This window comes from Capsicum annuum, chromosome 2 (genome assembly GCF_002878395.1).
Source record: "Capsicum annuum cultivar UCD-10X-F1 chromosome 2, UCD10Xv1.1, whole genome shotgun sequence".
Lineage (NCBI taxonomy): Eukaryota > Viridiplantae > Streptophyta > Magnoliopsida > Solanales > Solanaceae > Capsicum > Capsicum annuum.
Window position 1 is genome coordinate 104,146,572 of NC_061112.1, and position 72,089 is coordinate 104,218,660.

Sequence of the window (72,089 nt, forward strand, 5' to 3'; positions counted from 1 at the left end):
GACGAGGAAACGGAGTCCCTTGATGAAAAAATTTAGTTCTTATTGAACTAATTGGGGGGTTCCCGCCCTACATATCAAAGTTAAGGTGGGAATCAAGGTTGGAAGGAAAGAGATCATGATATAGATTGGCGTGATAGAGATTTTGATAGAGATCAAGATTAGAGAGATAAAGAGAGAGATTATGATCGGTATGTACCTCCACATGATCGGGCAAAGGGTAAAGAGTCAAGTTCCATTAACCCAGATAAGCTAAAAAATAAAGATGTCCTTGTTCGAATTTTAATGGGTGTTGCGGGGACCGACAAGATAGTAAGAGAAATGAAAGGCGACTTCTCACAACTAAATCAAATGGTGACATCTCACTTGGCCTTTATCAAGCAACTTGAAACTCAATTGGGCCAAATCTTGACACAACTTAATGCAAGACCAAAAGGTGGAATACCTAGTGACACGGTTGTTAATCCTAAAAATGATGCTCACATCATGGCTATTTTCACTCGGAATGGTTGGACTCTTGGTAAAGATGTTGTTGATCTTGGTGAAGACCCCAATAACAAGACAAATGAAGAACAAACTAATGCAAAGAGAAAATAACTAGAAAAGCCAAATAATAATGATTCGAAGCCTAATGAGACAAGTATTGAATGGTCCAATGTAGTTGAGAAAAATATTGGAAGTGAGAAAGCTCCTAAGATGGTTGATTATGATACTTCAATAGTGGATGAAACTCCAATTATTCCATTGCCAAAAATCAAAATTACTCCCCCATTCCGAAAAAGGCTCAAGAAGAAGGATGATGTTACTAAGTTCAAGAAATTTCTTTCGAAGTTTAGCAATTTATCGGTGAATATTCCTTTGTTAGAAGCCTTACAAGAAATGCCTGGGTATGCTAAATTTATTAAGGACTTGGTTACAAAGAAATGAGTCATGGATTTTGAAATAGTTGAGGTAGCCCGCAATTATAGTTCTATAATGTCTAGCATGATGGTGGTGAAGAAAGAAAACCTGGGTGCATTTACTATTCCTTGTACTATCGAGGTCGACAAATTTGAAAAAAATGTTGTTCGATCTTGGGGTAAGTATTAATTTGATGCCATTTGTCGTGTTTTAAAAGTTAGGCTTGGGTGCTCCTAAGCCTACCACTATGAGGCTTATAATGGCCGATCGTTCAATCAAAAAGCTTGTGGATATGTTGTATGATGTATTGGTGAAAGTTGATCGATTTATCTTTTCGGTCGACTTCATTATTCTTGATTGTGAGATTGATCATGAAGTATCAATCATTCTTGGTAGACCATTCTTAGCTACTAGAAGGGCCTTAGTGGATTTGGAATATGGGGAGATAAAATTTTGGATGAACAATGAATAAGTATCCTTCAATATATGTAAGTCCATGAAGCAACCTATAGACTTGCAAGTTATTTTGGTGATTGATGTAGTTGATGATGAGGTAGCTAACACCGTTGAAATGGATCTTTTAAATGACCCCTTGGTGAGTGTATTGTTGAACTTTGGAAGTCAAGTAATTAAAGAGTATGCTGAATTGGTTGCTTCATTGATGGGTCTTGGATTTTATACCAATAATCCAGAAAAATTAGATCTTGATTTGAAAAATTATGAGAGTCCACCTGCCAAGCCATCCATTATTGAACCGCCATAACTCAAACTTAAGTCGTTACTATCCCACCTCTAATATGTCTTCTTGGGTGAGGATAATACATTGCCAATCATTGTTGTGGGTGATCTTAAGCCTTGCCAAGTGGATACCTTGAAATCAATTGTGAAAAAGTTCATTCGTGCTATTGGGTGGACTATTGCTAGGCATTGATCCCAGAATTTTCTCTCATAAAATCAAGCTAAGTGTTGATCATTCTCCTAGTGTGGAACACCAAAAAAGACTAAATCAACCGATACAAGAGGTAGTCAAGAAGGAAATTATCAAGTGGCTTGATGTAGGAATTGTCTACCCAATTTCTAATAGCACATGGGTGAGTCCGGTCCAATGTGTTTCCATGAAGGGTGGCATGGCGGTGGTCCCAAATGAGAATAATGATCTTGTACCTATGCATCCGGTCACGGGTTGGAGAGTGTATATGTATTATCATAAATTGAACTCGTGGACCGAGAAATACCACTTTCCCATGCCCTTTATGGATCATATGTTGGATAGACTAGCCGGTCGATGTTGGTATTGCTTCCTTGATGGTTAATCGGGGTACAATTAAAGATGAACTTCACTTGTTCCTATGGCACATTTGCTTTCAAAGGCATGCCCTTTGGGTTATGCAATGCACCGGCCACGTTTCAATGATGTATGTTGTCCATTATTGTGAATATGGTAGAGGATACAATGGAGGTTTTCATGGATGACTTCTCTGTGGTTAGGGATTCATTTGATTCTTGCCTTGCTCACTTAAGTAAAGTCCTTGAACGATGTGTGGAAACTAATCAAGTTTTGAATTGGGAAAAATGTCACTTCATGGTCAAGGAAGGCATTGTTCTAGGCCACAAATTTTGGGAAAGGACATCTAAGTGGATCAAAAAAAAGTTGAGGTAATTTCTAAGTTACCCCCACTGATCTTCGTGAAGGGCATTAGAAGTTTTCTTGGTCATGCCGGGTTCTATCGGCGTTTCATTAAGGATTTATCAAAGATCGCTCATACTTTGTGCAAGCTTCTTGAAAAGAAGGTAAAATTCAAATTTGATGATGATTGTGTAAAGGCTTTTAATTATCTCAAGGAACTCCTTGTGTCAGCTCCTATCATAGTAGCCCCGAATTGGTCATCGCCCTTTGTATTAATATGTGATGCAAGTGGTATTGCTCTAGGTATAGTATTGGGCCAAACAAAGAGAAGTTGTTCCACCTAATTTACTATGCAAGCAAAACATTGAATGATGCTCAACGTAATTATACTATTATGGAACAAGAATTGTTAGTGGTGGTGTATGTTTTTGAAAAATTTGAGCCTATTTGTTAGTCACGAAAGTGGTTGTGCACATGGATCACGTTGCTCTTAGATATCTCATGGTAAAGAAAGAGTCAAAACTTCGATTGATTAGGTGGATATTGCTCTTGCAAGAGTTTAATTTAGAAGTGAAAGATCAAAAGGGGTGTGAAAATCAAGTAGGTAACCAACTTTCCCGCCTCGAATCCAATAATGAAAAGTTGGGTGAGATTGATATTGATGATTTTTTCCCTGATGATCTAGTAATGTCACTTTCGAGAAACATTACACCTTGGTATGCAAATTATTCTAACTATATCATGAGCGGTGTGCTTCCCAATGAGCACAATCATTATAAAAAGAAATGGTTCCTATTTGATGTAAAAAAGTATTTTTGGAATGAACGATTCTTGTTTAGGGTGTGTGCAGATGGTGTGATCCATCGGTGTGTCACGGAGGTAGAAATAAGAGATATTCTTGAGGCTTGTCACGCCTCTCCATTCGGTGGTCATCATGGAGGGATTCGAATGGCTACTAAGATTCTTCAAAGTGGATACTATTGGCCTACCCTTCATAGAGATACTTATGAGTTGGTCAAAACATTCCCTCAATGCCAAATGCAAGGTGGTGTTTCAAGGAGGCATGAGATGTCTCTTAAGCCCAATCTCGAGGTTGAACTATTCGATGTGGGGGGGTTTCGACTTCATGGGTTTCTTTGTGCTCATATGGCAATAATTATATCTTGGTAGCCATCGATTATGTCTCAAAGTAGGTGGAGGCTATTGCTTTACCGAACAACAAAGGTAAGAGTGTCACTTTTTTCTTAAAGAAATGCATCTTTTTGGACTCTAAGGGCAGTTATTAGTGATGGCGGCTCTTATTTTTGTAATCGGATCCTCGGCGCTTTACTTGATAAGTATGAGGTGAAGCATACAGTTGCTACTCCTTACCATCCCTAAACTAGTGGCTAAGTAGAAGTTTTGAATCATGAAATCAAGTCCATCCTTGAGAAAATCATGAAATTTGGTCATACGAATTGGGTGAGACAACTCGATGATGCTCTTTGGGCATATAGAACGGCCTATAAAACTCCTATCGGTATTTCCCCTTATCAATTAGTGTTTGGGAGGGCTTTTCACTTACCCGTTGAGTTGGAGCATAAGGATTTATGGGTTTTGAGTAAGTTGAATATGGATTGGGAGGACGCTTCAAAATCATGGGTGAATCAACTTCATGAGTTGGAAGAGTTTTGGCTCAAGGCATATGAAATCTTCGTGTTGTGCAAAAAGAAGATGAAGAGGTGGCATGATGCCAAAATCTTAAAGCGAGAGTTTCATGTGGGTGATGATATCCTCCTCTTCAATTTAATATTGAAACTCTTTGAAGGGAAGCTTAGATCAAAGTGGTCACGTTCGTGATCTCAAATGTCTATCCTAGTGGAGCTATTGAGTTGGAAGATCACGAGAAGAAGAAATTTATGGTGAATAGGTAACGATTGAAGCACTATCATATGGGTGGACTCGGAGCGACTAAGGTTAAGTCATTTCATTTCAAAAATCCAAAATAATGAGTAAATGATGTCGTGCCGCGACTTTAACTAAGGCATTTCTTGGGAGGCAACCAAGGAATTTTTTTTAAAAATATTTTGTAACATTTTTTATTCACATTTTAGTTTAGTTTTGATTATTACGGGTAATATCATAAACTTTGGGTGCAAGAAGGTTGGCTCGGAGGCTCAAAACTAAGCTCCAAACCAATAATTTTGGGCCAAAAATTTGTGTACCAGGCTGTTGGCAACTTGCTCTGGACCTGCTTGAGCAAGCCAGCCGCAAATGCTTAGTACTTGGAATGCAGGAGGCTTGCATTTGGAACAAAATCATAGCAGTTATACTGCCTTGACCTTGACCTGCACTGGACATGCTGCAGCAGTCCAGACACAGGACAGGCATATCTGGAATACATGAAGCTCGATCCTAGGCAACAAAAATGCAGGTAAACTACTTGGACCTGCGCTGGACATGCTACAGCAGTCCAGACGCAGGTCAGTTGCATGAGGGATGCAGATGGCATTAAAATTGAATCTAAGAAGCTGAAGGTACTGTCCAGACCTGTACTGGAATTGCTTAAGCATTCCAGATGCAGGTCAGTCGTATGTTGGACGTAGGTAAGCCCGTGTAAAGCACTTGGAGCGTAGGTTGAATTAAAACAACAACGAGACTTCAAATGTGTCGGATTTTACGGGGCTGACCCGACCCGGTCAGCCCAAAATCTCTTAAATCTTTTTAAAAGGTATAAAAAGGCACCCAAAGCAGTCCACACATCAACTTTTTTTCATTACAACTCCCTTACACAACTCTTTTCTCTCACACTAAATTTTTTCTCTTTCTTTACCAACAATTGAGCTAACAAAAAGTGAAATAATTCTTTTGGACTTGTTCTTTAATTTTGCCTTCTCTTACATCAAGAAAGGTATGCTCTTTTATGATTTCACTTTTAAGTTCTCTTGAAAATGGAAATTGTGTTTCATACCTCATTATGATTGATTTATTAAATTTGATTTTTGTGAGCTTATTAGGATTATTAATATTTGTTGGAATAATTATGTTTTCATTGGTGCCTTGTTCCTCTAGTTTGATTCATGATACCCTCTTAAACGAAGCTGGTTCACCATATGTTTGATAAATGTCTATTAAAACCTTTCTTGCTTATTTTGTGTGGTAGGTAGCTCAAGTATGATAATATGAGTATCTTGAATATGTTTGGAGATGATTTGGTGAGATGATGTTGTTTTCTTGTGCTTTTATTCTCTTTTCTCCAAGTTCTTAGTTAGCATGGCCACTATGTGTTTGTTGAAATATCAATAAGAGAGGAGTGTCTTGTATGCTTGTAATGGCCAATGTGACTTTCCTTTGGTCATAGTGTGGTCATTTTTTATGCATCATTTTGAGTCCAATTGAGCCTAATAATGAAATAGTTGGTAGTCATTGGTTGAGGGAGTTTGTTGAGAAATATGGCATCCATGGTTTTTGTTGATCACTATGCCTAACCGGGAGATATGGATGCTTGCCTTGCCCAATGATAGATTGGATGACATCATTCTTAAGGGTATTGGTCATTCTTGTTTCTATCGGAGGTTTTGGATGTCCTATGAACTAGTTTTGTGAAATATGAAGAACATATAAAATTCCAAAAACATATTTTACTTGTTCTTTTTTGTTTTGGTTTTGTTTTATTTCTTTCTCATAGGTATGTCTCCATGGAAGAACTTACCACGAGAAGCTAGAAAGGGTAATGCCCTGGATAAAGGCAAAGCAAAATCTACTTCCGCAAAGGGAAAATAATCGGTCTCTAAGGATAGTCCAAAAGTCCCATATGTCCAAGCTACCATTGATTGTACACGGGACGTTGAAAAGAAAGTGGATTAAATTCGATTTAGTGTGAATTGTGTGAAGAAGTTTTACGATGATTGGGTAACTACTCGGGGCTTCAATCCCGAGAAGATCTTTAGCATAAAGAGAGTTGACATCTATTTCTCCGAAATCATTGCCGAGGTTAAAGAACGGGTATGGGAACCCTTCACGAATATGACGCCTTCCACTCACCCACTAAGATACTTCCTAAAAATTATGCAGGAATTCTATGCTTCCTACGTTGTTCGGTACAATAAACAAATATATAAAATGCCAATTGCCGAACAACCTTGTCTCGAGAGTGTGTTAGTTCGAGGAGCAGAAGTCCCTTGCATGACCTCAGAGATCAATGTGCTCAAATTTGCCTGTGACTTGGATTCTGCGGTGAAGTGCTAGAAGCTAATATTTGGCAAAAGTCAAAGTTTTCCGTTGCTTGGTATAGTAATTGCTAAGGGCCTTCCTCCATGGGCTAATGGTAAAGGTCAAATCAAGAGGAGAGATCATTTGGTTCAGGCCAAACATTGGCTTGGATTTGTGGGTAATCATCTACTCCACTTAAGAAATGACCAAGATATCGTGATTAATAGGGCTATCATTATCGGATGCACATGGATAAAATTATGATCAATCTAGGAGAGTTGATAGCGGAGACGATAAAGTTTAGGTTAAAGCAACCGGGCACTTTGATGCCTTTTCTAGCACTCATATCTATGCTTAGCCTTAAGTTCAATGTCCCACTACTTTCTAAGATTGATAGATGAATTATCTAAACCAGATTCATTGACATCACATATTGCAAGGATAAGGATAACCCTACGGGCATAAAGAGTAAAACTTTGGTTTTGGTAGACTCGGGTGCAGAAAGGTTGTCGAGTTTAGAGGGAATGAAGATCTCTCCAGATTCTATATTTGATGTTGAGACTCTTCATAATTCCATCGATACTCCTCCATCATCAAGCACCACACCACCACCTCGGCCCATACAATTGGCATAGTTTTCTATGTTGATGTTTGCCAAGGTTGCTTCCATGACTTTGGCAAATAATGTTACTCTTACCCAATCGGTGGCAAATATTCCCCAGTTTATTCAGGCTACTATAGCAGCTCTTCGTTCCCGTATAATAAAGTTAGAGCAGAGAGTAGCCACACTTGAGGCGAGGGGAGATTGCGAGAGGGTGGCATCTGTGAGGACAGACCTTGATAGTTTAAGGGCGGAGTTTCACTTCGGACAGTCCTTCTTCGGTATTGATGAGGCAGAGATTGCTTTTTTGCCAAAGACTTCTGGCCCAGTGCTTTCATTTGATTATTTGTTCGGAGAGGGTCATGAGGACGTTGATGATGAGACCGAGGTTGATCTTATAGAAGGGCTACCTGAGGCCCGACATGTTGAGCTCGCCTTACAATTATCTAAGGATAAGAAGCATGCACCGATGGTTGGGCCCTTCATAGCATACTCGATGAGAGGATCCCAGTATGACGAGGTTTCTATTGAGACAATTCTATCATTCACCAACATAGCTTTGAGCACCTAGTACGCCACAGGGAATCTCTACCCTTGTCTACTCGCTTTTACTTTCGCATTGGGGACAATGCAATATCTTTAGTGGAGGGTGGGGCATTTTTATGATTCGTTTGATAGTAGGTACCTACTGTTTCACTTTATGGAATTTGGTTGGAAAGATTGTATGGACATACTCTATGTTATTACTTTGATGTTTGTGTGTACACGCTACATTTTGTCATGTTTATTTACTTTAGCCCTTGTAGGGCTTTTTTTTTTTTTTTATTGTTATTATTGACATTGCTTTGGATAAGCCCTTGTCGGACATTTTGATAATGATGTCAAATATTTTCATTTTGTTGTTGAACTTGTGTCATGCACTTAATTTAAAATTGGTATTCGATTGTGCGCATTTCTAGTTTCACCTTTTGTATATACGTGTCTAATTAACTCCAAGGGTTTTCTTCAAAACTCGGTTCTTTCCTAAGGAGTAAATTTTCATTTTCTTTTTCTTTTGATCTTGTATTTTTATTTTTATTTTATTTTAGTTTCTTTGTCGAACCGAGTGATAATTCATCTATGAGGGATGGCGAGGCGACATCCTTAGGTGAAGTATCTAGTCATTTTGATTAACTAGGAAGAAGCAAAAGTTTGAAAATACTTTTAAAATGTCATTGGCAAGAAATGGAATGATTTTGAGAAAAAAAACCAAAAATATAGTTTTATTTTTGAAAAAAGATCAAGGATGTTTTTGGAGCTTTCTTTTAAATGAGACCATTGAATTCAATTTTTGGCTTTCTCTTTACAAGGATGAGTCTTTGACTCGGAGTAACTTATGAAGCTCAAATTATTCAAATTGGTTGGGAGACTAACTTTTTGCCCTATGAGTATGATGCCATGTGTAGGGAAATTTTTGAATAATTCTTGTACATATGTGCAGTCTAGAACTTGCCCTGAGTGTATTTAAAGAAAAATTCTAGGCAAGCTTGGTTTGGAGGATGACCCGAGGCCCTTTTTAACCCGTTACATAGCCAAATTTCCATCTTAACATTGTTCCCTAGTTAACCCATTTGAGACTTTTTGTCCTTCTTTCTTTCTTATGGTAATGATAAACATGATAAAACACCTAAACCCTTTTGAAAATATCTCTTTTGGCACGTAACCTCATTTGATGTGTTGCATAATTCTAAATAATAGATTATAGGAAAAAGCGTAAGTTTGGGGGGGATTTATTTGAGAGAAGATGATCAAAGTAAAGATAAGAAAGGTGTATGTAAAGTTGTCAATGCATGCGCTTACAAGACAAGAGATGTCCTTGATGATAAAGTTGAGTAGCCTAGCCCATAGAACTTGAAAAAAAAAATTGGATGAGTGAGGGGATAAGAAGGGTTTATAGGTAGAAAATTTCTTGAAAAAGTCAAAGAAGTGAAGAAAGAAAATGGTGGCTTTGAATTGTTTGGTAAATGTTAAACAAAAAGTTAGAAAAATATGGGAAATGATTTGAAGAAGAATAAGATGGGTAGTTTGAAAATTTTGGGGGTAGAAAGGATTGAGTGATTGCATCAAAAGAGGTCTTTTAGTCACTTGATCCATAGTTATTTCTTCTCACACCTTAGACCACCATCTTGACCCACAAGACCTTTATGATTCCAAACTAAGTACGTCTACATTAGTGCGAAAAACACAAAGAGTAAGCCTATGGTTCTGTTCGATGTACTTGAATTTCTTTATGAGAGTGAGTGTGAATTGTTTCTCTATTTGAGCTCCTTTAAGAATTGAAATTCCTTTTATGTATGGAGCAACTCTTGTATGTGAGCGGCATCAGTACTTTTGGATAGAGGATAAATTTTTACTATCGATTTGGGTAAATGAGTGAAGTAAGTTGCATTGTGAGGATTGAGACAATCTTTGATGATTTTGTGTCTTATCTTAAGATGCTTTGTGATTTGTAAAGCTCATTTGATACGAACTTGCATCCTTACTTCATAAATATGTGCTTATTGAAAAGTTTGGGTTTACTTGTTTCCATGACATGTTTGGAAAGTGTTTGTAGATCTTTGTTAGCTTATTCCTTTAGTATAGCTTTCTTTTAGGTGGATTTGAGTTAAATACCCTATCTCATTGAATTATTCTTGGTTGCTTGAGGACAAGCAATAGTTTAAGTTTAGGGGATTGATAAGTTGTCAATTTGACGACTTGTTAGCACTTTTTAAGCCTAAATTATCATGCTTTTCCATTGAGTTGATGGGAATATCTTACTAATACTCATTTATGTAGGTAAGGGTAAAAAAGGAAGATGGGCAAGTCATTCAAGTCAACAAGAAGCCAAATGTGAAGAAAAAGAGTCATTCGCTTCGCATCCGCCTTGCACCTACTTTGTATCTGCTTTGAAGCTGCTATCCATCTGCTCTCCATCTTCTTGAGATCCGCTCAAGCAGATCAAGAGCAAGATGGAAATTTTGTAATTTTGTCCAATGTGGAAGTGGAGTCTAAATAAGGATTCCTAGCTCATTTTTCAAGAGCTAACCTTTATCTTTTCAACTTAGCATCTTAGCTTCTCTTTTTTTTATCTTATCACATATCTTTTCATCTTAGAATAATTTTGTACTAAGCTTGCATGAAAAATATATGTAGTGATTTTTCATTGAAGATTTATTGAAATTCCAAGTTTGGAGCTACATTCTCTCTACTTCTCATGGATGGAGTCAATGATAATTTTTGTATATTTTTACACTTTTTATCTATGAGTAGCTAATTTTAAATCTTGGGGTTATGCTTGATTAGGTTGTGGTAGTGTATGGATGTTAGCTAAGTATCCTTCTAAATAGTTATTTGTAATGGGTGTTGCATTTATTCCATGATTTAACTAAGAGTTGGGGGTTGCAAACCCCAACCACCCTTGAACCCATGTCATTCTTGAAAGAGGGGACATGGGTGAGGAATAAATGCAACCAATAATATGATTCATTTCATTTAATGACATATCTTAGACATAAGGATGTCAATTGAGGCAATAGATGTGAAAAATTGTCACATTTGTGAGGTGCTCAAAAGAAGCTATTTGTAAAATTTGGTGTTGTAATTGAAAGATTGACACTAATACATTGACATCTAGCCTACCCATGACTTTTAGCTAAAAGTTGGATAAATTGTCAAGTACCCATGCATGAACCCACTCCTAGAATTGCATAACCCCAACACCTATTCTCTATTGAAGTCACTCTTAGCATTTTTCAATGTCAAGATAGTGCTCTAAAATTGAAGTAATTATCAATACAAACAAATTCAAACTAATTCTCCCATTTTGTATTTATGTTTGTTTTATTCACATTACGGGTCACCTTTTAGTAGACTATCAATACTCTTGAGTTTTGAATTCCATGCTTTCACTCCTTGTGGATTCGACCCCAATCTAAGTTGGGTTATTGTATTGACAACGATCGATTAGACCTATTCAAGAGTGTAATTTAAGCGTTATCAATAGGCTATGAACTTACCCTTCTGCATTAAAACACAGCCCAAGCCATCTCTAGAAGCATCACATTATACAACAAATCAGTCGAACCGTCGGGCAAAGTCAAAATTGGGATTGTAGTGAGTTGAGTCTTCAATTCCTAAAAACTCTTCTCATAAGAATCTGACCACTGAAACTTGACTTTCTTCTGAGTCAATCTGGACATAGGGGATGCAATAGGCGAAAATCCTTCCACAGACCGTCGGTAATAGCCAGCCAAACCTAAGAAACTCCTAATATCTGATGGAGAGATGGGTCTGGGCCTATTTCTTAATACTTTGGTCTTTTGAGGATCAACTCTAATGCCATCACCGAAAACTATGTGACCAAGGAAAGTTACTGACCTTAGCCAAAATTCACATTTACTGAATTTGGTGAACAACTGATGGGCTCTGGGAGTCTGTAATACTATTCTGAGATGGTCTGTGTGATCATTTTCATTGTGGGAGTAAACAAGAATGTCATCGATGAAGACTATAACGAACATGTACAAGTACTACTTGAACACGTGATTCATCATGTCCATGAAAGATGCTGGGGTATTGGTATGACCAAATGACATGACTAGAAATTCGAAGTGACCATACCAGTTCTGAAAGCTGTTTTTGAAATGTCACATTCTCTAACTCTCAGCTGATGATAGCCAACTCTGAGGTCTATCTTAGAAAATTAACTGGCACCCTGAAGTTGGTCAAACAAGTCATCGATTCTAGGAAGTTGATATTTATTCATGATGGTGACTTTGTTCAATTGATGGTAGTCTATACACTTTCTAAGAGAACCATCTTTCTTTTGCACGAATAGAACTGGGGTGCCCCATAGGGAAACATTGGAACTGATGAATCCCTTATCTAGGAGATCTTTCAACTGTTCTTTTAGTTCTTTGAGTTCAGCTGAAGCCATTCTGTATGGTGGAAAAAAGATGGGCTGGGTATCTGGGAGAAGGTCTATCCCAAAGTCGATTCCCTTTTGGGAGGAACTCCAAAAAGGTATTCAGGGAACATATCTGGAAATTCCCTCACTACTGAAACTGAATCAAGATTAGGATTCTCAGAATTAGAATCTTTAACTCAAATAAGATGGTAGACACACCCCTTGGATATCATTTTGCTCACTCTAAGGTATGAAACAAGTTGACCCCTAAGTGCTAAAGTACTACCCCTCCATTCTAGGACTGGTTCATTCGGAAACTGAAAATGAACAACTCTGTTTCTACAATTAACTGAAGTATAGCATGAGAGGAGCCAATTGATGCCGAGAATGACGTTAGAATCTGTCATCTCTAGCTTCACAAGATCAAATAAAGGGACTTTTTGGGATATTGTGACTGGACAGTTCCTGTATACCTACCTGGTTATAATAAAGACACCTACTGGGGTAGACACTGAAAAAGGTTCTACTAAAATCTCAGGACTGACATCGAAATCGACAGCTATGTAAGAGGTCATAAAAGAAATAGAAGCTCCAGGATCTAACAAAGCATAAACATGTAAATAAAAGACCTACAAAGTACCAGTAACCACATCAGGAGAATTTTTCTGATCCTATTGGGACTGAAGTGCATACAATCTATTTGGGCGCTGACCACTGGTGGCACTAGAAGTGGCACCCTACTAAGCCGGGTGACCGGATGGAACTGGGAGACGATTGGACTGACCCTGTTGATCACTCTTTAGACAATCCATGACTCGGTGTCCTAGCTTGACACATCCAAAACATGCATCACTGCTGGCTCTACAAACAACCTGATGGTTTCTCCTATATTTCTGGCAAAGAGGATTTGTCTGGGCACTGTTCACACTACCTTGAGACTTAGAGCCCGGCGCCCTATCCCTATTATCATTTCTGAATTTGGGCACAGGTACACTAGCCAAAGATGGAGCCGGGACTAAAGATTTTAGGCAGAATAGAGGATGGTTACCACCTTCTGACTTCAGCTGAGCAAAACTTAAGCTACCTATTCTAGCCCTTTTTTTCTCTTTCTCTTTCTCCTTAGTCTCCATTCCTCAATCTGTTGAGCATGGACCATCAACCTAGACAAATCCATCTCTTTAATCAGTATTCTAATCCTACACTCGTTGACCACACTGTCAGATACACCAGACACGAACTTGCTAATCTTAGACCTGCTATCAGCTACCACATGAGGAGCATACCTGGCCAACTGAGTAAACTTAAGGGAATACTCTTTTACACTTATGTTGCCCTGCTTTAGATTGATGAACTCTAACACCTTAACTTTCCTTAATTCCAATGGAAAGAACCTATCTAAGAAGGCAGTAGCAAACTCTTCCCATTCTATAGGCCCTACATCTGCGCCTCTTTCTACTTTTCGCTACTTAAACCACATATGAGCTACATCTTGCAGCCTATAGGAAGCTAATTCAGCACTCTCACTAGTAGTTACGCCCATAATATCTGTTACTTTCTGCACCATGTCAAGGAATTCCTGTAAATCCTCTTCAGATTTAGACCCTAAAAATAACAGAGGGTTTATTCGGGTGAAGTTCTAAATTCTAGCTGCAGCAGTATTGGCCACTGGGTTGGCCTAAATAGTAGCTGGCCAAACATTCTGAGCTTCCACCGAATAGGCTAGAGTGGTGAATGCTTTTCTGAATTCTGCGTGAGAAATGTGCTCATTCAGAGGATCTTCCTGAATGGGCGGAGGTGCTAGTTGGTTCCCAATTCTTCTTTTGTTAGTTTTTATGGGAGGCATATTTTGTAAATGGAAGGAAAATTTAGATTAGACAGAGAGTTTAACTTGATCTCATGCTCACTCACACGACATAAATCACTTAAAGAAGGGAACTTTTCCTAAAAATGCCTCGTAGCCTCTTGTCCATAAGTGTGGCGCGCTACAAACCCATGCACAAGACTCTACTTGGCGTGGCTTTCAGACTTCCTAGGACACTTTAGAACCTTAGGCTCTAATACCTAGTTTGTAACGCTATGGGAGTACACCTTGAGCGCCACACGGTGCTTACGGTCACAAGTGACCACAAGCTAACCCATGAGATGGTACCTGCTGTGAGCACTGAATAATAACAAAATAACATGTCCGGAATATCTGAATACGCCATAAGGTTTTAAGTTCTAAAACATTTTTAAATCATAAATCTGGAAATAACTACCAAAAAATAACTATCTGGAACTGATAAAAATAATGACAAACTGAATGACTATCTGAAGGATCTGAAAGCCTCTAAAACCGACTGAATAAAAGTTGATGGGATAGGCCCTAACTAACTCTAACTAACTACTGAACTGAAATTATGAAAATAAATATAGTCGATCCTCAAAATATGAGGACTCACCATGACTGTTGCTGCTAATGTACTGGGATGTCTAAGTACAGTCAGGAATCTGAGCGTTTGAACCTATGATATGAGACATCATAGTGTAAGAAATGAGTATACGGTCAGTACTTTGAATGTACTGGTATGCTAAATGGGGTTAGGCTGATATGCATGGACTCATGTACATGAATAATAATTGACTGAATAGCATGAGATAACTAAATAACTAATATGAATACGCGAATCCTGTAAAATCTAAGAATGCAAGACCAAGCATATAACATAATTCTAAAAATAGTTTGTAGAATGAAATACTAATATCTAATGACTGATAACTGTATGCTACGATCAATGCAAGCCTAAACTGAAGTATACTGAATACTGATCTGAGACTGTGGGAGCTATTATCTAACCGACATGCCCGAAGGAGCTAATTGGGGTTCAACTTGTGACCCCATTTGGAAGGGTGTTAGTACGGTACCACGGGTACTAACACGTGACTGCGTGGATCTACTAAAGTGTTGTCCGGAAGGACTAAGAGTTACCCTCAACTGGCAAGTACCCTTATGAGATCAATCCTCAACTGGCAGGTTAACATCTCAACCTATGCTAGCCACATAGTTATGGAACGCAGGGACTGCTACTAAAGTTCACACCCTCAACTGGTAGGTGAGCCCCCATCCCTGGGTTCGCTCGGTGCTAAATCTTACTCCTAATTAAACTGACTCTAATCACTGGACTGAACTAAGCTTACTAACATGATGCACTAACTAAACTGATAATACTCTAATAGATTTGAAACTCTTCTAAAAGTACTTAAGCTAAGTAAACATCTAAGTTTTTGGGTATTCGTAACCCCTAGGACTTGATATCAATGATGGAAAAATCATACTAACACTTAAAGGATATGATATGTAAGCATTTATTCAAAACTCATTCTTTGAGGCATTTCATCAAACACTTGCAATGCATGGCTTGAACATGGAAATAGTTTTATTTTAAAGCAACTAGTAGTAGCATTATTTTGATACTAAATCCCCAAAATAAGGCTTTAATCAGCGAACAACACCATTCACAACATGTTGGGTTTAATAACAACAACAATTTCATGAAAACATGATATAAAATCAAAATTCATGGTGATTCATAGTTAAAGTCGCAATAACTTGTATAGTCCATAACTTTGAAATTGAAAGTAGGTTCTTGAACTCCATGGGTGAAAAGGGACCATGGATGAACATTTAACATACCTTGGTTTCTAAATTTTTGAGAATTGTTGGTGAATTCTTGAGACTTGAACTTGAACTTTGATGAACTTAGGGCTTGCTCTTGAGAGAATTTTATGAAATAATGAGTGAATTTGCCTTTTGGGAGGCTTAATTTTGTGTTTTGGCTGAATAATGTAAGGGAAAAATGACTCAAATGCCCCTACAAACCCATAATTTAATAACCAAAAATGTGCCCAATGACACAATAGGCGTTGTGCCGCGTCGATTAACCCAACGCGATGACTGACGCACCTCATCGATGGTGATGATGAGATAGCCAATGCGATGCGTACTGATCACGTTGGCTCACTGTTTTGGTCATCCAAACATGTCTCAAACGAGGTCCAAAATTTCAAAACTCACCCGTGATGACCTATAAATAACCTTGATCATGAATCAATTTAAAAATCGACAATCTAAGGCCGAAAAAATAAAAAATAAGACCTTTGCTAGATTTTTTTAGTTTGGGACCTCTTTTGGCATGCTATATAAGATTGAAGTGGACTAGGACTTTACGGGGTCTTACAACTGTAGAACTTGAAATATACAAGGGTCAATACACAAAGGTACTGGTACATAGAATAATCCAAAAATAAAATATATTTTTATACAACATAAGAGAGAGCATTTCATAAAAATATGTCACATAAAATATTTGAAAATACATGGGCATAATTACATGAGCTTCAAAATATTTTCTTGAAATTATGACTCAACTCTTCATTTCTCTGTTGAGCTAGATGGTACACCATATAATTTGTAATTCCATGGGCTATATGAAATTCGCCCTTGACTCGGTGGCCAAGCCCTCAATCCAAGTTTGCCGCAAGGATTGGAGTGTCAGTAAGGGGGACACGTAAGATCACAAAGTAGGGTGCCAAAATCCCCAATTAAATCAACATGTCATGGTAGTTCATGAGATCACAAAATATGTCTCCTTACCATAGTCCCAAATTGGGACAACATAAATCAAGGTACACAAGATCACAAAGTAGGGTACCTAAGTCCCATGTCGGCAAATCATAATTTTCACATAGAGTCTTTCAACTCGTGCTTCTTCGGGTAACCATCTAACTCTCTTTAAGCCCAGTTTTAGCCTCTTATAAGAAAACATGCATCATGCTTACATACAATTCCTTTCTTATTCTGTTAAGGGCACTTCACAATAGGGTATCGTCATACCCAGACTTGCAAGCTATTCATAACATATCTTTCCATAACCCTTCTCATTCAGAACATTTAAATGACCACCAAAAGAGTTTATCAAGTCACACATAAGTTTTTATTATCAAAATCACATGAAACTCATTCAAACACACTCCCTTTACAAATCTTAAAATAATATAGTGGTCATTCCTTTACAACTCCAGAGTTTATTATCATTCATAAAACCAGCCCCTGACATTAACGATACCTAAATCTCATGATCAAAAAGAGGTTTCTTAATTCAAGCACTCAAAAATAATTCACAATTTATATCATGCAAAGTACGTAATTTCATCATGGGGAGTGAAATCTCACAAGTTACATTCCTAAGTCATCTTTTGAATTCAAATCACATGAGCACAAGATTTATAAATTAAACTTATAGAAAACCCCATAACAATTTCATAACTCCATCGAATTGATTTTACAATGCATGCTCTTAAAATAATTTACCAAAATTGATAGCATACACGCGCATATATATATCTTTAAGGCTTATATAAATCGTAAAACCTATGCCCATGTAGGTTAGGATAGCCCCACGTACCTTAACAATTAAGAAATCATGAAAAAATTGTCTCTTGAAGCATACAAGTTCAAACCCTAGGTTGTTTTCTCTTCTTGTACTTAAGGAAGATGAAATAGGGATTTTACGAATGATATAACCTGAATAATGACCCTAATTTTGTATATAGATGCTTAGGGATGGTTATGGAATGTGAAAGGACTCTATTGTCCTTAAAATAATACAAAAACGGAGCACTTTTGGCATGTGCAATGACCCAGGCGACGCCCAGTAGATCGCCCAAGCCAAGATAGGTGTTGCATGTCCAATCGCCCAGCTCTTAAGTGGGAGTTGCATGGACAATCACACAGCCTTTTCAGTGTCCCTCTACGATTTGTCAGGCGACGCACAACCCTTTGCATGGCCATAAATTTTCGCTTGCATATTGGATTAAGGCGAAATTATTTTTGTTGGAAATCTAATTCAAATGTCTACAATTTGGTGGGTCTTAAGCTGTAATATTTCACATATGTAAAAAGTTATACATGTCAAAGTTGACTCACGTAAAATCATCAACTAAAAATCAATCGATAGGAAAGTGCTCAACTCAACTTTTGAGCTAGGAGATTTTTATGATGTATATTCATCCCCAAGTATTTTCCCACACTAAAAAAATGTTAATCACATTTATTTATAACTAGAAACCATAGGATTCAGGCCTACATATATCGAAAAGATGGTTCAACTTTCGCCCAAAAGTGCAAGGTGTTACACAAACATATGTATTTACATACTAAGGGAGAAAATACAAGATCTTAATAACTACTTACATGACTTAGGATGAATAAAGGTTTCCCTTTTGAGATTCCCTTCAAAACTGATAGCTACTGGTAGAAAAACTTAAAAACTACTCACACTCACACACTTTTTTTTAAACTGAAACTTAAGAACAAATTGATAAAATAAGAACACTTCTCTCACTATATGATTTCCTGTCTTCACTCTATCTTCGTAAGTCTTACGAGTTAGGTATTTATAGATATTCCATGGACTTTAAAATCAGATTTCAAATATTTTTAAAAATCTTTTAGCCTATCGAGTACACTTGTGGGCCCCTCATCACATTTCTAAAGTTTCTTATTTATCCATCATCCACTTGTCGTCCACTTTATATCAAATATTCACCTTATTATGTCATTACTTATGTTGATTGTCTTGTCTCTTTATTGTATGTCATCATTGTCTAAATTGTGTAATGCTTCTACATCAAAATTCATTCCTGAGTCGTCATCTTCGTTTGGATCTTGATCAAATTGATCAATTGTTGGTTGTCTGAGTCGTTTGTTGGTTCTGGTTCCAAATTTTCTTTGATTACTTTTTTGGTTTTTCCATCTAAAAATTTCTTCACCGTTTCTGTTATCATTTATTGTATTTTTTTATCACCTTTTTTTTTCTTTAAATAAAATCCTTTCTTTATTTTTTCTGTATTGAAAGTCCCTTCTTCATGTGTCTGAAAACTGGCTGAAAGAATTCGTCTTACACTTTTTGGTAAAGTGTCAACCATCAACAAATTCGATGTGTCTTTACTAGTCACCATTTGAACTAGACTAGTTGTATCCCTATCCAATACAATGGATCTTTCTGCATTTATTGGGGAATGTACACCCTTCTTATTTATTTTTGAGTGAGATAGAGAAATCTTTGGAGCCATATGTTGGGTTCCATGTGTCTGTTGGGATAACTAAAAATCAAGGATTTTGATTCTGTCTTGCAAAATTCCTATATGTTCTGTCATTTTTTCTTTTCCATGTATAAGACTCTAGTTTTCTTGTCTAAGGCTCTCATTCGGTTGGTTGAGTCTTTTGAAAGCTTCTGTCATAGTTGAATAATGATCGCAAAGAATGATTTTTTTGTGTCTTTCTTTATATTATATTGCGAAATTTCTCTTATATTTGGTCTGAGTGCTGGAGTAATATAATAATTGAGTCCCAGATTCCCTCAAGCATAGTCTAATGCTTTAGTAAGATCATTAAAGCCTTTGAAGAGAGGTGCTGCATGATTTTATTGAATCTACCACCTCTATCCATGTTTGGAACACTCCTTTCACCTGTCCTTTTATAACAACATAAAACTTAATTTTTTCGTCTTGAACTTTATCTGTGAAATAGTAACTTAAGGCATTTAATAGTGAAATAAAATAACTGTTATCTTATGATATCTTATTATAGGATATCCACAAGTTGTTTATCAGACATGTCTATTACTTGTCTATTCTTGTATCATCTTTTAGTCTGAAAGTCATATTTGATGGTGGATAGCATATTAAATTTTGAGTACCAAAAAGCATCCTTTCTATTCTATGATGATCGAACATTGTCTGAGGTCTGAAATGTGTATTACTTAATAAAGTTTGTAGATAACTGTCTTGGGAAGACGAGGCTTCAGCCTTGCCTTTTCCTTTTCGTCCATGCATACTGAAATAATAAATGTTAATTTTTTTGTATAATAAATCTACTAGGTTGATCTACCAGATTATTATCTTTCCCTTTTATATGTTCTAATACGATGTTATAAATTGAGGTTTCATCTATAAAATTTAGCCATCTTCTTTTACTACAATTCTTTTCATTTATTTTTTGATAAAATTTTACTATAGCTTCACAATCTATTCTTACTAATATTTCTGGTTTACTCAGTATATAGACTTCGAAACTATTTAGCCCATAGATTACCGCTAGTATTTTTGTATCTATACTACTCATATTAACTTTCTCCTTATGCTTACCACTTTGATAAGCACAAATTCTTTCATCTTTTTTATCACTATATTTTTTGGGTTTTGATTTTAACACTACTCTCCATCCTTCGAGGCTTTCATCCATCTCAACTATTAGGTAGTCAGTTTTTAATGGCATAGCCAAGTATGGAATTTGTTGTATCATGATTTTAAGTTTTTGAACTAATTTTATGTTTTCTGTATTAAAATTCTTCTGCCCTGTAGATCCGGTTTTTGAATATAACGGACCGACTATTTTTGATAAATCCTTAACAAAGTTTCGGGCATAATTCAATAATCATAAAAGTCTTTATAAGTCTTTTATTTTATCTAGATTGTCTGACATTTTTAAAATCTTTTTTGCTATATACGATTGTAGTTTTATTCTTCCGTCCCCAATAACTATTCCTAGAAAATTAATGTTACTTTTGCATAATTTCATTTTCTTTTTACTAATTATAATTTCATTTTCTACAAATAACTTAAAAACATTTTGTAAATGCCCTAAATGATCTCTCATACTATTACTAAAAACTAGACTATCATCTACATAAACTAATATAAAATTCTTATAATTCTCATAAATATGATGCATTTTTCTTTGAAAAATTAGGGGTGCTGTCTTTAGTCCAAATGACATGACTAACCATTCAAAATGTCCTCCAGAACATGTAAAGGCTGTCCATTCTATGTTGTTTTCATGCTTCTTAATTTGGCAATACCCATATTTACAGTCGAATTTACTGAATACCTTTCTTCCCTGAATTCTATTTATTAGTTTTGTTTTATATGGTATCTTATATCCATCCATAATTGTATTATCATTAAGTCTTTTGTAATTTATTACCATTCTTGCTTTTTGTCTTATTACTTCACTATGTTTTCTTACCATGAAAGCCGCTGACCTATGCTTTGACCTTAATCTTATAGTTATTCGTAAATCTAATAGTTTTTTGATTTGTTCTTCAAAGTCTTTTAGATCTTGATTAGTTGATTCTATTGATGTTGTTTTTATTGTATACTCTAGATTAATTATTTCTTATTTACAGGTTATTTGGTTGGAGTCCCAATGCTTCAATGATTTTTCTCTAATTATTTCTAATTCATCTAGAACTTGTATTACTTTTTCTAGATCTTTTTAATCTTTTATTACTCCTATCTGTTGTATTCCTTTCTTAAAGTTATATAATTCTGTATTTATTTCAATTAGTATGTAGTCTTTTTCTGATTTATCTACATCTAACAATTCTTGTAATTCCTTATGTACTGATAGTTTTTCACTATCTTTGCACTTGCAATTTTCTTCTTTATCACACATTAATGAATTGTTAGGTTTTATGTCATTTGAGTCTTCATCTGATTCACTTGATTTTTCTTTAAGATATCGGTATTTAGTTAGGGTAGGTATTATTGTTACCGTGGTTTGAGTAATATTTTTAGAGAATATTGTCCAATCTCTAGCATGGAAACATCCTCCGTTATTTTTTAGTAAAAAGTCTAGTCCTAATACAAAATGTTCTTTAATATTTAAGTCTCTGAACTAATATTTCATCTAGCTTATATGATGGTTTGTAGAAGCTACTACAAGTATTAACAAAAATTATTCGTGTTCTAGGCACATACAGTCAATAAGTATTAAAAGTTTCATTCATTTGCATGAATTCTTGTGGTTTAGGTAGTTCTTTAATTACATGTTGTGGTAAAATTTCAATATTTAATATACTCTTTGTATATCCCGAGTCTACTATTCCGGAAACAGCCTTTCTACTTCATCAGAGGTAGAGGTATGGACTGCGTACATCTTACCCCCCCCCCCCCAGACCCCACTAAGTGGGAATACACTGGGTTTGTTGTTGTTCTTCTTCAGAATCTGAGGAGTTTTTTCATATTCTTCAGATGTATCTACACTTATTATGGAATATATGCTTTCGTTATCATACATGTATTCATCTACATTTATCAAAGTCTCATTAAAATCTTCTATTAGTTGTGCGTTCCTCATACTACTATTATTTCTTTTTGGGCATATATCCGCTAGATGATCTATACTTCCACAAGAAAAACATTCTAGCTTGTTTTTAAGGTTGTATTATTATTATTATTATTTTTTTTTTTTACATGTTTCTACTTATTTAGATATGGCTTTCTTGCTAAAGAATCCTCAAGTGGTATGATTTCTTTCTAGGATGATAATCCCTTTTAGATGGTTTCTTATACTTTTTGTTTTTGTAATCTTGATCATAATTTTGTGTAGTATATATACTTTTACAAAAGTTTGTCTCACTTTGTTTTAACTGCTTTTGTATTTGTATATTTGTACATTTCTCTTGTAGCATCTTCATTATATGTTGTATTCTTTGTCCTATTGACCACTTTACATCCAGGTTTTGTAGTACTCCTTCCTGTTTACTCCATCTCTCCTCTATTTCTCTACCTAAGGCTCCTGATAGTTTATTAAAAAGTTTCTTTCCTAAATTCTGATCAAAACCATTTTCACTAATAGTACAATAGTAGAAATAATCGTTTAAAATTTCTTTAATCTTAAATCAACTATTTATACTTAATTGTTCTAATTTTATCAGAGCATTTTTCTATAGGATTACTATAACACTATTTGGGTCTTCTCCTGTTAATAAACTATGCACCTTATTTGTAAAATTATATGGGTTAGCTCTCATATTTATTTTACCTTGAAAGTCTTTGGGAAATTCTAACTTATATGCTTTCCATAATCCATTGGTAGATTCTCCTAAAAATGTCTCCAGGTACCTATACATAGTTTCTATGTCTAGTTCTTGATTAGATTGTATATAGTTTGCCACAACTATACCTTTTCATAAATCTATTACCGAGTTCTATAATTGGGGGGTCATGAGCTGCTATATTTATAATTTTTTCTTTATTTCCACTTTCTTGTAATTTAACAGGTTCTGTTGACTTTCTTCTTCCTCTAGGTTTTATATTCTCCATTTTTTCATCAAGATTTATCTTATATACTCTATGTCTTGGTAATTACCCGTACTTACCTGTACTCTCTCAATTGAAGTTGTTCTTTGGAAAGGGCTTGAACTAGTTGATGCACTTCCCATTAGTTCTTTTATACTCTCTATTTTGTCTATATGATAAGTTGTTTCTAAATCATTTTTTTCTGTATTTCATCAGTTGTTTCCTTAGCATTTCTGTATCCATAATTATCTGTTCTTAATTCACATTTTATAAAATGTTCTTTCATTTTCATCAGATCTAGATTTCCTATTTTACAGCCTTTGCATTTAAACTTTTGATTGTTATTTGTCTCATACATAACTTCTTCTTTTATTATAACATTTTTTACCTCCAAACCATATTCTTCTAATACTTCTATATTCATGTATTCGGTGTTTTCACTTTCTTCAATTTCTTCATCAATTTCTTTCTCATTTGTATATTTATAGTCTGTAAATCTAACGGAAGTTTGCCCTTTATTATTTATGTACATTAAATGATCATTAGGCTTGAGCACCTCCCTTTACCTAAATTTCTCTAAGTTTCATTCTAGTCCTGCATATTCTTCTAAATTTATTTTTAGTGGTTTCATTAGTCTTATACCCTTATTCCCCATTAAGCTTACTACATCAAGTTTTCCTAAAAAGCCTATACATATTAATAAATTATTTCCGTTATTCATTTCTTTATAACCTTTAATATGAATACCTATTTTAATGTACTTTTCGAATTCTAAAGAATTTATCATTTAGTCTGGACTACAATAAAAAAGTCCTCCATTAGTTGACATGTCTACTTCTGTTATTCCTATTATGGATTTTTTCTAGTCTGATCATCTATTATCATATAATGTAACAAGTATTTTAGTTCCTAAATTCTTTCTAGTTAATCCTTTTACACCTATTATAATTAATCCCATATGCACGAGGCTCATGTTTAATTTTTTAATTTCTCTCAAAGAGTATGGATTTATTAGATTTATACTGGTGCTACTTTCTCCAATAACACACATGTGTTCTTCTTTATAATATCTATATAATTATGCCTGTGAGGAAGAAACTTCTGCATTATATAGTATCTTAGGGATTAATAATTTTAATTTATTTTGTTGAAAAATTTGTATATCTTTATCTATATTTATCACTTCTTCCAACTGTTGTTTTGAAGTCATTTTGATGTATTTATCTTGTCTATCTTGGGTAAAGCTTGCCCTTGGCTTGTCTGTGAATGTTGGAAAAAGATCCATGGTTGTTTTTACTAGTTTTTCTTTTTCTTTTTGAGGGGTTAATTCTATTTGTTTTAATTGCTCAATTAATTCGTCTATATTTTTGTCTTGACTAATTTGCTTTTCCAACTAGTCTTTTCTTTTAATTATTTTTTTAAAATTTTTATTAATTTCTAAGAATAAGAATACTACGGTGTTATTTTATTTTATTACTATTGCGTCTGTTCTTCCTAGGGGTTGGTAATCCGATAGTCCTTCTGGGTTTTCGTTCTGTCTTCTTTAAAATAGTTTGATAAAATAAATCATTCATGAGAGAGCTATTCTTTTTATCTGTTCTATATCTTTTCTTAACTCTTGTACTTCTTTTTCAAGGTTATTTATCTTAGGATATTCTATAATACTTTTTTCTTTACTATTTAGGGTTTTTATTTTTCTATCTATTTGTAACGACCCGGGACTATCCTTAGTCATCACACGATGCTTACGACCCCGAATGACCATAAGTTAACCCATGAATGATATCTGCTGTGAGTATTGAATAATAGTACTGTAATTAATGCAAAAAATAGGCTGAAATACCATAAGGTTCAAAACATCTAAAATACTAATAAAATATAACATCTGTTCAACTGAATACTGCCTGAAAAGCCTCTAACTGGATCTATTTGAAAGTGGAGTTGATGGGACAATCTCCCAACTAACTCCATCTACTAAACTACTACATCTACTGAAAATATGAAATAATAGAATATCCTCGAATGATGAGGACTCGCTGCTAAAGCTACTACTGCTGGCTGAATCTGAATCTACTATGCGTGGTCGGGAACCTGAGCATCCGAACTATGATATAAAATATCATAGTGCAGGAAAGTATGTGTTAATACGTGGGAATATACTGGTATGCTAGATGAGGTAATGCTGAATGCAAGGGTTCATATGCATGAACAATAACTAACTAAATGATATAGAATAATTGAACATGAGAGTACATGGATAATCTGAACTACGACAAATACTGAGTATGCAATACTGTGCGTTTATATACATGCTGCAACTGAGATTTTCTGAGGCTAAGTACTAAATTCTAATAACGAAGTAACTGATATCTGAGTTACTGATAACTGAATTACTGGTTCTGAATTGATTGTGTCTGACAGTCCTAATTCTATAGAATTGAACTGAGTTCCCTACTGAAGACCGAAACTGAAACTGAAACTGTGGGAGGTATCATCTAGCTGACATGCTCCTCTCTAAACTAATTGGGGTCCAACCTGTAACTCCAGCTGGAAGGATGCTAATACCGTTCCACGGGTACTAACACTAAAAAATCCAGATGCCAAGCTTAACTGATGGGTGACACCTGGGCGGAGCCAAGCCTAATATGACGGGTGATCCCTGGGAGTTAGTCAAGCCTAATTTGGTGGGTGAATCCTCATCCTGTGCTGGCTACGCAGTTCTGGAGTACAAGGACTGCTGCTAACGACCCTGCCTATCTGACGGGGAAGTCGTCATCCCTGCACTCGCTTTGTGCTAAATCCTACTCCCAACTGAATAGACACTGAACTGTTATATGGACTAAACTGGACTAAATTCACTAAGTTTCCGGAGTGCTATAACTGATTGAGTTCTACTGAGTTCTGTATCTAACTAAGAGTACTATTGATCATGACATGACTGACACTATTCTGTAACTGACATTGGCTCTAAATAAACAGCTAAATTATCGGATATTAAATACCCCCAGGACTAGATAGCATGAAAAATAAAGCAAAGCATAATCTTGAATAACATAACAATATTTACTTGGTCATAATTCATTCATAAAGATATTTCATTAAACACTTGTAACGCATTAACTTATACATGAATGGGATCACATAATAACATGTCATGCCTTCACTAGTCAATTCACATAAGCATTTTATCAAACACTTGTAGGGCATAAGCTTGTACATGATTAAGATCTCATAATAACATCTCATGATTCTTCTATCTACTTCACATAGACATTTTAGCAAATACTTGGGGAGCATGAGTATTTCACATGATAATGGTCATCACATAAACATCATGAATACAATACTTAATTGCAAATTCAAGGGTTTATAATGTAATTCAGATAATTCCCCCTAAATACTATTCTATTTTTCATGAATATTATCATAATCATGGATTGCAAACCAAATTAACATCATAGATGCATTAATCACTTTGTACGTTCAAGGGTTTATCAAGATAATCACATATTCATCAGACATGTTATTTAATTTCATGAAACTTGCATTTAAATCATGGATTGGAACCCAACTAATATCATGCACATAAATTCAATTGAAATCAAACATGTAAATCATAAATCTGAGATCTTATAGGTTTAAAAGAGGATTCTTGGACTCTATGGGTGAAAGAAACCCATAGATGAACATCTAACATACCTGGGATAGTGAATTTCTTGAAGTTCTAGGTGAGTTCTTATGGATTGGCCTTGAATTTGAGAGCTAGGGTTCTTGTTCTTGAAAAGGGGATCTTTGATTGTGAGAGGAATTGAAATAATAATGACTACTTAGGGTGATTAGGGGTTGAATTTTGTGTTTTAGGTTAATTAGGGTCATGAAAAAAGAATCAAATACCCTTGAACGACTTTAAAAACGGAAGCCGAAAACTAACCATCCCGAATTTTGGCTGCACTATCGTACCAAGCCACTAGAAAAGAGACAATTGGGACCTGGATAAACACCGCGATGCGGGGCTATTGCGGCAATCCTTTGAAATACCAATTTAACCATCTCCGCGATGCGCCAACATTGTGAAGGCCCACTGGAAATTACCAAATGGGAAATTGGCCTGTTTCGCGATGAGCCATGATCGTGGAGTTTCATTAAAAACTGATAATTACTATTTACACTGGCTCCATGATGTGCTGATGACTAAAATGATGGGGTTTAAAATCGCCATAACTTCTTACTCGATTATCGAATTTTGACAAATTTTATATCATTGAAAAGCTAATTGAATTTCCTATGCAATGAAAAGTCAAAATCTTGAAAATTACATATGTATAAAAGTGTATTCATCTTTAAATCAAGTCTTTGATATTTTGGGATGAATTTAAGCTAGGTAAAAGTGCGGAGTGTTACACTATTTCTAATTGTTGGACTTTTATGAAATCAAAGTTTTGTTTCAATCTGTCTAAAAGTTTCTTTTGTTTACTTTGCAGGTCCTCAAGGGCTTCTATAGTTTTTAATATTCTCGTATTACCTTTTTGACTGACTTCTCCCAAGTTTATTAGAAGATCTATAATTATATTTAACTATTGATCACTCTCCATGTAACACATGTTCTCCATTATCAAAATTATACCTAATAATTGAATTATCCTTCAACCGTCTATATTTTTTTTCTGTTTGTATTTTTAAGTCTAAATAATCTAGTTTCTTTAAGGTATCTATTGTAATTGGTTTTGTCCTAGCTGAATAGTTACCTTACACAGCTCTCTATAAAATTTTATTCGTCTATTATAATATTCTATATCGCTTCTTATACCATGTAATTTCCACTTTAAGGCATTTATATAGTCTAGATTAATAGATTCTCTAAATGTTAGTCTTAGGTTTTGTAATCTTTCGAATAATTCTGTTTTTTCTAGTATTTTCAAATAATTACTCAAAGTTTTTTCTAGTTTTAACAATTCTCCTTTTTGTTTTATTTCTCTAAATAAGTACCAACAATTTATTTGTATGCTTCTAGAAAAAGAATGTATTCTCATTAAGTCTTCGTAGTTTGTTTCTGGATTTAAGATGTTCTACTAATTTATATTTCAATCTAGATATTATGGTGATTAGATGATCTAGTCGTTGAGGGTCTTCTTTCGAGTTATTTAGTCTCTTATATTCTAAGTACAAACTATTTAGTTCTTGTTTAATTGTTTTATAAGTCTTTATATTCTTTAAAGGTCTTCTCATTTAATATAAGTGCCCGAAAATCTTCAAGCTCTAATACCAATAATAGGCAGAGATAAAATAATAAGCAGAGATATAATAAATAAAAAAATTAGTAGAGATAATAATAAGCAAGTAGGTAATAAATAGATAATACTATAAGAAGTAAACAAGTTGGAATGTCGTTTATTTCAAATATGATGTAATATCCTACTCAGTACTCCCTCCTTCAAAATCTTCAGTCATGTGTAGTAGTGATTTTATCAAGATCAAAATAATTGTTCTCCCAAATAAATACTTTTTTTGAATTTATTACCCCGTTCATTTCTTTCTCTTCAGTTTTTGTATTTAATAATTTCTTCTTTAATCATACCCCGGAACACCACAACAGTCCTTTCTAATCTCGTAGGACATTTGTAAATCCCTATGAATTTATAGATTAATCCATCGTCATTGCTAAACACTGAGAGACTAACCATATACTAGGGGTAAAGTCATACAGTATTATAACATAATCATATCTGAAATATATATATCACAAACATATGTATTTACATACTAAGGGAGAAAATACAAGATCTTAATAACTACTTACATGACTTAGGATGAAGAGAGGTTTCCCTTTTGGGAGTTCCCTGGAAACTAGCAACTACTGTAGAAAAACTTAAAAACTACTCACACTCACACACTCTTTTTTTTGGGTACTATCAAATTAAGATGCATGAAGACAACATCGAATGGGCAACCTTTACATGTCCTGAAGTGTTGGAAAAGGCAAGGACACTATCAAAATGCCCGACAGGGTAGCAGCGGAAGAACACCCAAGTCTAAACTTTCTCTTTCAATTTGAACCAAGAGGAGACAAGTAAACCCAAATAAAATAAAGATAATATGCATCAAATATATCAACCATATAAAAAAACCTAAGACAAGAATAAAACAAATCAAGCCAAAACACCAAATTTACATGGAAAATCCTTCGGTGTGAAGAGTGAAAAACCACGGGACCAAACTTTCACTATAATCACTAAGAGTTATAATATTGTTTTTCAAAATTAACCACAAAACAAGTGCCAAACAACGAGCAACAACACAACAAGATGGCACCAAAACTAGATAATAAAAAAAGCACAAACACCAAAAATAAAGCTGCTGTTTGGAAATGAAAAATAGGAGCTATAGGCTACCAAATACAACTCCATTAGTTTCTAATCAAAGATTGAGATGAGAGGAACAAAATTTCCAAAAATCAGCTCAATCGGATAAGAAATGAAGCGAAAATCACAATTTGAAGTTGACAGCTGTGGTTGAAAATTTTAAGCAAAAATCTTCTTTGTTTTTCTCTTTTTGGCTGCTAAAAACTCTCGTGTGATGGTGAAATAAGACCTAAAAGATCTATATATATTCCCTATAGTATTGGGCCTATGGGCAAAAGTGGATTGGTCTAAATTGGGCTTTATTTATCCACATAGGAAGGAAAAAAGATCCAATAACCCAATAATTCTCCCCCTCCTGACTATGTGGAGGAGATCGCCATTCCGGCAATCATGCAACAATCTTCAATCTTTCCTCTTGGCAAAGCTTTAGTCATCATGTCAGAACCATTATCATCCGTATGAATCTTCTCAAGTTCAAGCAACTTAGAATCCAACACATCCTAAATCCAATGGTATCTCACATCAATGTGTTTAGACCGACCATGAAATGTAGAATTCTTTCTAAGATGTATGGCACTTTGACTGTCGCAAAAAGCACATACCTCTCTTGAGCATAACCAAGTTTCCTCAAGAATCTCTTCATCCAAAACAATTCTTTACAAGATTCTACGGCAACAATAAGCTCAGCTTCTATAGTAGGTAGAGAAATACATTTTTGCAACCTAGATTGCCAAGACACAACTCCCACTGCAAAAGTAACCAACTACCCTTACATAGACTTGCGAGTATCAACATCACCATCTATGTCTGAATCAGTATAACCACATAGAATAGGCTTTCCTATATCAAAACACAGACTCAGACTAGAAGTGCCACAAAAATATCTCATAATCCACTTAACAATATTTCAATGTTCTCTTCTCGGATTAGAAAGAAAACGGCTAACAATACCAATAGCATGAACAATATCAGGTCTTGTGCAAACCAATGCATATATCAAACTACCAACGGCTGAAGCATAAGGAACTTTCTTTATATCTTCCTTCTCATCATCATTGGAAGGACACTGCTTCGTGCTCAATTTGAAGTGTATAGCCAAATGTGTACCGACAACCTTAGCCTTATCCATTTTGAACCTTCGAAGTACTTTCTGAATGTACTTCTCTTGTGATAACCACAACTTCTTGGCCTTTTGTCACGGACAATCTGTATGCCAAGAATGTGTCTTGCTGGTCCTAAGTTTTTCATAGAAAAAGACTAACTCAATTCTTGCTTCAACTTTTGAACCCTACAAGCACTATGACCAACAATAAGCATGTCATCAACATAAAGCAACACAATAATAAAGTTACCGTTAGAGAAATTTTGCATAAAAACATAATGGTCTGAAGTAGTCTTCTGGAAGCCCTGCTGACTCATAAAGAAACCAAACTTCCTGTACCACTACCTGGGATCTTGTTTCAAACCATACAAGCTCTTCTTCAATTTGCAAACATAATTCTCTTTTCCATTGACTTCAAAACATTTGGGCTGCTCTATATAAATTTCTTCATCTATGTCACCATGGAGAAAGCAACTTTAACATCCATTTGCTCAAACTCTAAATCTAGACTTACAGCTAAACCTAGAACCACACGAATGGATGACATCTTCACAACTGGAGAGAATATCTCATCAAAATCAACTCCCTTTTTCTAGTTAAATCCCTTCACAACCAATCTAGCCTTGCACCATGGAACTGGGTTACCATCTTCATGTTTCATCTAAAAAACCCACCTGTTTTTCAAAGCTTTTCTATCTTTAGGCAGCTTAACCAAATCAAAGGTATGATTATCATCCAAAGATTTAGTATCATTTTCCATATCATCAAACCACTTTTTTTTCTTTACTTTCCATGGCTTCATCAAGACTCTCAGGTTCTCCCCCATCAGTCAAGAGTACATACTTATTGGAAGAATAATGAGATGAAGGTATTCTTTCTCTAGTATATCCTCTGAGAGAACTCTCTGGAGCATCAACAACTAGTTATTAATCAATCATATCAACTTGTTCTAGAGCATCAACAACATCATGCTGGTCAATCTGAATATGATCATCATCTTTATTATCAACTTGATTTTCATCATCATAAAGATTTTTTTCAAGAGTAATAGTCAAAGGAACTGGATTAACATCAACTAGGCTCTCACTACTTTGTCAAAATCTTCAATTGTTTGGTCTTCAAAGAACACAACATCACGACTTCTAATAAGTTTCTTCTCAACTGGATCATAGAAATGATAGCTAAATTCATCTTGACCATAACCAATGAAGATATACTGCCTAGTTTTAACATCCAACTTTAACCTCTCATCTTTAGGAACATGTACAAAAACTTTACACCCAAAGACTCTAAGATGATCATAAGAAACATTCTTACTAGACCAAACTCTGTCAGAGACATCACCATCCAAAGCAATGGTAGGAGATAAATTAATAACATAAGCAGTCATATTAAGTTCTTCTGCCCAAAAGGAATTTGTTAGCTTAGCATCTAAAAGCATATATCTAACCCTCTCAACTAGAGTTCTATTCATCCTCTCTGCTAAACCATTGAACTGAGGAGTCTTTGGAGGAGTTTTCTGATGCCGAATACCCTGATCTCTGCAATATCTATCAAAAGGACCAATATACTCACCACCATTATCTGAATGGATGCATTTCAATTTCTTCCTTATCTGTCTCTCAACCAAGGCCTGAAAACCCTTGAACATATCAAGTACTTGATCTTTGGACTTCAAAGGAAATACCTAGAGTTTACGAGAATGATCATCAATAAAAGTCACAAAGTAAAGTGCACCACCATGAGAACTTACTTTAAAAGTACCACACAAATCAGAATGTACCAACTCCAGCAAATCAAGCTTTCTTGAAGGCGGATGAATCTGAAAAGAAACTCTTTTTTGTTTACCAGCTAACCAATGAATACACTTTTTCAACTTTGCTTGTTTCACTCCAGAAAGTAAATTTTTCTTAGCCAAAATATCAATCCCCTTCTCACTCATATGACTCAATCTTCTATGTCATAACTCTAATGAAATATCTTCTTCACCAAGTTTACTGAGCCTCTAGAAGTGGAGCCCTGATATACATACAAGTTACACAACTTGTCACCTCGAGCCAAATCATTGAACCTCTAGTAAGCTTCCACTGGCTAGCACCAAGGGTGTTAACATAACCCTCATCGTCAAGGTTCCCTGTAGAAATTAAATTCAAACGAACATCTGGAGCATGCTTGACATTGTTGAGAACTATTTTGGAACCATTATTACTTTCCAAACAAACAGTGCTAATGCCAAGTAATTTAAGTTCATCATTATTGCCCATTTTTAACATCCCAAAATTATCTGGAGTATAAGAAAAAAATAATTCCTTTTTTGATGTAACATGAGAAGTAGCACCATAATCTACATCTAGACTCGTCATGAACAAGATTAATGACATTCTCACCACAAGCAACAAGAAGATCATCATTAGCAACAACTGCAACACGATTTTCATTATTGCCTTCATTCTTTTTCCATCTCATATCTCTCTTATGCTTGTAATAATATTTCATGATATGCCTCTTTCTGTTGTAATAGTCACATGTAACATTCTTGAATTTGGACCTCGACTTGCTTTTACTTTTATCTCTACCATTCAAACCTCTGGACTTGTTTTTTCCCTTTTCTTCAGTAATCAAAAAAATCAGAGTGTGAAGATGAAGAAGATGAGGCCTGAGATCTTCTTCTCATCTCTTCATTTAAGACACCACTCTTAACATGTTCCATAGTTACAATACCACCGGGAGCAGAATTAGTCAAAGAAATCCGAAGAGTTTCCCAAGAGTCTGGCAGAGTAATAAGAAGCCAAAGTCCCTAAATTTATTCATCAAATTTTACACCCATTTCGGACAGCTGGTTAAGGACACCCTGAAATTATTTATATGATCAGAAATAGGACTAAACTCTTTATACCTAATATTCATCAATTGCTTAAGCAGGAACAACTTGTTATTGTCAATCTTCAAAGCATAAAGTGTCTCGAGCTTGTCCCTCAAACTTCTTGCATATGTCTCATTCACAATATGGTTTCTAACATTATATTCAACCCATTGTATAATTATCCACAAACCTATAAGTGCTCAAATTCTCAATCCTCGTCTGTTATAGATAGATTTTTAGTAGACACAAACACAGATATATGCATTTTCTTGACAAATAGAAGGTCTTTCATCTTGCCTTTTCAAGTATGATAATTACTACCATTCAAACACAGCATCGTGCTCATATTTATCTCCATCATTCAAATCAAAAATCAACGCTCTGATACCACTTTGTTGGAAAAGGCAAGGGCACTATCAAAATGCCCAACAGGGTAGCAGCGGAAGAAAATCCAAGTCTAAAATTTCCTTTTCAATTTGAACCAAGAGCAGACAAGAAAACCCAAGAAAAATAACGATAATAGGCAGAAAATATATCAACCACTAAAAAAAAAAAAGCTAAGACAAGAATAAAATGAATCAAGCCAAAATACCAAATTTACGAGCAAAATTCTTCGGTGTGAAGAGTAAAAAAAACACAGGATCAAACTTCCACTGTAATCACCAAGAGTTATAATATTTTTCTTCAAAATTGGACACAAAACAAGTGCCAAATAATGAGCAACAACACAATAAGATAGCACAAAAACTAGAGAATTAAAAGGAGCACAAACACCAAAAACTTAGTTACTGTTCGAGAATGAAAAACAGAAGCTACAGGCCATCAAATCCAACTCCGTCAATTTCTAATCAAATATTGAGATAAGAGGAACAAGTTATCCAAAAATCAGCTCAATCGAACAAGAAACGAAGCAGGAATTGCAATTTGAAGTTGACAGTTGTGGCTGAAAAATTTGAGCAAAAATCTGCTTTATTTTTCTCTCTTTGGCTGGTGAAAACTCTCTTGTGTGATGGTGAAATAAAATCTAAAAAGATCTATATATATGCCCCATAGTATTGGGCCTATGAAAAAAATGAGTTGGTCCTAATTTGACTTTATTTATCCACATAGCAAGGAAAAAAAGACCCAATAACCCAACATGAAGGACATTTCGAATGGCTAGTTCAAAAGATTGTGGAGGGTAATTTTTTTCATTTTATGACTTTATTCCAAAGTAAATTATGTTGAAATTATTTATACCACCCAAAGGATGGGATAACTTATCTCAGTGCTATTTATTAATCTCAAGATAAGTTATTTCAAATTTGCAACCAAATAAGGCATCAAAAATTTTATCTTGAAATTATTATTTTATTTCAAAACTATTTATTTTAATACCTTACATCGAACAACCCTTAGACCCCTTTGAATCAAACAACCCTTAGAGCCCTTAGAGTACTATCACATTATCACTCTAAGAGGTCGTTTGGTAGAGTGTATTGAAAAAAATAATGCATGCCTTAATTAATGTGTATTACTAGTACCTTGTTTGATACATTTTTTAATCTATGTATAACTAGTGCTTGTATTAATTATACACTCTATTGTGTATTGATGTGTGTATTACTAATACCGCTCATTTGCTATGTATTAATAATGCAAATACTTCAACACATGCATTAGTTTGATTAATAACTTTATTACCCCTTAAATGACTTGAACATCTGCAGCCTCTGCAATTAAGACAAACCCCTTATTATTACATTTTTTTCTTAAATACAAAATGTTCAGAGTTCTCCATTCTTTCTCTTTTTCTTCCTAGTTCTCTTGCCTAATAAAAATAGATAAAGGTTTTTTACGGTACTTGTGGTTTAACCTCTAATATGCCATGGATAAATTTTTTTGCTTGTTGTTTACTTAGGACGTGAACTGAAATATACCAAAAAAAAATTAAAAAAATCCAAATCAACTACTACAAAATAGAGATTAAAAGACTAATTCCTCCCAATGAATCTGCTATTTACACCAAACATCTTCAATGATGACCATGTATTTAAAAAAATGTGAGACCTCATATTCGAAAATTCATTACCAGCAAAATAAATTATAATCCAAACCCAATTTCGAATCATTTCAACGGCGTTAAATAGTTATCTCAAGAGTGCGAAGAAGCAATATTAATAGTTATTTAATTTTATTTTGGGGGGCAATGAGCCAAAAACTTTAAAGGTAAAACAACTTTGTAGAAAAGAAAATGTACAAGGTTAAAAGGAGGGTATTTTTATCAACAAATATTATTTTATAAAATTTATGGCCTGCATATTATTTTTAATACATTAAAGTAAACAATCTATAAAAAAATAATGTCAGCATAACTAATACCAGAATTACTAATGCAAGCAATATTAATACAAATCCTACTAATACACCCTATTCAACATTATTTTTATACACTCTACCGAGGCCAACGATTTTAACAAGAATGAAAGATTAGGAGGTTACACCGAGAAACTCTATACTTGATTCCATTACCACTTAAACAACACCCCAATTATCATTGCTCCTATTTTTCTTTTTTTTTTTAACTTCTTGTTTTACTTCCCTTTTAACCCCCTCGAGATAAAGTTTACCTACGTCTTTTTTTCTTTCTTTTTTTGTATTTCGGAATTTAGTGATTCTGTTAATTTTGAACCATATTGTATAGGATTTATCAAAGAGAAAGTACTTTCTGTCACCAAATTTTATCTATAGTAATTAAATTTAAAATTTCTAATTTAAAATAAAAAAATGTCATTCATCCCACCAAATTCTTAGATGTTTTATATCTAAATATGGTATCTACAATGATTTTTTAAAATGAAATGTCTAGTTTTCAATATGACAATTGATCACAAATAATTAGATATAGATCTGATATAGAAAAATTAAAATACATCACGTATAGATCCGATATAGAAAAATTAAAATATATACGCTAAAATAAAAAACACATTCTAATTATTATTATCATCAGCATCATCATTAATGACAGCCGGTCAATTAACTCGCAGCAGCAGGGCTCTCATCAGCCTCTGCATCTCTCTGAACATCGTCGCTCTCACAGCGACCAACTCGCTCTGCAGGTCATTAACCTGCCTTTGAAGTTCCCGCACTGTGTCGCATAGAATAGCAATGTCCGAAAAAGGATCAGTCATATCTAGAACACGCATGAATTGATAAATGTAAAGAAAAAAGTCCAAAATGTAATACAATGTATACGACTAACTGGTAAATTTACACCAGAAAAAAACTTACCTCAACAAGAAAAGAATACGCTCTTTGAAGAGAAGTGGTTGAAGATGTCACACGAAAGGAAAAAATGCAAGAAATAAATAGAGTTGAATGAAGGTTAAGGAGGGACCTAGTTATAGAGAATTGAATCTGGATGTGTCAGGCCAAAAGGCAGGACTGTTCAGCTCCATTGTATTAATTACATTCAAACTGGTGGCATTTTATTTTCTGTGAAAAGTCGCGACTTTTTCTTTTACATTAATTACTTCTCACCTCTTCATACTCGATAAAAGCCGTTATTATTGAGTTTTTGCAATAGATCGTCCATCATTTTTAACAGATTTAGCATCTGTTGCAACAGATGGATTGAATGTGTAACAGACGGTCTATCAAAACAGATTTACTATCTGTTGCAATAGATGGTTTGTATATGCAAAAAATAAGACATCTAATGCAACTTATCTATTATTTGTTGCGACAGATGGACAATATATGTTGGAGGAGATATTTTGATATCTTCTAACAGCTGATTCATCAGTTGCAACAGATGGAGTATTCGGTTCATTAGCTGTTTTGAATGTGTTAGATTAAAAGTCTTGACTCTTCACCTCTTTTTAATAGTCCCTCCGTTTCGTATTAGTTGGGCCCTGTGGGCTTGGCACACCAATTAATAAAAATATAAAATAGGTGATTATTTTACCAAATTGACCTTATTAATTATGATTTGAAAGTATAAAGGTGAATAATATACTTTATGTAGTCATTTAATGATAGTGGTAATCTTAGAAGAGTATAATAAAATTCTCTTGATTTTATAAATAGGAAACTAAATTGAAACAAATATTTTTAGCAAGAAGTAATCACATATGTGCAGATGAATAAAAAAAATAGTCTGGTCTATCGCAATAGATTTACCATCTGTTGCAACATAAGGATTATCTGTTGCAATAGATGGACCATATATTGGAGGAAATGTTTTGATTTCTTCCAACAGCTGATTCGTCAGTTGCAACAGATGGAGATTTCGATTCTTTATCTATTTTGAATGTGTTAAGATAAAAAGTCATGACTCTTCACACTTCTATTTTAATAGTTATCACATGCGTGCAGATGAATAAACAACACTGTCTGACATGTCCTGATGGGGTAGGAAGAATAAGGTACATGCAATGGATCCCCTTTTCATGCATGCGAGTTATGTATATTATTGATCAGGCTATCGTGAAGACACACATAAAGTGCAATGATTTTGTGAATGCGGTTTTTTATCGATTAGACACTGATCCTTCAAACAAGATTCTGCATTGTACAGTTTAGTTTGATAGGTGTGAACTGATAAGGCCGAAGAGTTCCAAGACGGTGGTGTCGATACCCCATTACAATTTAATGATGATTCATGCTCATGTTTTTGTGTCAAGTTTGGGGAAAGTTTCAAATTTTTGGAGGCAGTGTAAATATCCAATAGTGATTGGACCGGTTTTAATGGCGCAATGGACTTCTTGAAAGGCCTCTGAAGCCTCGCAATGCAGCAAACAATGATAGAACCAATAGAAATTTTTCTGGTCTAAATTTATATGAATGGATTATTGGAGGAGACTTTTTTATAGTAGAAGGTTCTTGGGAGAATACCTGTGCACGAGAGGGTGGTGGAGAAGGCCATATATTATTTCAGACCTTGTTTAAGAGGAAACACAGGGTAGGAAGGAAAGTGTAGCGAAATTGGCCAATGAAATTCACATGAGAAATGAAAAAATTGGATGAGCTTCAAATGTGGAAGTGTATCAAAATATAAAAATCCGTTAGTCGATGAAAAAATAGAATGTTCAATAGGACTGAAGCTGGACACTTTGCTCGAGAATGCAGCTAGCGAGCGTGGCCTTAATGAAGACTCTCACAAAGTGCAGGACCAGAACTCCAAGGAAAAAGCTTCGCGATCACAGAAGGTGGTAAGATTGTCAGTCAAAATTGAAACCTATATGTCGATTCAGACCGATAATCTTACCACCTACCGTGCTCGTGAAGCTTTTTCCTTGGAGTTCTGGTCCTGCACTTTGTGAGAGTCTTCCTTGAGGCCACGCTCGCTAGTTGTATTCTCGAGCAAAGTGTCCAACTCCAGTCCTATTGACCATTCTTTTTTTTTTATCGACTGATGGATTTTTATATTTTGATACACTTCCACATTTGAAGCTCATCCAGTTTTTTCATTTTTCATGTCAATTTCATAAGCTAATTTTGCTACACTTTCCTTCCCACCCTGCGTATGCTCCTAAACAAGGACTGAGATGATATATGTCCTTCTCAACCTCCCTCTTCCCGCACAGGTTTTCTCCTAAACACCTTCTGTTGTATAATAGTCTCCTCCAACAATCCATCCATATAAATTTGAACCAGAGAAATTTCTATTAGATACATCGTTGTTTTTTGCAGTGCGAGGCTTCAAAGGCCTTTTAACAAGTCCATTGCGCTATTAAAACCGGTCCAATCACTATTGGATATGTACACTACCGCTAAAAAACTTGAACCCTTCCCCAAACTTGACATAAAAATATGAGCACAAACCATCATTAAATTGTAACGGGGTATCGACACCACCATCTTGGTCCCTCGGCCTTACTAGTTTGAACCTAACAATATTAACTATAAAATGTTATATCTTGTTTAAAGGATTAATGCCTAATAGGTAAAGAACAAACATTCACAAAATCATTGTACTGGATATGTGTTTTCATGATAGGTTGATCGGTATTACATACCTCCCACATATGGAGTGGTTCCATCTGCAAGCAGTTTATTCCTCCGAACCCATCTTTACTCTAACCTTTAATGTTGGCCGGGAAAAGTGGATCCAATTTTACTTCCTTTTGTCTACAAACAAGAGAAATACATTTGATGTCAAACAAGAGAAGAACAAAAAGAACATTACAAAAGGGTAACACAAAATTAAGTGAATCAATAGATGACCAATATGATGCAACAGATTACCTATCTGTTCAATCGATAAGGCATCTTTGCAAATAATGGATGACATATTGTAACAGATGGGTCATCTGTTGGAATAAATCAAACCAGCCTTGCTACTGGTTTGATTTCTTCAACAATTGCTCCGTCTATTCCAACAGCTAATTCATCAGTTACAACAGTTGAGAAAACTGTTGCAACACCACCAACAACAACATCAACAATAAAGAAACAAAACAACACCATCTGTTCCAACACCATCCACAACACAAACATGAGACCTCCACAAACATCACATGTTCCAACACAACCACCCCCTAACAACAGAACCACCAAAGTACCAAACAAAAGACATAAAAAAGACTATATTGACAACAAGGCTTTTTAAGTTCTCCCAACAGATGACTTTTTTTGCATATTTTAATAAAAATAACGGTTCATTCATTCAAGACTTAAAAGTCACCTTTCCTTCAATTTTCTCAATAAATAGGAAACTGGTAATGGGTAAATCATTAATAGCAATAGATGTAAATATCTAATTTAAATGACATATAAAGAAGAAGATGAGATGAAAAGAGCAACAGTGAACCATACCTGCGATGTCAAAAAAGTAAACGGATCAGAACATCCAGTTCAGTCAAGAAAAGATATTGATTGGTTGAGATCCTAAAGGATCCTCATCCGAAAAAAGAGAGAAAATAGAGGAAAAAAGAAAACAACAAAGATAATTGAGAATAAAGAATAAAAAAAGTGATTAGTTGAGTCTAGACTACTTTATGACTAAAGGAGAGAGAGTTCTAGATATGGGGGGTTTTAAATATTCATTAATAACTTTTGTGGGGAACGAGGAGACGGTGACATTGAAAAGACCAGATAAGACTACTCACTCAGGAGATTTTTGAGTTATCCAAGTAGTATCGAGTAATATTTTTTACAGCCTTAGTATTTTAACTATTTTATCTCAAACAAGAAATACCTAAATTTCTTTAAAAAAAAAAGATCTTAAAATATTTAAGTGCAACATATGACTTTATCTGTTTGATAGTTTACAACAGATTCATGATCTGTCGCAACAAATGACGTGATCTATTTGATAGTTTACAACAGATGCGTAATATATTACAACAGATTACCTAATCTGTTTGATTTGATCCAACAGAAAAGATATTTGTTACAATAGGTTGAACATTTGTTTATATATAATTTCGATTGAGTTCATATGTTAGACTAATACCTTAATTGAATGTGAGTTCTCATAGGGTCAACTACAACTTTAATTGAATCTTTTGGCAATTGTATGATGAGACGGTATTTTGTTCCTCCCGACCAGAGTGGTCGATCGATCACTCTAAGAAGAATTGATTTTTACTACCTCATATGTTAGACTAATACCTTAATTGATTAATCTAGGACTAGGGTACTAATACCTTAATTGAATAATCTGGAACTAGGGGTGAGTTCTCATAAGGTCAACTATAACTTCAATTAAGTCTTCTGGCAATTGCATAATGAGATGGTACTGCGTTCCTCCCGACAAGAGTCGTCGATCGATAACTCTAAGCCAAACCGATTCTTATTACTTCATATGTTAGACTAATACCTTAATTAATTAATCTAGGACTAGGGTACTAATACCTTAATTAAATAATTTGGGACTAGGGGTGAGTTCTCATAGGGTCAACTACAACTTCAATTGAGTCTTTTGGCAATTGCATGATGAGACGGTACTGTGTTCCTCCCGACAAGAGTCGTCAATCGATCACTCTGAGCCGAACCGATTCTTACTACCTCATATGTTCAACTAATATCTTAATTGATTAATATAGGATTAGGGGTGAGTTCTCATAATATCAACTACAATAGATGGCAATGCCTATTTAATAATTTACAACAAATGGGTAATCTATTGCAATATATGACTTAATCCATTTGATAATTTACAACAGATGGGTAATCTGTCGCAACAGATGACTTAATCTGTTTGATAGTTTACAACAAATTTGTGATCTATCGCAAAAATAACGTAATCTGTTTGATAGTTTACAATAAATGCGTAATATGTTACAACAGATTACATAATCTGTTTGATTTGATCCAACAGAAAATACATCTGTTGCAATAGGTTGAACATTTGTTTATGTATAATTCAATTGAGTTCATACATTAGACTAATACCTTAATTGAATGTGAGTTCTCATTGGGTCAACTGCAACTTCAATGAGTCTTTTGGCAATTGCATGATGAGAAGATACTGCGTTCCTCCCGACCAGAGTCGTCGATTGATAACTCTGAGCCGAACTGATTCTTACTACCGCATATGTTAGACTAATACCTTAATTGATTAATCTAGGACTAGTGTACTAATACCTTGGTTGAATAATCTGGGACTAGGGGTGAGTTCTCATAGGGTAAACTATCGATTAATCTAGGACTAGGGGTGAGCTCTCATAGGGTTAGCCACAACATATGGCAGCGCCTATTTGATAATTTACAACATATGGGTAATCTGTTGCGACATATGACATCCATTTGATAATTTACAATAGATGGATAATCTGTCGCAATAGATGACTTAATTTGTTTGATAATTTACAACAGATTCGTAATCTGTTGTTACCTAATCTGATTGATAATTTATAACAGATGAGAAATCAGACGCAACATGTTGAACATTTATTTTTTACAATTTTAACTGAGTTCATATGTTAGACTAATAGTACCTAAATTGATTAATCTAGGACCAGGGGTGAGTTTTCATAGGGTCAACTAGAGTACTCGATCAACTACAACTTTAATTATTTTTATACAATTTCAATTGAATTACTCTTTTGGAAATTGCATGATGAGAGGGTTAAAAATTACGCATATATTTTATGATTTTAAAAATAATTAAGATCAATTCGGACCAAATTAATATTTTCAAAACTACTTGTCATTCTTTTCCAAAATACAAATCAACTCATACAAAATGTTTCATCATTTCAAATCTCAAGGTATCACTCTATCTCTCTCATTCTCACTCAACAATACAGTACAGACAACAACTACTCAACAAAATTGCTCAACCCTCCACAACAGATCATTTTTCATTTCATTTTCGACCATATAGGTGTTATTTTTTACTTCATTCTTGCTTGTATCAGTCGTTTTGTTTGTCTTCGTAAGCAACAGAGTTTGAGAAGAGCTTTATATTTGTTATTTTTTTCTAAAAAATAAGGGCTTTTAAGTTAATGATGAAAAATAAAATTTTTACTTGTATTATCTTTGAGAATGGGTTTACAGTTTTAAGTTTTGATGGTAAACTTGTAGGAAGAACTCGAGAAATCCCTAGTTTCTATCGCAGTGTTCTGTTGACTATCATGGTATTGTTGGATGGTGTTTGTGGTGTTGGTGTTGGTGTTGGTGGTGTTTGTGGTCATCGTGGTGGCACTGGTGGTGGCATTGGTTGGTGGTTTTGTATTAGCTGTCGGTGGTGTCGATATTTGGGATGTTTGTTTGTTGGCATTGGTTGGTGCTGTTTGCGGTGGTGGCTATTGGTGTGTTGGTATTCATGGTGTTTGTAATGTATTTTTTAAAATTTATGCATACATCAATTGTAATGTAATTTTTATTTTTCTTTGTCTATAGGTAAAATATGTCTCCTAAAAGAAAAGAAAGTGAAAATGGACCAACGTCTGACCACCCAGAAAAAAGGCTACAGTACAGAGGGATTTGGAGGAGCTTCCTGAATAATCTTAGTTAGGGAAAAGTGAAGCTGAGAAGAGATGTGAAAACAACATTGAGGGAGATGGACAAGGGTTTGTAGATGGTGATAAAGAAAATAAAAGTGAGAAAGAGAAAGAGGATGATCATCAACATGATGATAATGGATCACCGATAGGGCGTGAATTAATATCGACATCCCAGCATGATCCTTTCAAAACTTTTAGTATTGACAGTTTTCAAGTTACGATGCCGATAAATGACCCAGAAGTAAAACAACTAACTGGTCAAATTGCCTGAGGACCCCTCTGCCCGTATTCATTTCCCTATAACAATGGTATATGGACTTCTCAAATGCAGAATCAAGTATGCGGGGGATGGTAAAGATCCAAAGGAGGGGGGCAAAAAGAAGATGGATGAAATTTGGATCAACTACTGTGGCATGCCTGTTTGTTTTGGCTTGCAAGAGTTTGCCATAGTGACGGGCTTGAGATGCCATCGTCCAGAAGGACCACCACCCCGCAAAAGATCCAAGGTAAGAAAATGCAAGGAAAAAATAAATGGGTTGTTTGACATTGCTCAACGTGGCTACAAAGCATCAAATTTGTTGACAGATCTCGAGGATAAAACCATACCAGAGTAGTACAGGGAGAAATTATGCTTAGTTTGGTATGCCCATTTGTTTATATTGTCAAGAGACGTCAACAAGGTCATAGAAGATGATTTGTTGATGCGTGCTGAGGATTTTGATAAATTCAATAATTATCCCTGGGATATGACAACTTCTACTTAACTGTTCAATATTTACTGACAAAGTTATCCTCAGGGATGACCACATTATGCGGCTTTCCTTGGCTTTCATGGTAAAATTAATCACTAATTTTACTCATCCATTAATTTATATTGAATATAGTTATTATGATTTTTTTTGCTTGCTTCCTGTTTACATTTTTTAGGCTTGGGCATTTGAAGTCATTCCTCCCCTCCGAAAGTAGTTAATGGATTACCCGAATGAGGTTTCTCATCCAAGGATGTTTAGGTGGTTGGCTGCAAAGAGTAACACTAATATTAAGAAGGCTGATCTCTTTAACCCTCCGGATGATGCAGTACATCTTTTTCAAGTAAAATAATTCTACTCAAATAAACATATTGAACAGATGTTATATCTGGTGCAACAGATGTTATATCTGATGTACCAGATGGGACATCTATTGCAACAGGGTATATCTTGAATTAGATTACCCATATGTTGCTTTGGTTCTCTGAACCCGACTCCTAAAAGATTAACTATCTACTGAAAATTATGCAACAAATGTGTAATCTGATAACATATTATTAATCTATTACGACGTACAGATCATCTATTGCATAACAAATTACCCGTCTTGTGCAACTGTTGCAACAGATGATTGATATTTTGCATCAGATTATCCATGTGTTGCTTTGTTTCTCTGAACCAGACTCAATCAGATTTTAACCATATACTACAAACTATGCAACAAATGGGTCTTTTTTTTAAAAATGTAGCCCAACTATGAAAATTATTATATTATATGATTTAAATGCATCTGTCTTTTTTTTTATATAGGTTGTGCATCCATGGATCGTGCCTACTGAGGAGGAGTTGGTGATTACTTTTTATATTATTCTAGGTCATGTTAATACTATAGTAGAACCAACGGTGGAGTTAATAAAGAAGGAATTGGCTGGAGCAACAGCCATAAGAAGAGCAGTTAGGCAAGGTCAGTCTAATATTGAGGCTCTACATGACCAACCTTTTACTAAGGCAGATCCAGGTGCTTCTTCTGGTGGAGTTATTGGTGTTGGTGGCAGGCATGTTGATGTTGCTACCACTCGTGATGATGAGCATGTTTATGCTCAAGAAAGAATAAATATATTTGAAAACACCCCTTTTCATCCTTTCACAGGTCCCTCTCACCCCTCTTCACCCTCGTGTTCTCATTGTGAATGCGAAGAGTGCAAGGACAGATAGGATAAACTCTTTAAAAAAGTAGAGGATATCTCTAAAGCTATCGAGGAATTCAAATCCAAGAGGTGTGTCATACCATCCAAGAAGGTGAAGGAGCCGCACACTCCTACAGTGTTGGTTAAGAGAAAGAAAAGAGCAATTAGAGGCATACTCTCCGATCAGAAATTAAAAGAAATTGCAATTCTTCCCTCTCCAAAAACTGTTGAAGTTCAGGGGCCAGATAATACGGTGGACATATACGCAAAACTTGGCGCCGAAGAGAAGAGGGATCTGCGACAGGCCAAAAATGCCAAGTCAGGCGCACCAGATTACCCCAGTCCTTCCTTTTCCCCTCAAGACTTCCAAACTATGACTGATATGTGTATTCCGTACGAGGACAAGGCAAGTTTACTTTTCATAACCTAGCCCTTCTAATCTACCCCATGAAGAAGAAGCTACGCAATATATTTTACATTTGTTGCAACAGCTGGGTATACTGGTGCAACTGGTAGTGGTTCTGTTGTAACTTATTATCCATCTATTGCATAAGTTGCGTTGGATTATTGACTCAAAGAACCCTATGCAAAAGATGGACCATCCTTTGCATCTTTATAATTACTAAACTATTTAAAAATTAACTTTTTATCTCATAGCATGTTAACATAATTCTTTGACTCATGAGAAAAAGTCAATCAACGTATTGGGAAGGTTATGACGCTGCCGATAGTATAATGGACCTCGACTTCTGCAAAAATTTCAAGGATAGGTACGATCAACTCAATAGGGAGGCGTTAGACCTTGGTGTGAGACTTGATTTCCTAGTTCCTACGTTGGTCTTGGATGAAGAAGAAATGATAAAATATGTTAGGAGGGACAAGCCAAATGCACACGGCAAGAGCTGGATCGAGGCAAAAAGGATTTTTGCAGTTATTAGCATGAACGGCATGCATTATCGGATGGTTGAGATACTACTCTAATGTACCTCTCGTCGATGATTTTGATATTTTTCTCCTCGTGGAACCACTGATGTGTTGTTGCCCATCTTGTTGAGGGAGATTAAAATAATGAATCATTTACCAAAGAAAGTGTTGATGAAGAAATTATGGGATTTTGAAGGTCGAAACAAGGGAATGATCCTTCCAAAAGATGATGCCGCTAAAGCGAGCGGCTCGCACGCTCTTGCACACATCAAATATTTGCTGACCGACACAGAAATGGCCGAGCCAATGAATTTTCTGTGCGACAACGCTGTGGCAAACCTGCAAGAGGTATGGGCGTATGGGGTACTAACTGGACGGTTGAAGCCTGTGTATATAGAAGAGACTGTGAAATAGAAATTTTTAATTTCAAATCACCCTTCACTTTATTACATTACATGTACATGTAGTGGCAATAATTTTTTCTAATGAAAGTTGAGTTTCTTATAATGCAATAGATTGTCAATCTATTGTAAAATATATTTAATCCGTTCAGGCAGATAGTTTATCTGTTACAATAGGTTCTTCATATGTTGCATTACGCCGATGTTATTTCTATGAATAATCTAATAATCTAAGTCTAATCTGTTGCAACAGTGGGAAGACCTGTTTGATAATTTCCAACGGATGACCTAAATTTTACAACATATGCCTAAATCTTTTTGATATTTCCCAATAGTTAAGCTTGACTATCCATGTGCTTGACAACACCAAACCAGTAGCAAATACACACACCACCATGAAAATTTCAGTGATTAGGCTTGAATATCCATGTACCCAACAACACCAAACCAGTAGCAATAATAGAAACAATGTAGTATCTTCTTGCTCGGTTTTGTTTCTCTTCAAAAGCCTTGACTTTGTTCAACAAACCCCAGATTACACGATTTACTTGTGAAGGGTGTCGTTCTTCATACCAATCAAAGTAATCGCATCCACCTAATTTCTATAAGAAAGAGAATACAATTATAAAATAATTACAAGTTAATAATTAATCAACTAATTAAATAACAAAATATTACCTTTGAAATCTTACAAGTAAAAAATCTACGACCCGGATTTTGTTGAGTCCAAGAAGTCTATAATAGAGCTTCATGACCGCACTTACAATATCAAGAAATTTTATCACAAAAAACAGTAGAAGATGTGCTCAACATTGTCAAGCTCAGTTGGAGAAAATGAAAGAGAGAATTTGAAGAATTTGGATAGATAAAAGAAGATGATGATGAAGAAGAAGATTTGAAAATTTAGAGTTAAATTTTAGGAGAAAGATGAATATATAAGACAATGGGGAGAAATGACCGTTGGAGGGGGAGGGCAAGTGACGGTGACGGAAAGTCAGCAAAATGTGTCAGACTGACATATTTGATGCCTATTTTATTTTACGTGTTTAAAATGAACACTATCTACTTGATGCCTATTTTATTTTAGGTGTTTGAACTGAACACCGTCGATGAGTTCCGCCTCTTTTATTTCAATTCAATTCACTTTAACCTTTTTACACGTAGTGGCAATTTTTAATGTCCAACGAAAATTGAATTTTTATAATGCAATAGATTCTCCATCCGTTGTAACAGTTATACCACCTGTTCTGACATATAGTTTATCTGTTGCAATAGGTTGGTCATCTGTTGCATTATCTCGATGTTTCCATCTAAGTCCATCTGTTGCAATAGTGGAAAGACCTGTTGGATAAATTTCAACAGATTACCTACCTGTTGCAACATATGTCTAAATCTGTTTAATTTTTCTAATAGATGTGTCGTCTATTGCAACAGAAATATTATTTGTTGCAACATTTGAATCTAGTATTCCTTTTCAATTAATAAGTTCAAATCTAAGGAATAAATAAAATTCATAGACAAAATAAAATAAATTGAAGCCTTCATAAATTAGCTGAATTAAGTCAACGAATAAATGAAATGTAAAAAAATTGTTATGGGTACAGATCTCAACAAATACATCAACAACAATTTAAGTATACTGCCAAAGATTACTTTGATAGGCTCAAGTTATAAAGATCTACTCAGTATGGACAAGTTGTTCTTCATACGGTGCTATGGAATTTGACTTTGCTCATCGTGGATCTTTATTGTCGCTTACGTACAGTTTTTGCGCTTTATGTTCTCCGTATTTTCATCAAAAGAGTAGCATATTGTCAATGCTGTTCATCAGTAGGTTCTTCTACATCCACCTGAAAAGCCAGAATTAGTAAATGCTAATCACGAAGATACAACAATATGGAAAAGGATAAGTCATCTCTTCTAGCAAATTAAACAAGTCTTCCTCCCATTTTAAATTGTCCCAAAAAGATTATATTTCTGTTGCAATAATGAATCAACTGCTGGGACAAATTTCTACATGAAAAAGACCCTGTATGATAATTTCCAACGGATAAACCATCCGTTGCAACATATGAATCATCTGTTGCAGCAGATAGGTCGTTCGTTGGTACAAATAAAAGTGGTACGAAGAGCTGTTTGATTTGCTAAAATAGAAAAGACATATGTTGCACCAAATACTTTATCTGGTGAAACAGGTTAGTCAACTATTGCAATAAATATATATGTCTGTTTGATAATTTTCAGCAGATGTGTCATCTGTTGAAACATATATGTGTCTGTTTGTTTTGCCAGTTGGAAGGCATATAATATATTCACCTTCTTCAGCTCGTGCTGATCTTCTTTGGAAATTATATGTTGCTCAGTGCACACACAGACAGAGGAGTTACAATTTTGCTTTTTTGGATGCTTGATAATGCCCTGGAAATCACTCTCCTTCTCCTCTTAGCCCTAATCTCTAATGGAGCGGATGGAAATAAAATCCTCTTTGATGGAATGAGACCTCTCTTAGATGTCAATTCCTTTAAAGAAGCAGTTAATCCAGTAATAGCATTAATCACTACATCATGTTTCGCCTTGTAGTCTTGATATTTGCATGCAGAACATTCGTTGGGAGAGGTAAAATCTATATAACCAGTATGATCATACTCATAATGGTTTGCTTTAAATACTGTAAGAGGAGCATCATTAGCACCAACAGTAGCACCACTACAACCAACAACAACAACAACTCCATCACCACTAAGACCATCAACAACAAGCCCACCCTCCAAAATTATTTTTCTTCTAATGACTGTTGTTCCAAACAATTCTATTTTTATTCTGTCGATGACCTTAGGGTCCGCACAGACTGTAAAGTAAGAAAAAATAGCATCTTCAACTCTCGATTAGTCGGAACTAGCGACAGATGCATAATCTAACATAAATCATTACATGTATTAGAATGATGATTAGATCATTAAAAAAAATTATTAATTAAAAGAAAAAATTAATTATAATTATACTTACTGCATCCTTTGGGGGGTTGAAGAAATCAAGAAATTTTGCATTTTTATTAGTTTTGGCCGACAACCATCTCAAGATTCTTGGACAGGAAACTCTTTCCTAGTAGTTCACTTGTTGTCTTAAATAAGGAATGGCTTCAAACGCCCAAGCCTATAAAATAACGCCAATAAATCACAATCATTGTTGAGTGAAAAAATGAATAATATCATAATATAAAAAAGAAACATTTACCATGAAAGCCCATGGAAAACCATATAAGTTGACTGTCTTTGGCGCTAACGGAGTCAACAAATATTTCACAGTCATTTTGAAGCTTTCATACCCCCAAGGATAGTTGTTAAATGCCTCAAGATCCTCGGGGAGCTTTATTAAACCGAGGCTTATGTTGTTGTTAACGTCTCTCGCCCAAAGAATATTATGTACAAATCAAACCAAGCACAATGGCTGTTTGTGCTTCTTTGAAAGTCCTTTACCTTTCAACGCTTCTATCAAATTTTTATTTTTGAAGCTTGGACCAACAATGAACACCAGGTCATCACGATCACACGACTTGTATTTTCTTTTTTTGGGTGTGTAAGGTGCTTTTTTGGGGTTAGAATAGGTATAACTTGAGAAAGAGGATAACATTTTAGTTCAGTAAGTATGACAAACTCCTTCCAACCAAAACAAACAGGCATGCCACAGTAATTTATTCACACCTCATCCATCTTATCTTTGTTTTCATACATAAACCTACGCTTGAGAAGTTCATTACCATTTTCATTTGAAAATGAGCATTGTTGTCCTCCGGTAAATCAAGATATTTCCCAAAGCAGCTGTCCCTGAAATAAGCATCCAATTTTTATTCTCAAAGTATTTTTCTGAAGGCGTCGAAAGATTTTTCCATGGCTGACTTAACCACGAAATCACTCGTTAAATCTGTGAAATCATCGCACTGTATTCTCACAGGATAACGATTAATGTTGATGGCTTTGACCAACTCTTCGGTGAAAAGGCTATTAGCATCTGTATCATCTCTTTTGAAATATTTATCCTCCCCGTTTTCATTATATTATGCTCCTGATTGAGATAACACTCGTAAAGCAAGCTCATAGAGTGGTGGTTGTAGCCTAGCTGCTTCACTTGTTCCTTTACTTGGGCTTGATTCGATTTCTGTTCTTTTGGAAACCATATTATCTAAAATTAATAGGAACATAAAATAATAAATTATTGTTGATTAATGCATCGTTAAAAAAAGATAACAGTAAATCAAACAAGCAAAACAGTAAAATAACAGTTGCAACAGATCACTGATCTGTTGCACTAGGTAGTATATCTATTGCAGCATATAACCAAACTGTTGTAGCGGATGAGTAATTTGTTGTAATAATACAAAACACATCACTCATCTTTTAAGACAGATGAATGTTTTGTGCAACAGATCACACAACTGTTATGACATCATCTGTTGTAACATATAAGTGATCTGTTGGAACAGTTAAATAATTTGTAGCAATAGCTGAGTAATCTGTTGTGATAATACAAAACATATCACTCATCTGTTGAGAAAGATGAATAGTTTATGCAATAGATCACACCATCTGTTGCAACATACGAGTGATCTGTCAAAGCAGTTAACTAACCTGCAGCAACGGCAGAGTAATTTGTTACGACAATACAAAATATATCACTCATCTATTGAGAAAGATAAATAGTCTATGCAACAGGTCACACATCTGTTGCACACATGAGTGATCTGTTGGAACAGTTATCAACGGTCAATATTGTTTAGATTTCTTCCAACAAAGGATCGTCTATCGCGGCAGATAAATGATCAGTTGGAAAAATCAAGTCTTGGACATTTTCTGTAAGAAGAGTTGATAGGATTTTATCCAACAGGAGGTTCATCTGTTGCATCGGATCATTAATCTGATGGTTCTTCCGTTGCACCAGATGGTTAATTAGTTGTATCAGATTGTTTATCTGATGCTTAATCTGTTGCAACATATGGTAAAGTTGTTGCATCAGATAGTTAATCTGTTGCATCAGATTATTAATCTGTTGCATTAGAATTATAATCTGATGGTTCCTCTGGTGCATCAGATGGTTGATCTGTTACATCATATGATAAATCTGTTGCATCAGATGGTTAATATATTGCACCAGATGGGTAATCTGTCGGAGAAAATAAAAAATAGTAGCACGATTTTGTTCAACAAAAAAATAACAATTTCACCATTTTTACCAAGAACAAGAACAAAACAAATCAACCCAAATTGTCGTTTTGTTTTTTATAAACACGAACAATAAAAATCAAACTTCAAAAAAATGCAACAAAAAACAAAATATCATAATTCACTTCGAAAAGAGAGGAGAAAAAATACCAGAAATTAAGGTTTTATTCAGACCGTGTTTCAAATTAATGCAACAAATATTGGAATTGTTAACCAATACTATAAGAGAAGTTGGCTCAAGTTCCTCGTTTTTTTCAAAACTAAAAAGGCCATAAATTTTTACCTGTGAAAGAAGAAAAGGAACGATGAAGAATTCAAAGCTGTTGTGGTCGGAGAGCAAGGTTGTCACGTCGATTGAAGGTTGAAGTCAAAAAGGAACTCGAAGCCCAACTATTTATAGTCGGATGTTAAAGTCGCCCGAGGATTGAAATGAAAAATTTGCAGAACAGTTGGTTGGGAGAGAGTTGAGAGAAGTTATCGAGAAAGGAATGAGAGATAGGTTGATTTAATTGAAGAGGGGAACTCGAAGCCCAACTATTTATCGCCGGAGGTAGAAGTCGACGGGGGTTAAAGGGAGAAAAGAGGAAAACTCGAAGCCCAACTATTTGTCGCCAGAGGTAAAAGTCGTCGGGGATTGAAGGGAGAAATTTCGCAGAACTGTTGGTTGAGAGAGAGTTGAGAGAAGTTGTCGAGAGTGAGAGGAGAGAGTGACTGATTTAGATTGAAGAGGGGCGTGGGTTGGATGGATTTGTATTTTTGAAAAGATTAGAAAGTTTTGAAAATATTAATCAAGTCCACAATTAACTTAATCAAGTTTCCTAATGATGTTTGACCCTAATTGTTGGTCAATGTCACCAATCCTTCATTCAAGACTTAAAAGACATCTTTCCTTCAATTTTCTCTAGTTTAAGATCTATGTGAAAAACTAAATTATCATTATTAGTTTTTAGCTTTTGCCTTATGAAGGTACATCATACTTCTTACACTCAAAACAATACCTAAGATCACAGTCTCAAGTAAACCAATAGCCTCAAACTATAAGTAACATATACATACCTTTTATACACTTTTTCATCTCGAAATCGTTTCCAAAATATTCTATCATTAAGAAATTTCTCAATATTAAAATTTGTGATAGTAGTTATAAGGATCTCTTCCTGCTTTCAACTATTTATATATGTTATTATTGAAAAATAAAGTTCGTAATTAAAATCAAAGTTATTCTCCATCAAATCTATAGACCTCGTAAGGCAAGTATTAGAACTAAAATGAAAGTGGAATAACATCAAATAGTAAATCACTTGCTATGACCAGTTATTTACATTTATTATGAAATAATTCTCCAAACTAATGGGATCGATTTGGATTCTTGATTTAAACTTAAGTTCCACAAAGTTGTAAGCCAGTGAATATGATAAGATCAACCTAATAGAAATTTAACTCGAATTTTAAATCTCCAAGAAAATACATACAATTAAGAATTTCTCTCTTACACACACAAAACACTAAATCGCAAAATGGTGAAAAAGGACCGAAATTCAGAGTTCTATTAAAACTTGTAAAAAGATGAAACCCTACCTAAGAAATTTTGTTTGAAGTCAATAGAGTTCACCAAATTGTTGTTGTTGCTTCTGCTATCGCTAGCACACCATTTATCCTTGCTTTTTATTTTTTTATTGGGTGTATCGACTGATTCCCGTTTTATAAGTTAAACGACGCTTATTCAGAAAGCCTTTTATGGAAGAATTAGGATAAACCTGGTCATAAAAGATTTGAGAATTAATGAAGTAGATCAAAAGAAATTGAAAAGAAGAAGACAAAATTTTGAAATGGAGAGAAAAAAAATTTAACATAAATTCCAACACGACTAATTATTCTCTCTCTCCTTTTATAATAATTACATAAAATTCCAAATATGATACATTAGTTTATGATACATTAATAAATCTTTAATTATGATTAAAAACGGAAAGAAATAATAATTAAGCCTACAATTGAGCAATTAATACGCTTAATTAAAGAAATTATTGTTTAAATTACCTAATATACATCATTTAATAACTTATGATAATAAATATCATATGTAAAAACTTATGATATATTGTATTATGATAACAAATATCTCATTTAATAACATTGAGTTCATGATACACTATAATTCATGACACATTACATTTATTTGTGGTTACTAATATATTATTATATTTTTTGCTTAATGCTTTTATATGTGTAAAAATTATCTAATACATTGTATTAAAAGCTAAATATCTTATGATACATTACTTTATATGCAAATACAATAATATTATATCTGCTATTGTATTGTTACTTTAAGCTTCTGATACATTAAATTATTTTGGTTGAGATACATCACTGTAATTAAGTTTGCATTATACTTGACTTATTTTTAAAAATATTTGATACATTATATAATTTACATTAAGATATAAAACTACAATTAGCTTATATGAGACATTTCTGAAGAGTAAAATATCTTTTGATGCATAATAGTCTAACAGATGAACGAAAATTAATTTATAGAAATTGCAATAAAAACAGTCAAAAGTTTTGCTTAAATATCATAGCCATTTTGTCTAGAAAATTTTGATATTTCAATCTGTTTTCACGAAAATCAATGTTGTTCATATCATAATGAAATGATGAAAATTTAAAAAGAAAGCTAATGGTGGAAAGATGAAGTTGTTAGATCTAATTGAGTAATAAATGAGAACATGGTGGAGAATCAAAAGAAAGTTAATGGAAGTTGTAACTTGAATGTTGAAGTAGAAGATGAAGATGAGAACATGGTGGAAATTCAAAATGGGTGAGTTGAGAAAATCGTGGGATATATTTCCTGATTTTTGGGCTTAATTTGTAGCACAATAAGGGGATGTGGGTGGTTTTTTTTTAGATGTATCAGAAAAGAAGCAACTATTTTGAGTTAAAAAAAAATTTTGTAATTAGTTTAATTGGATAGATTTTAAGTAATAATAGAAACTTAAGGTGTGGTTATAAGTAATTTATCCTAAAAATATCCCAACAGTACTTAATCTTCTAAGACATTAGAGTCCCACTTAAATCTTAATTGTCAATATTAATTATATCAAAGCCGTACTTAGCACTTTAATATGCCCATTATTAAAGACTCCTAGAAGCAAATTACATCGACTTTGAAGGTACATGTGCTGATCATTTGAGTAATCGTTAATTCGTTATGATTGGATTTCGTGTAAAATTATTTATTCTAATTATGATTTTCTGCACATTTATAACTAAAATAATTTACCAGATTAGCTAGACTTGGTGTTGTTCCATGTCCTATTATTGTTGCTGTTATTGCTACCTCTCTAATGTATCATTAATCCTTACTTTTTGTTTCATTACTTAATGTATCAATTGGTTCACGTTTTACAGTTCAAATCATAATTTTTTTAGGAATTTTTTATGAAAGAATTAACGTAAAACTGGCCACAAAAGATTAGTGAATTAAAGAAGTAGATCAAAGAAAATTGGGAAGAAGAAGGTACACGTTGAATTTAGAACAGAAAAATATAACAACCTATTTTTCCTACCTGATGCTCTGAATTGATAGTAGGAGGGGGAGAAACTTTTAGGGACGAGGAAAATGCTAGCTTACAAAATAATAGAGCGAAGGCATTTTTTCGATAAAAGAGGAAATCCTAATTTATTAGAATATATTAATTAAATAAATATTTAAAGGCATACTTATAAAGAGTTCTTATCAAAACTATAAATAAAGTACAATTAAAAATGTAGCCATATGCATCATAATAAAGTGTTGTCAATTATATTATACGTTCGATAGTACTTATAAAACGTAATTTACATTTTAATAGAGCACGTTTTTTTAGGTGTTGTTGTCTGATTTTTCGTGGTCAAAAGAAAATATCAGAAATAAAAATAGAAAATATAGAATATATACAGATAGATTATATAGATTATGAATTAAAAAGTGAAGATAGTATATATGAAATTTTGAAGAATGAAACAGATAATGAAATAGATAGTGATTTAGATGAATCAAATTACTGAAGAAGATATAAAAATGAACCAAATAACTGAAGAATATATAAAAATAATAACAAAGGAAGAATATTTAAATGAAGAAGGAACTGATCAAAAAATAATATTTGATAATAATATATTTGACGAAATAAAAGGAAAAGAGTTAGACTTAAGTGTAGAAAAAAGTTCAAAATACCAACAATAAAAAATATATTTAGCAGAAAAAAGGAAGAATACTATGTAGTAAGCCAAAAAGAATATGTAATAGACTGTAGATATGCAAAAAGTAGAGCTAGTATACCACTAGTAACAAAAAGAATAATTAATAAAAAAATAAACGATATAAAAAGTAAAGACCCAATAAAATATGTAAGGAATAGATACATCAAATTAATAATGGTCCTAAAAATGGCGAGTGCCAAAAGAACAAGAAAAGACAAAAAGGCTATAGGCTAGTCTAGCCTAAGAAATATCGCTACTTTAGTAAATTTGATTGTAAATCAGGATTTTACCACTTAAAGTTCGATAAAAATTCTAAGGAATTAACATCATTTATGGTACCACAAGGATTTTATGAATGGAACGTATTACCATTTGGATATAAAAATGCACCAGGTAGATACCAACACTTTATGGATAGTTATTTTAAACAATTACCTAATCGTATAGTATATATAGATGATATACTACTATATACAAAAACTAAAGAGAATATTTAAAATTATTAGAACAATTTACAGATATAATAGAAAAATCGGGAATAAATTTAAGTGAAAAGAAAGTCGAAATTATGAAAAACATAAAACTACTATAAAAATTGAATTAAACATTAAAAATAGCATAATAACTCAAAAATCACTAACATATAGTTTTGACGATTTAAAAGAATTTAAAATGCATATAGATGAATTATTAGAAAAACAGTATATACAAAGAAGCAATAGTAAATATAATAGTTCAGCGTTTATAGTAAATAAACATAATAAATAAAAAAAAAAGAAAAAAATAGAATGACGATTCACTATAAAAATTTAAATGAAAAACTATAAAATTAGTATAGTCAGACTAAACTTGTTACAGTAAGAGAAGCTCTACATAACCCGCACAAGTACATGTGTATATAGTTTGACAATGTGAAAAGGACTCTTGGATAATAGTTAATATCTGTTAATTATTTGTGATCAATTGTCATACTGGAAACTAGAGATTTCATTAAAAATATAATTGTAAATACCATATTAGATATAAAATATTTCAAAATTTTGTGAGATAAATGAGATTTTTGTTTTAATTTTTAATCATACATTTTAAATTTGAATACTATAGATAAAGTTTGGTGATAGAAAGTACCTCCTCTTTGATAAACCTTATGCAGTATGATTCAAAATCAACAGAATCACCAAATTCCGAATACTGAAGAAATATTGAAATGGAAATAGGAAAAAAGAAGAATGAAACTTGTAATTAAGGTAAACTTTATCTCCAGGAGGTTTAAAAGGAAGTAAAATAACAAGTTTTAAAAAATAAAAAATAAAAATAGGAGCAATGATAATTGGGGTGTTGTTTTAGTGGTAATGGCATCAAGTATAGAGTTGACTTTGGGGAGTGCATGTTTTTCGGTGCAACCTCCTAATCTTTCATTGTTGTTAAAACCGTTGAGTGATACAGTGATAGTGTGATAGTAACAATAATACTCCATGATCCAACAATATCTATCCACTATTTATTTAATAATTATAATTTTATTATATTATTTTTTAAATATAATAAATATTATATTAAAGAAATACTGAGTGATAAATAATATTTCATAAAAAAAAATTATTTATTGATTTTTCAAATTTAACAAATACTGTTAGACATTTATTTTTAATATAGTAGATAAGTAAAAATAAACAGATGGAGTGATAATTACTATAATTATAAGTTGTTAAACATTAATAAGAAAAATAATTTATGCGTCCTTTGAGAGGGGGGAAAAATGGGTTAGTGAGAGATTGAGTAGCAGTATTACGTAAAGAAAAAAAATATAGTATAGACTTATTAAATTGTTGTATGAAAACTTTAGAGATAAGCTAGCAGGGCGAGTAACCATTTGGATATGCGGAAAAAAAATGGCCTTTAGAAAGTTGTTTAAAAATATTTTTGAAAGTGCTGAACTTATTTTAAAAATAAGCATGAAAGTGCTGAACTTATTTTAAAAATAAGCAGTTATGTGTTTGGATAAAAGTGTTGAAACTGAAAAAAGTTATTGATGTGTTTGATAAATAATATTTTTAAGCACTTTTTTTTATTCAAAATATTTGAAATACCCTTATAGCTGTTAATAATATATAGAGTTGATTATTATTAATTTTTATTGCTAAAATGATTTAAATTAAAATTGATACATATTTTAATATATATATATATATATATATATATATATATATATATATATATATATATATATATTTGAAAAAAATAGTTATAAATTATAAATTTGTATCACATATCACTATCACATATATATATATATATTTGTATTTGAAAAAAATAGTTATAAATTAAAAAATTATTTGTTTCTTCATGGTTACTTTAAGATTTCGTATCATTAAGGTGCAATTTATGGCGGCACTTCATTTTCTTATTAAACTGGACTTGTTGCTTTTAACCTTTGAGGATAGTATTAATATATATGCCGAGCTTATCATTAAAGCAAAATATATATGTCACTAATCATTATAATTACATTAATAGATAAATAGTTTCATACAAAAAAGGTACTAATATGGCTAGAGTTAAGTTCGCCATAAATACAAAAAGTGAAAATGTTTAGTTAAAATGTCGAAAAAGAAAACTTAAAATCTGACTAGTAATGGTATTCTCTCCGTCTCATATTAATTGATTATCTTATAAAAATAATTATCTCATTTTAGTTGATCACCTAACTAAATTAATAAAATATTAATTATTTTTTTTTATATTACCCTTGTAATTAATTCGTTTTGAGAGTGTTTATGTTGTTTGTTAAGTTTCTAAAAAGTTTTTTAAGAGGTGAATTAATAAAATAATTTTTTATTTATGATATTTTAACGTAAGTGTAAAATAATTGTTTTGAGCTAGGCTAGATTCTATGGGTTTTCAATTTATGTGAATTTAATAATTTTTATTCATTATAAAAATATTTAACTACAAATTGTATTAGTATTGAATTATATTCATTTGAAATTATTATTAAAATTATATACAGATATATATATATATATATATATAATAAGAATAATAAGAATAATAATAAGAAGAAGAAGTTAAATTAATATCATGACTAGTGCAAGAAAAAGAAATGAATATTTAAAAGTAGTGAAGGAGAATTAGGGCTACAAGGATAAACTCGGAATAAGGAATAATTATAAGAGAAACAAATGTAATTTAATTGGTCAACTTTAATAACTTATAAGCTTAAAAAAAAAAAAAGATAGAAATGGTTGCTTCTTATTTTTGGCTTAAACAAAAGTTAAAATTGACATTTTTAAGCAATTATAAAAATTATCAAACACCTTTTAAAGCAAAAAAATAACTTATAAGTTATTTTAATTAAATTAAAAGCTTGCCCAAACACCCACTAAGTAACTCTTGCCTTGCATGCATATGGATGCATATTAATTTAACACACAATCAATGCCCTCAAATTAACTAGCTGTCCCCATTTATCATTTAAAGAATACTTTTTTCTCATTCTCATTTAGTAGTAGTTTTAATTACTCGTGTTTATGCTTTATTTTTTAAGGTAAAGATTTTATGCTTTATCTTTAAAAGTAAAGATTTGTGCATTTAATCAGAATAAGAAAAGATATTTAAAGGTAAAGCACAAATACAAGTAAATTTTATATTGTGGTGGTTAGATCAACTATTTGTATGAGGTATAGTATTGTAATCAAGAATTTGAACATTCAGAAGATGAGAGTCAGGACACAAGAAAAGAGACTAATATATATGAAGGTCAAATCTATAGATGGTTATAGGTAGTCAAACATTGTCAAATTTTTTCATCTTAATTAGAGTTATTACTACCTATAAATTATCTTATTCTTCGATTTTATATTACCATACTTTGATTATCGTATTATCTACCGTTGTTATTGTTCTTTTCTGTTACTCTTAACACGATTTCTTCACTATTGTATTTCATTTTTATACCTACTTAAAATTGTTTTCCTTGAGCCGAAGGTTTTCCATAAACAATCTCTATGCCTTCACAAGATAAGAACATATAAAGTTTTCGTAGACATCACACCTTCCTAAGATCTCAATGGTAGAATTACATTGATTATGTGTTAATATACATGTTTATGACAATTTTTAAAGATTGATATCCTAGCACACAGTATTACTTTAAAAAAAAAATTCAAAATCCATTGATTTTTACCTCGTGGAAAGATCCATGGCCAAGTCCGGTGAACTCTATCAACTTTAGCAAGAAATTTTTAGATAGGATTATCATCTCCTCACAAGTTTTAATAAACTGTTAAATTTTAATACCTTCTCACGATTAAGTGACATAGAATTGTGTGTGAAAAATGAACTCTCATAGCCCTGTATATTTATTTAGAAAGCTAGTTTAGTGTACATGTGTTGCACGTATATGTCATGATAATATAATATTATTAACTTAAATACTATAAGTGTATGAAATTTGATATTCAAAATCTACATTGAAATCAGACGAACTCAAATTTGAAGCATGGGATCAGACGTGGATATATTCTAATGATTAAAGTGAATAATATAATTGGATATTCTTTCTTTCTATGCTCTATAAATTAAAATTTTAACTCAAGGATAATGCTAAAAAAATGTTCAATATATATAAAAAAATCATACATTAAAACTTAGACGAGTTTGAATTTAATTATTCAACATCTTTTATAATTTACGTGAGAAAGGAATTATAAATAAAGATGTAAAAAAGAAATTATACCAAGAAAAGCATATACTCAATTCAAAACAGATGTGACATGATTCGTCCATATCTTATCAAGTCATGAAGAAATATGTAAAATTGTAATAAGGTGTCATATTTTTTTTAAAATAACATCGCTCCATGTAAGTAAAAATTCAACGGGTGCCCATTGAAGTTTCTCTACCAAAATGACCACAAAAATTTGGCCACAATAATAAAAAGATTATATTACTCTTTTCTTTTAAATAGATAAAGTTATTTAATTTTTAAAATAAAAAGGTAAAAATATCCAAAAATTAACTAGTTCATAGTATGAGTATAACCTTTTTCTATTGTGGCAAAAAAATTGTGGCCAAAAAGACTTTTCCTTTCTTATGTGATCATACTATACTTCTTATCGGGAGTACATTGATAGTTTTTGTGGTCTTTCATATTCATGGTTCTTAAAAAGACAAGTTTGTTCTAATATATTTATAACATGTCTTTTAATTTTTTCACTTTCTTATCACAAAAAATTAGGAAGAAACTTAAAGCTTTCTTATACACATGCCATAATAAAGGTATGTAAAGAGTTATAATCGAATAACCTTTTAAAGAAAAAAAAAATTTAATAAACAACAATCACTGTTGTAATAGCGTTGCCTAAAAAATCGCGTAAAAACTATCAATACTTTTGAAAGGAGTAAAATTTGTTGCAATATAAAAGAGAATCACTATTTTTTCACTGGTGAAATAAGCCTTTAATCTTTCCATCAACTACATTAGATATTATTTGTCAATTTGTGGAGTCCAAATTTTATGTATCTCTAACAAAACGAACATCAAATTTTTTAGATCAAAGATCTTTAAAATCTCTAGGCATTTTTTGACTTCAAATTCTCATTCTGTAGTAACCATTAACCATTTAACGGGCGATTTTAAAACTACAAATCACGATATATATACTATAAAACTTGGAATCTAAAAGATCGATAGAACTTTTATTTGAATAAAGAAAAAGGAAAGATCTTAACCTTTGAACTTTTGACTACTTCATTCAATAACATCATATTTGTTTCATCGAATTTTTCGATCATAAACTTCAATTGTAAGAGGAAACAAAAGAAATTATCAAAAGGGAGAATACATCAATTATTGAATATGAATAATTCGTATATAATCTTTAAAGTTATCAACTAAATAAAGAAAATCAAAAGAATAGTGATAATAAATACAAGAACGCAACTCAAATCAAATTCAAAATAAGAAGAAAACATAGAGGTAAAAATAGAATAACAACATACCCAGTATATTCTCACCAATTGGGGTCTGGGGAGGATAAGTGTACTTAGTTCATACCACTACCTCAAATGTGAGATAGAGAGACTATTTCCGAGAGACCCCAGCTCAAAACAAAATAATATAGAGGAAAATAAAATTATATTTATTGAATAAGAAAATTCTATACATAAACTTGTTTTTTTCCTCCGTACGTTTTGAAATGAAATCTTACTAATATAATATTTCATATATTTTTGCCTTATCAATTTTAGGACTCCTTAATTTTAAATATATGATTGAAAGAAATAAGTGAAAAGACAAGTTTATCTATTGTGGAGATTTTTAATGAGGGGTAAAAAGTTCAAATCATTTTTTAAGGATCTCACACTTTTAATATATTATTATTATTATTATTATTATTATTATAAATATAAATATAAATTATAAATATAAATATATTATAGATATAAATTATAGATACAGATATAGATATAGATTATAGATTTAAAAGCGGAGTTAAATTTCTGTCAGATTCTTACCATGTTGGTTGATTTACATTTTCGTGAACTTAAAATTAAATTAAGAACATAAGTTAGCGTCGTTAGTGTAGATAATTGTTATACCATAAATATAGTTTAATTGGACGGCGTCGTTAGTATAGAGAATTGTTATACCATAAATATAATTTAATTGGACATTACAAGTGATTTACTAGTTTATGCTATTCCTCTTTCATTTTACTTTTAATAGTTGCCTTATGAAGTCTCGCAAATTAGATGGAGAACATCTTTGATTAATTGATTCTAATTATGAACTTAGTTTTTCAAAAATAACATACATAAATAAGTAGTTTTAACCAAGAACAGATTTATCTCCTTATATCTACATCCAGATGGAGAAGTGTACAAAAGGTATGTCTGTTTCACTCACTACTCGAGTATGATGTATTATTTTGTGTGTAAAAAGTATGATGTACCTTAATAGAGCACAGGCTAAAAATAATTATATATAGTAATTTAGGCTCCATTTATTTTTTTTAAGATTTATACGTCTGAATCAAAATGCACATCTGAATGATTAAGATGTTGTCTTTAGATCTGAAAACTGAATGATTAAGACTGTTTGTTTTTCAAAATCTAAATGTGTAAAAAAAATTATTTGTATACATAATAAAATAAAAAATACAATTCAAATAAAAAATTAATTATATATTAAAAAAGTATGTAATTTAATACGGCAAAATTATTAGTATTTGATTGCGAAAAAATATTTATGTTTGTTAGTGATAGTGGAGATGGCTTATAACGGTAGTTACGGTGACGATGATTGATGTTAGTGATTAATAATGTTGGTGGTGATAATTGTGATGGTTGGTAGTGTAGTGACTGTTATGATGGTGACGATTGATGGTGGTGTTTGTTGTTGTGATGTGATGTTGCTTGATGTTAGTAGTTTAAGGTGTTGATTGTGTTGGCTGAAACATGAATGCATGATGATTGACGATGTGTTGGTGCTAGTTGGAGATATTATTTGTTATGATGGTGGAGATGGTTGTTAGTAGAGATAAATTGTAGCGATGGTACTGGTTGAAGTGGTGGTAGAGGTGGCGTTACTAGTGACAATGGTGGTGGCGGCCAAAGAATGTGTAGAGGTTGTGATGTATTAGTGGTAGTTAGTGTGGTGCTAGTTGTGATAGATGAGCTGGTTGGTAGTAGGGATTGACCGGTAGTGATTGCTGATTGTGGTGTTGTTGACGGCAATAATGTCGGTGAATATAATTAGGATAAAAGCGATAGTAGGTGTGGTAGTGATTTACAATTGTGGTTGGTAGCAGTATTTTTCGTCGATGGTGGAGGTGGTTGGTGGTTTACAGTGGTGATGGTGGCAAATGTGGTTAGTGGTGGTGACTGCTAAATATGAATAGAATGGTGAATATTATCCAACACCAGAATATCCCTTCAGACCTATTAAGACTTGGTTCTAGATCTGAATGATTAAGACCTATTAAGAGTTAAAACTTTAATAAAAAATAAATGCACTTAATGATGTGAAGTCTGAACCATTCAGATTCAGACCTCCATTAATTGCAAGCAAATGAGGCCTATAGTGTTTCAAGTTTCAACTAGATCTTGAAACTTCTATTAGTTTCTACTCTAATTTTTATAATTTCATAAATTTATACTCCTTCCGTCTCAAATTATGTATCGCCATTTCTTTTTTGATTTGTCCCAAAATGAATGTCGCCTTTCCTTCTTTGGTAAGTTTATAAAAACACAATTATAATTTTATCCTTAATGGTCCCACTTGACTTTAAATACTATTACTCCTTTTTTTATTTGTTTTTTCAATTAAAAGTGATCCCACTTCATTTTAAATATTATTACTCATTTTTTAAGAAGGGTAATTTTGTAACTTTAATAAAGTTAATACTTATTTCTTAAATATCGTATCTGTTTAAATGGCGATACATAATTTGGAACGGAGTGAGTAATACTTTTAAGTTTTGAAGCAAGTCAATATGTGTGTGTTGAGGGGCGGTTGGGTTGTGTGTATTTGAATACCTCTAATTTACAATTTAAGTATGAGTAATAGAATATGCAATTAGTACTTGACCCTATTTTTTTTCTCGTTGTATTATAGTCCTTTTTTGATTGGTTTACATGTCTAATCAACCTGAAATTTCTCTGACAAACAAATGAATCAATATGTATATGTGTGCAGGACTATGTATTTTGAGTATTTCAAGGTACGATTTACAATTTTATAAGAATCATACTATGTGTAATTAACTTTTGATACTGTTTTTTGCATTTGTATTATGTTATTCGATTGATTTGCTGTTTACATATCAGTAGGGTTTGTAGGAGTTCGGTGCTAAAGGGCAAGTTTTTTTTATTAAAAATTTTAAAGGGGCATATAAATGGAAAAAATATAAAAATAGACAAGGTAAATACATGTGTTTATCTTGTCTATTAAAAAGTTTACGAAAAATTTACTAAAAAAAATATAAGGTAAATTGAGTCACATACCTTATCCTTTGACTGAAAAAATAGGAAATAAATTCTCCTAAGGAAGTAGTGTTTGCAAGATGAGACTTACCGCTGACAAGGAAGGAGATAAATTCTCTTTTGCTTGCTGGTTGCAAGTCGAGTACGGACTCTCACCTTGTAAGGTAGGATCTCATGTTCACTCTGTAAGGTAGGATCCCATGTTTACCTTGTAACAACTTCAAAATTCACGGTGCTATATAAAAAGTGTGAGTGTAGGTTTTTTCATTGCATCATTTCAAAAAAAATTGTCAAAGTTCATAACCCAAAATATTTGTTGAACCTTATTCATCTCTTACTTTAAGATGAATGATAATAATGTAAGAGTAAATTTACATTGGGGTGGTGAAGTTTTGCATGATAGGAATTCGATGCGATATATTCGGCTCCTATAATGGTTCAACCATTTCCTTTATCTCTCAAATATGATCGTTTAAAAAGGTTGTTTAGGAGTAAAATGGGTATTACCAATCCGAAAGATGATGTGGCTATTTCTAGTCGACATCCGAATTATTTTACGTCCAACAGACAACCAATATCTGGTGAAACTCGTATTTGGAATGATGATTCTTCATCTTTAGTTCTTCGTAACATTAAAATTTTTGGTAATCGCCTTAATCTACAGACACTTGACATGTATGCGTGTGTGGAACATTTTTGCGTGTGTGGAACATTTTCCTATTGTTGAAGAACCCACAGATAGTGAGTTTGATCTTCGAGTAAGTCAAAATTCTTTGAATTTTGAATATTGATTCTTCAAGAATGGTAATGGAACAACAATTTGATGGTTGGTTTGAAATACATTGTCAAACTCATCCGAACTTGTGAATAATTTCGATATGAAAATCCGGAGCCTAAAGGATAAGTTGTTTACACATGCATGACCAAATTTAACATTTTTGCTGTACAAACAACAAATAGAAAAATAAATAAATTAAATAGACAATAATGACTTAATGTAGATTTAAGCTTAACAAGTTGATATGATAACGATAACGTTTGACAAATTAGTAAGCTAAAAAGATGATTAGTAATATTAATGCTACATACTTGTTTGTTAGGTATTGAAATAATTATATAAAAAGGTGAATTAAATCTACCTTAAAATGCAAAATTTATGATGAAATAGACTTTGAACAAGAATAAGAACAATCACCCAAGTAATGTGAATGAAGAGAGTAAAACGAGTAAACAAACAAATAATGTGAATAAGAAATAAATGAAATGGGTGGTTTATAAAAGAAAATTAATAAGGTATGAGATAAATTTTACCTTATAAGGGAAAACAATCTTCCTACCTTCCACTAAGGTTGAAATAAATTCTTCACTAAATACTCTCTCCGTCCATAAATACTTGTTCATTTTTTACTTGAATTATGCCTTAAGAAACAATAAATAGGTGGGTGATTCTACCGTATCATCCTTTGAATATAATAAATTTTTTTCTTTGAAAAAAGCAATGAGTGATGTATTGTATTTAATACCAAGGATAAAATAGGTAAAATGAATAAACTATTCATTTATTTCATAAATACTTGTTCACTTTTAATGTCACGATCCAAAAATAAGGGTCATGATGACACTTGTCGTGGCGTACCTTGACAAGTAAGCCTATCACCCAAACAGATACAAAAAGATAGACAGAAATACCACAGGTAAGGCGAAAATAACTTATCCAAAATATCAATCATGTCCAAAATCAGGTGTCAATATTGTAAGAACTACTAATACAATCTATGTGTCAAATACATCAGAAAAATAACCACAAAAGAATAATATCTGTCTCCGAATACTAATAAAGACATAGCTAATACAGAAAGATAGAAGTGAACTCTAGATGTGTGAATGTCTAACCGCTACCTTGAGTAATCTGAAGACGCTCGAAATCAACCAGTCTAAGGCGCACTCGAACCTGAAACTGCATCGAAAGAGTGAAGTAGGAGTGAGTACGGTCCACTTATACTTAGTAGGTATCATAGGCCGATGAACGGAAGGAGTACATCGATGTCATTAAAATTTCCAACCCTCACCAACTTTTTTAGTCAAAGGATAAGGTAAATGACTCCATTTACTGTCACGACCCAAACCAAGGTCTGGCCGTGACGGGTATCTCAAGTCCCAAGTAGATCGGAGATCACCCCTGTGCCCCTAACCAAACAATAGGATATCCTCAATGTCGGATAAATTTCAAATATATAACAAGATAAATTTAAAGAATAAAAGGGTATGTCAATAACCAATAACCATCGACCGGCCAAAACAACCGGCCAACATTACCCAAGTCCACAGTAATCCAACAAAGCCTTCTAACATAGGAACCAAAAAACAATCTTGATCGGGACATGTCCCCAATTCTGACAGATGACAATGACAATGAAAATGATAATGAAACTCTAAACTCTAGTCTATGATAAGAACAAATGAAATGTCTAAGTCTTCTAAAGTACGGAAGCTCACCACTTCACTACAACGAACTGACAAATTGAGCCGATCCACCTAATTCTGTGCAGGAAAAATAGAGGTTTCTCCGATGCCTACATCGTATGGGGATACAACGCCTGGAGATGGTTAGTGGGATGAATACTAGCATATAACTCGGGGATAAGGATAACCTAATGTTGTGATCAACAGTTCAAATCCAATGTACATTACGAATGCATATATATATAGATATATATATATCATATGCCGGGATAGGGAAAAGACTTAACATGCACTTTAAAACTTTAGCCTGGATTGTGTAGCTTAATCTTCATAACATAAGAAGGCACCCATGGGTTATATAGGCCTAACTCTCTTCTAGCTGGTAGGGCCCCAATGTGTGTGGCCGCACAAACCAGAAGGTATACATATACACTATGGGGAACTCGAACCTCTCGGCATATCAAGGTGACACGAGCACAGGGAGACTCGAACCTCCCAATCAAATGATAATAATAAAGGGGACTCGAACCATCCGATCATATAGATCCCCACATTGGCAACCGCGGTTTCTAGTATTGGTCCTTCAAGACCTCCAGTTTCACGACTCAGCTACACAACCTTCATTAAAGCCCAATTAAAATAATTAGCACATAGTTATTTTTTATTGAACTATGATATACATTTAGGCATATATTGTTGGTATCATCGTACGAACTACACTTGCAAGGTAACTTTAACATGCCACACCACTTACCATCATTGAGGGAAATCACAATCCCCTTTGGTTCAATTACACATTGGCTTGGGGATTTACACAACCCCTTAGGTTTCAATTCAAAAATCATTATCCTTTATTAACCTTTCACATTATATAATAGTTCATGGTAGTTCAATATTCATACTTTTCATATTCAAAACCAATTTCACAATATGGGGTTGGGGTCATAACCACTTCAAAAGTCACAAGTTTGGGGAATCACAGTCCCTAGTTCATTCACCATTCTCAAGCATCAATTTAATTTTAAAACCACAATTTAAACCTAACCCATGCAGGGAGAAACATGAAACATCACATAAACAACAATGTTCAAGACCCTCAACCTATGTTTTCAAAACCAACCTCAATACCATATGAACAACACTTTAAAACTCATGCTTTTAGAAAATTAATAATTAGGGAAGTGTAACATGCATTAAATATCAAGTTTCACGGAAAGAATTCAACCCTTGATCCCTTGGATGACCTACTTCTTGAAAACCCTAAGTATGGCTGCTTGAGAGAATTTAAAAGAGATTTGGAAGTGTTTGGGTACGTTATATATGAGAAATAACCCTTCTTAAGTGCTTTATGAACGTGGAATTTTAATTAGGTGAGAAGGAAATTGTCCAAAGTACCCTCATTTAAAAACTAAAATTTAGTCATCAGTGACTATGGGTCACTTTACGACTCATATAGACTCATTACGACTGGTCACCACCAGTCGTTGCCAAGATAGTCTTGAAGGCACTTGCAATCTGTTGACGTTAAGACTCAACCTATATGACTTATAATGGGACCCTATGACTCGCAGGTTCTATTCATAGTCAACCCAATAACCATTTGGGGTATACACTGGACATCCTACGATTTGTACCCAACGACTCGTAATGAGTCCTTATGAGCAGAACTCAGCTATACACATTCTGATTTGGTTACGATTCGACCCCAATGACTCATCAAGACTTCATACAAAGTGTCTAGGGAGTCTTAGTCAGAACAGTAAGGATAAAATTTTAGAAATTTTCAAGGACCAAAAACCCGGGGTGTTACATACTCCCCCCTTAGGATAATTCATCCTCGAATAACAAGATAAGACATTTATTAGCACGATTTGATCCCACACACAACCACACTTACCTTTAACAAAGACAGAAAACAAAGATATTAAGAAATATATATACCAAAAGCACGATTGTCCAAAATGGAAAACAACAACGGATACTTGGACTTCAGGTCCTCCTCAGCTTCCCAAGTAGTTTCTTCAATATTTTGGCTCCTCCAAAGAACCTTTACCAATGCCACATCCTTGATCCAAATCCGATAGACTTGCCAATCCAAAATCTCAACCGGGACTTCCTCATAAGACAAACAATCCGAAATACCCACCTCCTCCAAAGGGACAACCATCGAAGGGTCACCCATGCACTTTCTCAACATCAAAATATGAAATACCGGATGAATGAAGCTCAAACTAGAAAGTAACTCCAATTTATTTGCAACATTACCAACCCTCTTCAAGACCAAGTACGGACCAACATAAGGGGAGTTTATTGTCCCCTTCTTACCAAACTTCATTACTCCCTTCATAGGAGACATCTTCAAGAACACCCAATCACCAATACTAAACTCTAACTCCCTCTGTCTCACATCCGCATAGGACTTTTTGCGGCCTTAAGTCTATCTCAAATTACCTTCACTTTCTCCATGGATTGGTGAACCAAATTGGGGACAAATAACTTATTATAACCAACCTCAAACCACCCAATAGGAGACCTACACCTTCTTCCATATAAGGCCTCAAATGGGGCCATACCAATGCTAAAGTGATAAATGTTGTTGTAGGAAAATTCTATGAGAGGAAAGTGGTCAAATGAACTACCACCAAAATAAAAAACACAAGCCCGAAGCATATATTCCAAGGCTTGAATTGTCCTTTCCACTTGCCCATCCATATGCGAGTGGAAAGCGATACTAAGGGTCACCTTAGTCCCCAAACCTCGCTAGAACGACCTTTAAAAATGAGATGAGAACTGAGTACCCCAATCAGATAATATGGAAATGGAGTACCATGCAACTTCACGATCTCCTCATTGAACAGCTTGAAATAATACTCAAAAGAGAAATTAGTCCTCACTGGCAAGAAGCGAGAAGACTTAGTCATCCTATCCATGATGAACCAAATTAAATCAAATTGCTAGCGAGACTACGAAAGAAAGGTAACAAAATCCATATTAATTATTTTTTATTTCCACACCGATAGCTTAATCTCTTAAGTCAACCCACCGGGGATCAAATGCTCTACCTTCACTTGCTGACACACTATGCACTTAGCCACAAAATTAGCTACATCGCTCTTCATATTATTCCACTAATAAATCTCTTTAAGATTATGATACATATTTGACGAACCAAGATAAACCATATAACGCAACTCATGAGCTTCGGCCAAAATTCTTCCTCGCTATCAATATTGGAAACATATAATCTACCTTGATACCTCAAGATACCATTCCCACCAATCTCGAAAATCATCACTTTCTACGTACCTATATCATTCTTGATTTGGATCACTATAGGATCTAATATTTGTTTCTCCTTCACCTCAGCACCAAGAGATGACTTTGCCACCTCTTGAACAATCACACCACCACTTTTGGGGTCCAAAAGACAAACTCCAAGATTAGTCAAATGATAAATATCCATCACCAAATCCCACTCCTCTTTGTTCATATGAGATGAGCTTTCCATGGATAACCTGCTAAGAGCATCAACAACCATGTTAACTTTACCCAGATGGTAGTGAAGACTCATGTCATAGTTCTTGAGAAACTCAAGCCATCTCTTTTGCTGAGATTTAGCTTCTTCTGAGTGAACACGTATTTTAGGATCTTATGATCAAAATAAATATCAACATGGACCTCATACAGATAATGCTGCTAGATATTTAATGCAAACACCATAACTGATAATTCTAAATCATGGGTCGGATAATTCTTCTAATGAATTTTTAGTTATCTAGAAGCATAAGCAACTACCTTTCCATGTTGCACTAACACATAACCCAATCCCACCCAAGACGCAACACAATAGACATCAAAACCATCAGTGTCTTTGGGTAGAGTCAAGACTAGATCCGAAGTCAACTTATTCTTCAGCTTCTCGAAACTATCCTCACACGCATCAGAACATAAGAATTTCACCATCTTCTTGGTCAACTTAGTCAGTGGGGCAGCAATAGAAGAGGAGCATTCCAAAAACATTCTATAATAACAAACTAAACCTAAGAAACTTTAAATATCGGTTGTAGTCGTGGGTCTAGGCCACTTCCTAACCACCACAACCTTTTGTGGATCCACCATGATCCCTTCACTAGAAATAACTTGACCCAGATAAGTCACAACATTTAACCATAACTCACACTTAGAAAATTTAGCATACAACTATTGCTCCTTAAGGGTCTGCAACACAAGGCGGAGGTGATTGGCATGATCCACCTCACTCTTGGAATACACCAAAATATCATT